The sequence below is a fragment of the Bidens hawaiensis genome, unplaced genomic scaffold, assembly GCF_021521415.1.
Source record: "Bidens hawaiensis isolate Kalapana, Puna unplaced genomic scaffold, B.hawaiensis_p1.1 tig00007279_1, whole genome shotgun sequence".
Taxonomy (NCBI): Eukaryota; Viridiplantae; Streptophyta; class Magnoliopsida; order Asterales; family Asteraceae; genus Bidens; species Bidens hawaiensis.
The window spans coordinates 29,274-90,221 of NW_027491504.1; the positions used below are offsets into that span (position 1 = coordinate 29,274).

A 60,948-nucleotide genomic window follows, 5' to 3' on the forward strand; every position below is an offset into this window, starting at 1 on the left:
ACAATAGAAAAGAATTTGTTGATTTGTTTCTAGCTTATTCAACCGGCAGTGTTTGGTTGAACCAAACGGGTTCCCACATTGACCCACTTTTCCCAAGTATAGTTTTTAACCCACTCAAGCTATCAAATATAGAAACGAAAGAGGCTTAGACAACATCATCGCCTATAAAACCCATTTAACCAAAGATGTGTTCGGTTGAACCAAACATTTAACTTAATTAGTTAATTACAGTCTTTAACCCACTCAAGCCATAAAAATAACAAACAAAGAGTCTCAAACAACATCATTGCCTATAAATCATTTAGCTAAAGGCGTTTATTTTGATTGAACCCGACGGGTTTTATGGCCCTTAACCCAAAAAGAGGCTCGCACACAACATCCGCCTTTAGACCCCATTTAGCTAATAGGGTTGTGTGCGATTGAATCCGACAGGCTCGGAGGCTCTAACAACATCGCCTATACTCAGGAAACCATCATGGCTTTAAAAAAATATTATTAAAATCAAAAGCATACAGTTAGAGGCCTACAATCTCGTCACCTAGGGTAGGAACTCGGCAATGGTACAAATAAAAATCCGTACAACAGCAAACACAACCCCCCAACAGTCCACCACCACACATACTTGCAACTCATAAATTCAAGAAAATGAGAATCCAATTTGTTTATGTAGACATACACAAAATCAACCTTTATGCAGATAAGAATACTATATGATAATTGAAAAGAAGAATTCTACACTTTCTTATTGCAACCACGTGAACTAAAAGTCCTAAATTGGACAACATATAGTACTAACAAAAAGGTTAACATGCTCAGATCGGAGCTGAGCTCAGTTTCAAACGATACACGACACAACAAAATTTAAGTAAATCAAAGTTGCATAATGAATCCAATTAGGGTCTGAAAGCATCGTTGAACCTTCGATGCTCAGATTGGTTTCAAACCATCATCATAGCACAAAAAAATCGGTGCAAAACAAACAGGCTCAGGTCCGATGGCAACATGCATTACCATGCTAGAATCCGGAGCATCATCACAGCCATAAACCATAGAGAATAAGAAATTGATCAACAAACATCGCCATTCGATAGCCACCACAGACCCTGCGACCAAAAGTCACCGGACTAAAGATTTGAATATCCAGAATTTCTTCATATGACAGATGTCAGAATTTGTAATGATGAACAAAGCCCAAGTTATCTTTCATTCCCAAATTTAATAAGCAAATCAACCAAAATCCTACCCACAAACACAAAAAGCTAGAAAGGTGTATGGATATAATGCAAGCCAAACATGCAGCAATAATGATGGCATCTCTTTTGGGCGTTACGTCGCATACCTTGTTTGCAGATTGGAATGTAACACTAAAAGCTCAATTATAGCTTCCACTAGCTTATTATGATAAGCAAATAAAAGTGTAAAATTAACTAGATTTTGTGGTCCAATTAAAAAGATTAACAAACAAAGATGCACATAGTACAATATAGATAAAGGTTAACAGAGATGTACAACAAATTAAGCATAGAGTGCAAATAGACAATGCATCAGAAGTTGTCTTTTAATATATATACTAGTTTTTAGACCCCGCCGCGATGTTAATCTTTGTAGAGGTGTCATTAAAGAAGTCGAATAACCAACATTGGAACCGATGAACCCCTAGTTTTAGGCCTTAACCGAAACCAAAACCAAAACCAAAATGCTTGGTTAATGACAACAGTTTGGTTTTCGGTGAATATGTTTTGGTTAATCGGTTTTTGCCTCATTTTTAATTCGGTTATGAGTCGGTTAACCAATTTATTTATAATTAGTATAACTTTGAGAAAAACAATCTTTTAAAATGAATACAGTTTGTTTATATGTATCTTGGAGATAGAATAGAATTTAATAGACAGACAATTAGAAAATATAGTTCTATTATCTTATAATATTGAATCTTATTTGTCATAATCTTTCCAACTAAACCTAAAATTAGATCACACAATGTAGATGGGTCATACATGTATCAACTAAAAAAAAGCAGCAGCAAAAAGTAAGCTCTTCTCATTTATGTATCAAGCGTAAATTGAAAAGGCAGTATAAAGAACATTGAATAATGTAGAATCCTAAACAAAAAGATAAGTGAGGTCCATTGGAAAGATAGGAAAAACAAAACCACCTTCAAAGCACCATGCGCACCATATAAGTATTTAGTATCCGGGCGTTGCGCGGGGTGTGTGTCTAGAAATTCGGACCCTGTAGGTTGTGGCAATACGCAGCTTTGAGCAAAGTACTCGTTAAAGTAAAAGAAAATTAAGATTGAAAAGAATATAAAACCAATCGACTTAGATCTGAAGACACACAATTCCACATTGTCAGATGGCAATGAGCACGGTAATAGTGTAATGAAAAGAGACCAAATATAAAAGAGTATATCTTTAGCTGAATATGGTTTTATGATTATAGTTTGACCCCCATATAACATTTTCTCTCCCCTCTATTCACAACCACTCATAACCATACCATATAATTTACAAAACTCTCTCACAAAAATATATGTAGAGAATAAGCTGAGAATGCTCTTATATGATAACCTAAAAATATTTTTTAAAATAATACGTCTAAGCTAGATAATACAAATTACCAACATAATTTATAAAATATCTGTTATACAACAATTCAAACAAACTTCACCATATTTATTGATAGTTTAAGCACTCCGAAAGTCTATTTCAACCCTAGGATACAACTATAGTATATGCTACTAGTGTTTCTTAGCTCAGTAGTACGAATTATGTTTGCGTATAACTAACTAAACTAGCCTTGACGAATTATGTTTGCGTATAACTAACTAAACTAGCCTTGATACAATGTACCATCTGCAACATGTGTATAGAACATATTATTATACGTGCATTTAAGCCATCTGGTGCTCAAATCATATAAAATATTTGATTCAACAAGATTTGTAATATACCTGATTACCCAGTTCGATTACCCGATAACATAACCCCGTTTACTCGAATATATACCCGAATAACCCGACATATGGTATACCTTAAAAGTACCTTTAACATTTTCTATAGTTTTTTTTTGCAAAACATTTTTTAGATCTTATACACATGGGTATTCGAAGGTATGCTTTAAAATATTATAATGGTAGGCCGCGTTGCATGTTTTGCAAGTTAAACAAGCAGCTCTTAAGATTAAGTATAATATGTGGTTGTTTATTAATGATACTGTGATTGTATAGTGAAAAGTTAAGGGATAAAAATAAAATGTGTGAAGGATTTGTGGAAAAAAAAAAAGAAAAAAAAAACTCTTAAAAAGTTGTTCAGAAAAATCATAACTTCAAATTTAATTAAAAAATGAAAACATTTTAAAAAATAAATATACCCCCCCCCCCCCCCCCGGTTCAAAAAAAGGAAAAAGAAAACGTCGAAAAAACATAATACCAAGAAAAAAAATACACAATGACGAAAATAAACAACAAGCACGACGCTAAATAAAAAATAACACAATAGATCGCAATATATAACACAATGCAGAACAAAATATAACACAATATCAAGAAAAAAATACACAATGCTAAAAAAAAACAAAATAAAAGACTAAAAAAACATGATGATAAAAAAATGACACAACAATTCAACAAATATCCCAAAATTCACATCAATTGAACACAAATACCTTCATAGTGATCATCGAACGAAACTCCCCCACATTAATCAGCCGAAATTCCATAAACATTCGTCAATATTCAAGCTGCATTGAAAAGAATACCGCCACCTAGGGTTTCCAAATGGAACCCGGCAACAGTACGGTTGAAGACGACAATCACGATGCAGGGGATAGAGATGATGGTGCCGGAGGTCGAAGACGACGTGATGGTGGTTGAGAGATGGAGTGTGGTTGTATGCTAGATGAAAGATTCCAACATAACGTGTTAAAACATCGATATGGGATGAATGTGACCAATGGGGTCCACCACATATCTCACAAAAAACTTCCCTAAAATGATCCCAATGACTATAATCATATCCATGCTGGCGGTTCGTGTTGTAATGCTTCATAATAATCACTGCAATGGACACTCAAACAAAACGGATCACGGGCAGCAGATAAATATATAAATAATAAAAAAAAAATTACTCGACACACTAAAAAAAATTCTCTATGACTTACAATACACAGACAATTAGACACACAAATAATAGACTCACTAGACTAATCACAAAATACACAAAGACATGGACCCACAAGACACACCAGAACTCAAGACCCTAAATGACCAATAATATTAATAATAAAAAAAATATTTACAAAAATTACTGGACACACTAAAAAGACTACCTAAGACCTACTAGCCGTAAACAATTAGACACGCAAATAAGACCAATTAATCAATTAAGTTCAATCAAAGCTAGTTTCGCTATCGCCTAAGTATCATCGGCAACGGCGCCAAAAACTTGGTATGCTGAAAGCGGTCTATAAAAACTTAACCTAATCTAGACACTCTAGTTTTAAATTTCTAAATCTAGACTATCCTAATGCTAGACCACTAGACATGCAAGTGTACCTATCGACTGTAGTAAAGCCTAATGAAGCCCGGATATCGAACCCAAAGGACACTAGCGACACCTAAAACTAGACTCTGACTTAAAACTTAATTACATTTAGTTGATTTTTATGTTCTTTTTATTTATTAGCTATAAACTAAAGAATACTTAAACTAAAACTGACACTGACACTGACAATGACAAACTTCAACTCTATGACCTAGATGAACTCAAAGATGGGAGAAGCACTACCTAGGTTTAGAATCCTACTTATGAATCTTGGATCTCTCTCGGCTATGGAAACTATGATGGAACCGGGATCTTAAAGTACAGCACCCTTAGACAACCTAGTGGATCCCTGATCATTCTCCGGGTGTCACCTAAAAGGATACCTAGGGGGCGTTTAAACTTACCGATTAGTTGGATTACCTGTCAGTCTCTCCAACAATACTAAAGTACCCTAAAAGATAGATTACCTGCCAGTCTCACTATCTCAATACACCATAAAGTGTAAGGGATAACCTAAGAACAATCAATAAGACACGATATTGCAATGAAACTAGGGAAATCTAGGAAACCTCCTATCAGAGCGTTCTAGCCTAAACGCCTAATCCTAAGGACAATCCGACTATCTATGTAACACCCCAACCCGGAACAGGCTAACGTGTCACTATTACAGATATCAAATCAAAGCCACAATCCAAGTTACAATAAATTAAATCAACCTAAGTCATATTATTAAACCAAAATGAATTAACTTTTAAAATCTTGAACTTCATTAGTCTCTCTCATCACTAACTTTCCCGAGTCCCGGATTACCTGTAAACAAATAGGAAAAACACAACAAAGAAAATACGGCTGAGCCAAAAATAGCCCAGTAACGGAAGAACAATAGTATAGGTAAGGACAGACGAAGGAAAAGTAAGTCTAAAACTTTGCTTCAAACTCGAAACCAACTTTTTACTGACAAAAATACTAAACATAAACTGACGCATAATCCGATAATTGGTCGGAACAAAATCAAACGCATACAGAAACATGTCAGAATATATACACACATCAAACCACGTGTCTAGACATATCAAAAACTCAAAAGTCACGTGAGGAGACACCCATGAGCCTAAACAGAACAGAATGGTACACAGCTAGCTAGTCCATGCACCTATGAGACGGTGAGCGTGGCGTACACCCATTATTCCATCTCCACACAACAAACGCAAACTCAGAGCTAAGATCGATCTATACGCCTCTAGGGGCCAAAGTACTACCAAAGTATTAACTAGAGACACCGTGAACTTTTATTACGCACTGTCACGATAAGTGCATGCCGTTGACGCCCATACGACATTTCAGACATGCTCGGGTGACAGAGTACAAAAACTAATGTCATATAAATATGCAATAAAATTCTACTAACGGGACATGCAATAACGAGTACAAAATATATAATCTATTGCATGTTACAGAAATAAATATAAAACATAACAAATAAACTGAACTCAAATTGTAATAAAAGCTAACAAAAAAGTCCGCACTACAAAGTGACGGACACCGAATATAAAATGGAATATAATTAATACTAAGAGTAAACGAAAACAGAAACCGTACTACAAAGTAACGGAATAGAGTTAATATACTATGACTAAAAGTAAACAAAAACCGTACCTTAGTTATTAAGCAATAGTAACAAATTAGCTAGTCTTCAAAAATATTTAAGAACCTACGATTTGTTTACATTTTAATTTAGATATACGAACATAATTATGATGGATGATTTGTTGATTTTTCCCGGGAGAACCCTTTTAAGAATCCATAAGAAAACTTGTTTAACCATAGGCTTGTTTCGGTGGTTATTTAAATATCGTTAGAGCTACCAAAAATAAGTACTAATATGTAAATGTTGAATTTTAAATCTCCAGTTCATTATAAAGAAAATAATCTTGAATAAAGTTACTAAACTTGAAATATTATTAAAACTAGAAAAACTCTTTCATTTGATTAAGCATTACATATAAATTTTTGTAGCACTTTATATAACAATATAAATTTACACATGCACATGCAGTAAACATCAAAACCATATGCTTGTAATATTTGATGTGAATTACAATAAGACAAATTAGACAAACCAACATAGGCTATTGATTTTCTTTTACTTATACCATGAATGCATAGTTTATATTATAAATAAATTTTAGATACAATTTGTATTTAAACGTTTTCAACGTCTGAAAATTCAACGATCATAGACACCGTATTCGAACAACCCAGTTAGGCATGCGAACTAGAAGAGAGGGAGTCGGCGATTACCTCTATTGCCGAACAAAGTTGGCAACACACGGAAACGACACGGTTCTCTGAACAGAAAAAATCGAAGGCGGAAACACGAACGGCCGGTGCTTGCGGGAAACTGAAACGAGTCGCGGTGCACGATATGTGTCACCGGAACTAGATGCAAACTAACGAAGATGCTGGTGGCGTCTGACTTGCTGCGGTTGGTGGTGATACACGATACGTGACGGTGGTGGCGTAAACCGTCTGGATTTGAACCGGAAGTTGTGACAATCACATTCAATATTAAGATACAATAGGTAGTATAAATCCAAAGTGGGTTGTTTAATTACCTACAATCGTGAAATAGAAGCAACTCAGATTGCTAGGAGGTCGGCGATTGAATGCTATCGGTTCGTGATGGCTAGTCGGCAGTGATGTCACCGGCAGCCGGCGGTAGCCGAAACATAGCAGATCACGAAGGGTGAGTAGGTGGTGGGGTTGTGAAGAGTTTGTTGGGGATTCATGGGTTTAAAAACAAGATCGGACGATCGTTTCGGAGCTTCCCGCTTATTCCAGTGAATTTGGATTAGAAGATGACGAGAGATAAGGTTTGGAGAATTTGAAAACAAAATGTGGTGATTGATTTTTTTTTTCTCGTACGTATGCATTATCTTCCATTTTCTTTTCATTTTTTTCCTCTATATTATAATTTGGGTTGTTATAATTATACCCTCCTAAAAAGAAAATTTCATCCTTGAAATTGTAGTATCTAATAACCAATGCACTTTGACATAACATGCACGAAACACCACTTAAAACTTCCGAAATCAGATACTCGAACTTTAAACACACCAAAACACAAGAGTTTTCTAACGTAACAGACAAACAGAAAATGAAACTTAACAAAATCCAAATTCATACGAATCAAAGCCAAATAAACTAAAATACGAAGTACTAAGACGGAAACAAATACAGATTATCAAAACGGTTCATGTCTTCCATTTCCCAAGAACTAAGCTTCTCTCACGGGTCTAGCATTTTCTCCACTATTAGTACTAGGATTTCACTGAGGGCAATCTCTAATTCTGTGTGTTGCATCTTCGCACTTGAAGCATAGGCCTTCGGCTCGGCGACATAGGCCCTTATGTGGTTTCCCACAAGTGGCACAAGGAAGATCGTGGTTTGGTGGCGGATTCTGTTGAGTCTGGTTTTGATTTCCTCTATTTTGAGACTGATTGTTATAATTTTTGTTTGAACGATGTCTACGGTTTTGGGGTACTAAGGACTGATCATTAGCATGAGAAGAAGACTGGTCAGGATCACTTTCCCTTGGGCGCTTGCGATCATCATTAGACGCCTTTTGACGATGTTTCTTATCATTATCAAGGTTCTTAACTGCATCAACGATCTCGTTTATATCATTGAAACGGAGGTTCAGGATAAACTTCCTATCCCGGTCACAAATGGCCCACTTGAAATGATTAGTTTGCTGCTCTTGAGTACCTATAGTCGGGCCCAGAAAGCTAACCAGGCGACAGAAACGGTTCTTAAACTCTACAATAGGCTCATCATCTCCTTGAACAATCAAAGAATATTCCCTTAGATATTCGCTACGATCCGCATCAGTGAAATATTGTTGGTAAAACAAAGTGCGGAAATCATTCCAAGGAAGTGTAGCAGCATAATTGTCTCCTCCACGGACAGCTTTTAGTGTCTTCCACCATCTATGAGCATCATCCTCAAGCTTATAAGCAGCTAGCCGAACCTTAAACACATCTTCGACACCTAGCACCTCAAACAGTTTCTCGATATGCGCGATCCAGTTTTCAGCTTCTACAGGAGAACTAGCAGTACTAAAGGATTTCGGCTTTTGCTTTTGAAAACGCTCAAGCCAGACATGAATACTAACAGGAGGATTGATGCCTTCAGGGTTGTTTCCTCCAGGATTATTGCCTCCAGGGTTGTTGCCTCCAGGGTTGTTACCTCCGGGGTTGTTGCCTCCGGGATTGTTGCCTCCAGGATTGTTGCCTCCGGGATTATTCTGCTACAACTGTTGTATTAGGTTAGGGACTAAAGCCGCAATAGCCGCATTGACAGCGTTAGTAACAAGGGTCGCGAGAGGAGAGTCGTTTCCAGTATCATTCTCGTTTTGGTGGTTCACGCTTCTAAGAGGCATCTGAAAGAAAGGTAGTGTATGAGGTGAAAGATAAGGATTTACGGAATACGTGTAAGATGAAATGAGAAATCCTAACCCGACGTCTACCCATTAACTCACGTTTTTAATTATTATTGTTTAAGTTTTCTACAGGAAAGAGCCTCCGGGATTATGTTAGTATAATCATGATGTTTGTTTAATTGTTTGTAATTTGTCCATATCATTTTAATCTAGTTTCGTTCTATACGTTCTTGGTGTTGTTGACAATCGAGATTTAGTAGAAGGGATTAGGGTTAAGAATATATTGATTGATTATCAAGTAACGACCTCGCGTTCTAGGAATCCGAGTACTTTGTTCTTGATTAATCACAAACAATTACACTTACACAAAATCAAGATATTATGATTTATCCATTGAACTTTAATAAAAGTGTTGCGTAATAACCGAACTCCAAGAGAAATGCTCGTTTAATCAATTGGGTTACAACTTTCGTTTAGTTTATTTAGTTTATAAAATCAAATCAAGACCAACTTGAGAATTATTTTTTTCGCCATTTACATTTATATTAGTTAATTGTTGAGCTACTTATTAACACATTTTCCACAAACTCCTCGTGTTCGATACCCACTTAGCGCTATCTATTTAGTAGTATTTGGTTTATTTTTGCGCGAGTCTTCGACCTCACGTCAAAATTTTGACGCCGTTGCCGGGGAGTAGTGCGCAACGTGTGTTAATTTTGTAGTTTTTGTTTAAATTGTTATTGTCAGTTTTACGCGGGTTGTGCTAATGTGAGGTACTTACAAGTATATGCATACACGACGCTCTCGGTCTTCATCACCGTTAGCGTTTGATCCTGAAATCGAGAGAACTTTTCGTCAGATTCGGATTCTACAAAGGGAAAACAAGATCATTGGGTCACCAAGCACACAAGGTCAAACAACTGACGCCACAATCATGGCTCCGGAACAAACTGTACCACCAATGCCACCACCCATAAATCCACAAAACTCATCATCCACTGAACCCATTACCACTACAATCTCTACAAGTGTACCTACTTCAGCTGTGTTTAGCTTTCAGCCACCAGTTAATCTTCCACCTTTGACAAATTTCATGCCTATTCAAGGAGCATCATCAAACTCGCCACAACAATCATCTTTTCAATCTCAACAAAATCCACTTTATCAACAACCATACACATTTAACCAAGACCCACCCATAACGCATATTCCATCGGGTCCGAGATCGAGCCCGCAATTGTTTGGTAGGCCACGGTATAGTGATGGCAATGAAGGGTATGAAGAGTTCAAAGAAGGATATTCAAGTGGGGTTGATGGGAGTCAATTGAGGATTCAAGGGCAGTTTGGGTATGGACCCGAACTTCAACCGCAACAACAAGTGCAACAATGGGGTGGCCCGAATGTCAATCAAGTACAACAACCACAACCATTGCAACAAGTTCCACAACAACCGCATTATCAACAACCTCAATTTCAACAACCAAATCCCCAACCGCAATTTCAACAAAATATGCAACAAAGGCCCGTTTACCGACAAATTGGCCAACCAAGAGTACCATTGGGGGTACCAAGAAGACATGCAAGGGAAATGGTTAGGGGAATTGAAGCTCATTTTCAACCAGTCATCACCAATAACCCATCTCCATTGGTTATTCCTCAAAACCAAAATGGAAGAACGTTTGAGGTGAGAAACAATGCACTCCAAAGTTTACCAAAGTATAAGGGTTTAGCAACGGAAGAACCCTATTTTCATTTGGAGGCCTGTGACTCTATTTGTAACATGATTGGGGGTCAAGGTTTCTCACCGGATGAGGCAAAATTGGTTTTATTTCAATTTTTGTTGGAGGATAAGGCGAAGAGATGGTTTTACACACTGCCATCCGCATCGATTTACACTTGGGCTGAAATGCAACAAAGGTTTTTGGAAGAGTTTTATACGGCCCAAAAGACTAATGATGTGAGACGAAGTTTGAGGTCTTTCCAATAACAATCAGGTGAAATGTTTCATGAAGCATTCGAGAGGTTCAACATGATGATCAAGAATTATCCTCATCATGGTATAGCTCTTTGGGAGTTGTTGAATGCTTTTCATGAAGGGTTGAATGCGAAAGATGAACGAGATTTGAAGTCAATCACGAATGGTACATTCGGTACCAATTATTAACAAGATGATTGGGCGTTTTTGGAGCAAATGTCGGTCACTTCAAAGAGAAAAGCTCAAACTGCAAGAAGAGCAAGACCGGCAATTGGAAGACCGCAAGTTCATGCTGTGGAGGATGTGGGGGTACAAACTACTAATCAAAGAATTGATGTTTGTACAAATTGTAACGAGTTGGGTCATGGGGATGATGTGTGTACGGTAGGCCAAGCACAAGTTGAAGAGGTAAATGCACTTCAAGGTCAAGGGGGTGGTAATCGAAATTTTAACATGAACTCAAACACTTACCACCCCAGGTTGAGAAATCATCCAAATTTTAGATTTGGAAATCAAGCAACTCAACTCAATCCGAATTTCCAAGAGACTTCTCAAACCACCTTTATCCCTTGTTAACAATACTTCAACCAAGGAAGTCAAGGTCAATTTCAAGGAACGGGTGGATAGTAGAGCCACCCTTAAGTGTAGTAATTCTAAGTAAAACATGAGCGTTTACGTGTTATTTCAAGTATTTAGGTTACCGCCGTATATGGTGCGTGTTTGCAGGTATAGGTGCTAAAAAAAATGGCGATTCCAGTGAACTATGATGGAGAGGAGCAAAGGACTTGAGAGTTGGTGATAGCAGTCAACAAGTCAAACAAAGAAGAGTGTTTTGGATCTGAGGCTACCGTAGCTTACGGTAGCCACAGTAAGCTACGGTAGAGGCTGGAATAGGAAGACTGGCGTAAACAGAACATTTCTGGCGTAGAAGTTTTAAAAGCCACCGTAAGCTACGGTGGCCACCGTAGCTTACGGTGGACCCTGACGCTGGTGGCGGTTACAACTCAAGTTTTTTGTTATAATTGCCTTTTGAGATCCTTTTCATGGTAATCCGACTTTGACAATTGGTGTGGGTGATCTTGGTGCTTTGGAACAATATTTTGGGTGTTTCAAATTGAGGATTAACATCATAGTCTTGGATTGCTTTGGATTAAACTTGGTATGATGATTTCAATTATGTGTGGCTAGAACTTTTAGTATTTCTCTTGGTTGTAAGATTATTTCAAAACTCTTTATGTTTATCGTTCTTGCACTTGGATTGATTATCTAATCGTTTATGTTAGTATAATCATGATGTTTGTTTGATTGTTTGCAATTTGTCCATATCGTTTTAATCTAGTTTCGTTCTATACGTTCTTGGTGTTGTTGACAATCAAGATTTAGTAGAAGGGATTAGGGTTAAGAATATATTGATTAATTTTCAAGTAACGACCTCGCGTTCTAGGTATTCGAGTACTTAGTTCTTGATTAATCACAAACAATTACACTTACAAAAAATCAAGATATTATGATTTATCCTTTGAACTTTAACAAAAGTGTTGCGTAATAACCGAACTCTAAGAGAAATGCTCATTTAATCAATTGTTTACAACTTTCGTTTAGTTTATTTAGTTTATAAAATCAAATCAAAACCAACTTGAGAATTATTTTTTTTGTCATTTACATTTATATTAGTTAATTGTTGAGCTACTTATTAACACATTTTCCACAAACTACTCGTGTTCGATACCCACTTACCGCTATCTATTTAGTAGTATTTGGTTTATTTTTGCGCGAGTCTTCGACCTCATGTCACATATTAAATAAAATAATTAGCTTATCTCACGTACTACTAACTTATAATTATTAATAACTCATTCTATTCCCATTATTTATCTTTTGATTAGTTTTATTTCTTTACCGATTTACTCGTTTTAGCTTGTTAAGATAATACTCCATATTAGCTCGTTGTCTCTTGAAAACCTTAAAAACACAAATGTGACGTATGAACGAGTAGATTATAATAAAAACAACCGTAAAGTTATTCAAAAGTGTAGGAAATACTTATTAATTTTATATATAATGTATGTAACATTTCGAATTTTTCGTATTTGTTTAAACCGATTCGAGAATGAAATTCTGATCTTTTGAACTATTTAAAACTTGTATTTATTGATATTTAACTTGGTTTAACTTATTTTATAATTTCATAACTTTCATTTATGCCAAATAGTTCTTAAAAACCCTTAAAATCAGTTAAAACGGCTAAAATCGCATTTATAAAAAGTACAGGGACTATTTTTGACCCAAATCTCGAAACATATGCCCCAAGATAAGTTATATAATACTATAACATGTCCATTTTCTTACCTTAAATATTAAAAACGAATTTTTATTATTAATTGGTTCGATTTTGTTATTAATTGATTATTTTGTTTCCTAATTCGTTTTTAGCATGCAAATCACTTATTTTAGGCATAAATCGGGTGAATTAAGCTCCAAGAAAACTAATAAAACTAAAATACATATCCATATACATAACCCCTTGATCAAGAACGAAATTTACAGCTTATAACATTGATTTAATCATTAAAGGCCCATTCGGTTCTTAAACGAGTAAGTTGACATAATTAGATCGATTTAGTGTATCCTATATAAACATATCATTATTTCTCTACCACAAATCATCCCTAAACCCTAAAACACTACTCTCAGTCGTCACCCTCTTCTGACCCTCCTCAAACTCTTCGGTTTTTGCTTATTGGTTGAAGATACGTTCATAACCGGTTGACTTTGCATACGTATGGACCTTTGACTCATCGTTTCTGTTGATTCTTTCACTTTCCGGTTTCAGGTTCTGATCAGTTATCTCGTTTGACGCGTATTGGACGACTCGCTTATCCGTTTACTCATTTATTCTTAATTATACTCGCTTGCCTTTAAACTAAGGTGAGTTTTATCATTCCCCTATTTTACTCAGTTTTCTAAAACGTTTTGGGGACATATGCGTATATCATACTATATATATACATATCTATACATACATATCAACAAATAGAAAACGTGTAATTGTGTGTGATTAATCAAATCTACTTATGTGCTTATTTGTCTTTGTATGCAATCGTTTGACATATCCCCTTGGAGAGGGTTCTCATTCTATTGACCACCGCCCGATTTGCTTGGCAACGGTCTTATTCTATTTATTTGCTCATGGTTGATTTACCGGCTCCCGATTCGCTTGGCAATGGTTTAATCGACAATCTATTTGCTTATGGTTTGATTTCATTACCGCATTTATTACGTTTTGCTTATTTATTATATTAACATTATTGTTGGTGTCAAAACTTGGTGATAAAGTCACTCAACATGTTTGTTGACAAAACTCCATTTTCTACGCATATGCAGGTTGCTTGAGTTGAAGGATGGTCACTTAGAAAGACCTTAGGGTTATATTGAAGACAAGCTTGAATTTAAATGATTGTATTTATTTATTTGAATTGTTTTGTTGTATTTGATTATTGTGTGTATTATTTTAACAAAATAATTAATTAGATATTGTCATTTATATTATGATAGTATCTTCGAGCTGTGAGCAATCAGATCACGCCCCGGCATTTCCGCCTTAGGTTGGGGTGTGACAATGTAGAGCATATCACATTACATAGTAGAATGCTTATAAAGAACTTTTAAATGGCATTCAATATGCATTGCTGCTACTCACAAATCAAGTTTCAAGAAAAGTTTGAAACTAATATTTAGTGTTATAATGCAAAGTTTACTATAAAAAATAAGAAAAGGGAAAATAGTAAGTTATAATATGGTTGAATAATTTTGAAAAGAAAAAAGATCAAAAGAAACATACATGATGTATATAATCCAACCTCCTTGTCTAGTTTCTTAATTTTTGAAATAATAAACCAAGATTTTTAATTTTTGACTCTGTCCTTATCTTCTCTGATGTTGCTTGATTGTTGGCATATTAGAAAGCATTTAACCATATATGAATAATTAAAAAATTAATATACTATGTAATAAAGTGTTGAATTTTACAAAAAGTTTATCTATAAAATTCCATCTAGATTGAAGAACATTAACTAATTATAGTTGAAAGACATCTTTATTCTTTTAGAAATATATGTATACAAATGTGACAACCGCCAAAAATTAGACTAATCTGGTAATTATCTTAACCGTAATGTGTATTAATTAGTAAAATAAATACATAGGAATAATATTTTTAGTCAAAGTTTTGATTTTAGTTGAATTTTAAAAAAATATGGAACCCGAAAAAGTTCAATTTTGTCGTGTAGCTGACACTGTGCAGATTGACACCGGGTAATATCTCAAAACAAATAAATTCATAAACGTGTCAAGATGACCTTTAAAAATAAAATTTTATGTTAGGATATTAGAGATAGTGCATAAACTTAATTTTAGAAGGTTAGAATCGCGAAAATTAGAAAATAAGTAACCGAAAGCCAGTAGGGGACACCGTAAGAGCCCGACATTATGTTTATCAGAAAATTATGTTTTTAGGCAGACATTGACTGTAATCTAATTCGCTCAAAGTCTGATAAAAATTATTAGAAACGGAAGTCGTTTGGCTAGATAAATTACGAGATACGTTAAACGCTAACACCTAGATATTATCACATGTCATTATTCAAAACCACCTCTCCCTCTCCCTCTCTCATCTCTCTCGGCCGCCACATACACATAACCCAACCCACCTCCCAAACCTACCAATGAAAAGCTTGCATGTATGTATCCAATGATTACCTAGATTACTTGGAAGCTTCAAATATGGACACATGCACACTCTATACCATCCAACTCACAACCCTATACCTCTCTTTCTCTCTTCTTATAACCGGCCACCCCATCATCACCTTACCATCTCACATTTTCAAATTTTTACACACACAACACTTGATTAGGAGGTATTTGGTGGAGGTTTAAGCAAATAACAAGAAGTAGGAAGACAAAGGAAGGATTATAGCCAACACAAGGTCACATTAGCACCTCCATAGGCACCAAATCCGAAACCCAAGGTAACCCACTTCAAAGATTTGTGTATATTAGTTGTTATTTGATGTTTAAGGCTTGATTTTAGTATGTTTGGTTGTGTACATGCAAGTATAATATGGATTTATGCATGTATGTATGTGACTGTGAGTTTGCATATGAATGTGTAAGATGGGTTTTGTTGATTATAGGACTTGTTATGGTTGCATTTAAGCTTGTATAGATTGTCCATATTGATGTTACTTGAGTTTGTTTAACAAATGGGTTTAGGTATTGTTTTAATAATGGAAGTAAATGTGTAAATGGTCAAAAGATTGGAAATGGATTATGGGTAAAAACACCCATTAGAACCATAGGTTTTGATTTTGGTATTGGATTGAAGTTGTAAGCTTGTTAAATGGTAAAATGGTTAAAGAAAGAATGATAATTTTGAAAACCCACATACTTGATTACTTGAAAAAGTTGTAAGTAATAATAATAATGGTTTTGAAAGGATCTTGGAAAAGGGTTGAAAAAAATGTAGGGATTTGACTTTGTTGGAAAGTTACTTACACATGCAAGTAATATAAAAATTTGATTTTGATCATAAAGCTCATACTTGTCTTATATGGATTGAAAATGACAAACTAAGTGATTGAATGGGACATATGGAAAGGAATAAAATCTACTAGAAGTACTAGGATGCATGAAACATGATAACTTAGATAAACAAGAGTTTGTGTTAAACTTACTAATAAAGGAAACTTTGTAAATTGTACAAGATGTTTTGCAAAATGATTTGATAAGTGAACATAATCTTGTGTGGATGATTAAAGACTTGTGGTTAGGATTACTTTAGTAAACTCTATTGTAAAGATTGTTAGTATGATAATAAGGTTATTAAAAATTGCTACTTACTAGTAATAGAAACTTTGTTGTTAAAGAAATCAAGAATGTGTTTGTTAAAGGATAACAATGGGATGAAATAAGATGTTAATATGGGTTTAATAAGATCTGGAAATTTTGGTACATAAACACCTTGTAGAGATTGTAGAAATAACATGTATAATTGTATAGTTGAAAACTTAAGCTAAGGCTTGAGCATGTGTAGTTAAAAATTTGTTTTGTGTGCATACTTGGTGCTAGATGATCAAACATGGATGTGATGATATATTACTTGTTATTATATGTATATTTGCTGTACCAAATGGTTTGGTTTTGACATTGTGACTTAAATAGCTTGTCGGTGACTTTAACGATCGGAAAGTTCGACTTTTAAGGTGAACCGACATGAGTTTTTGGAACTGAATTAAAACAGCTCCTAAAGTCATAATATTCTTATATTTAACATAAGTTAAAATATAAGAAAAGTCAAGAATAGCAAAACTTAAACCAACACGGTTCGTGTCGCGAAAACCGACACGAAAACGTTAAAAATTGACATTTTTAAGAAATTGGCAACAAAATAAAAACCAAAACATTTTTATTGAAAAACCGATAAAACTTGACTAAAAACTATATAAAAAGTGTTCTAGATAATTTAAAAACTAAAAGTTTCATAAAAATGACAACCGGTTCGTTTTTAAGCTCAAAATCAACGAAACCGGCAAAACCGACAAAACCGATTATAATAGAGTCAAAATTTTTACACTCCAACAACTAAAGGTAATAATTTTTATAAATTTTAATAATTAAATTAAATTATTAAATAAAACAATTATTAGTTGAATATTACTTGTTTATATTTTTAAGTATAGAATTATAAGATTATAAGTAGTAAACTTTATGTGTTATATGCTTGTGTGGAATTTTTAGAATAAGAATATGTATATTTTAGTCAAATTTAAGATTAACGAACGTGTACTAATATAGGAACGAGCGTTTATTCGAACACCGAAATCAAAGGTGAGTTCTTCCTCCGAAAAGCATATTGTATATCTATATTCGTATTTATATATATATGTTTTGAAAACGCATTATAGTACAAATTGTCGTTATTGTGGGATGAATCAATTTGGTTAAATAACTGTTAACCGAATTGAGGGCACAGAAATGTTGGTAGATCTATCGGGGTGACGCCCCCCACTTCCATACGCGTTGGGTTAAAAGTGGGAATATTTCGAGTATGGTACGTTTCGAGTTATCAAATTGGTAGTCATACACGCGTTGTATTCGTAGCTAGTTTACAACTAACGCTTTTTGTGCTTAAAGGTAAAATGCGGGTTTCGTTATTGTGTTATACCGTGTATGATCGGTTTTATTGGGAGTATAATGGCCGTACACCATTATATTCATGTGTTGTTTATATATAAATTGTTTATATTTATATAATAAGTTTTTCTTCTCAGGAATAACTCACCAACATTCGTGTTGACCCAAATATTATTTAAATATGCTTTGCAGGAAAGTGAAGGTTTCGAGGTGGCATGGAAATGAGAGCGTGGGGTGTTTGAACAAAAGTGATGTGTTGTAAACCGTGCATCAGCACGTGTAATAAACTCTGATTTTGTAAAATGTTTCCTTATAATAAAAGATGATGCTTTTATTATTAAATGTTTATTATTGTTGACTATCGGCGTCTGTCATAACCCGAACGAATTAAAGTTAAGACTTCCGCTGTGTTAAGTTAAGGTTTTCGGGGTGTGACAACAAAGTTGAACTTTTAGCAGATAGTCATGATAGAAATATAAATGAAAACAAAGCCAAAATAAAATAAAAGACGTTTGCATTAGTGTATATTGTGTATGAGAGGAAAGAAGACGTGTAGCTTTCTTAGTTGTTTATTTAATGCCTTGAACCTAATAAAAGAAAAAGACAACAAATAGATAGAAATCCATGTTATCCTTTCTTTTCATTTATTCAAAATTACAAAGTAATATATGGTTAATAGACATAAATGCAAATTAGGTTTCAAAATTACAAAGTAACATATGGTTAATAGACATAAATGCAAATTAAGTTTCAAAATGATATTGGTGATTTTCAAATTTATTTTTGAATTATTATATTATCAAGAAATTCTAAGAATGCTTTGTATTTATGGAAATTAATCAAATGAACCAATAGAAAAGGGGCAAAACATGTTGTCTTAATAGATATATAGATTACGGCTCTCAAGTTACGACAAAAACAAGATTTAAGCGAGCTGAGACGAGTAAAAATCCGAACAGTGAATTCAGGTTAGGGTTCTGGTCCACCACATATAAAGTATGAAAACAAAACTAAAACTCTTCTGAAGTGAAAGCTAGTTTTGATCCGAAAGTATAGTGATTGAAATACCATAATTTTAATTTTTAAGAACCCTAAACGGGTCAAAACGAAACTGAACCATTAAATCGAATCAATCAATGAAATTGATTGAGAACTTTTGTTTAAAATGTGAAAACAAACAACTTTAATTTTTATAACTTACCCAGAAAGTGAACAGATTGAGAAGAACACAAAATATGCAAGACGTTGACTTGTAAAAGTCAAGCCAACTATAATCTTCAAAATATGCTTCAAGAACATGAGGTGAGGGTGAATAATGATGGGTTAACCGTTTTGGGTCTTTTATATAGGCTTAATTGGCATATTGATCAAGAATTCATCATTAATGAGGAGATTAGTTAAAAATGATAATTATGGAAGAAAATCACTAAATCAATTAAATTTGATCAATTCTTGGAGGGTAAGTTAGTGTTGTAATATGTAATAGTTGTCTAGGTTCGTGATTAACCAAATTAGAAAGTATTAATGGTATTTGGGATGGGAAAGAGCATATTCCCGTCGATGGAATAACCAAAACCGACAAGGGTCTAGCACAGGCAGTCGCGTAGCGCGACGGGCCTGTTGTCGGCCGATCAACTTGCTCCATACATTCGCGACGGAAAAGCCCCATGGGCTTTTATTAGTTGAAATTATGGCATAAAATACAAAAAAATTGGGTTTATGAAATACTCCAAAAACATAATTTGATAAAATTTAACACGAACGAACATAAAAGAAATCCGAAAATTTAAAACGGTCCAGGTTTTCGGGTTTGAAAAATAGCAAATGTTACAGCGAGTACGTGGCAAGAAACCGGTCGGTATCGGTTCAGTTTATTACGGTAAAAGTTTTGTGCCAAAAGTTTCATTACCAAAGTCGAGGGAGCAAAAAGTAAAGATCTAATTTCAAAGGGAAAAGGTTTAATTACCAAAGTTAAGGAACTAGTAAGTATAGATGTTCAAAGTAAAAGTTTTGTACCAAAAGTTTATTATCAAAGTTAAGAAACTAAGGTTGAGATACCAAAAAGTATTTAAGTGAAACCATTGTGACAAAAGATCAATGAATTAAAGTTATCAAGTTGCCTTTTAATATAATGTACTAGTGTTTAGGACTCGCACTTCGCGATGGAACCGTAGATGGAACTTAGAGGCAAAAGAAATCGTTGCCCAATATTCGAGAAGTCCTTTAGGGTTTTGATTTGACGATAGAATACAAAACCTAGACAACAAAACAAAGGCGGAATACCAGCATTAATCGTGATGATGATGAAATTCATAACCCTAATCCATAAAAAAATTAAAGTATATAAGAACAAACGTAAGAGAACGCATACATCTATTGATTTTAACCAAATCGAGCATCAATCTTAAGTAAACCGAAAAGCAAAATAGAAGATCAAATTAAGGCATCTAAAGATGAAGATAAATACATGTATAGAAAATCGGATTCATGCCTATGTCGATCTCATCAATTGTTGGTTTTCTTGCCAGAGGCAAGGCATTGATGTGGGAAAAGAGAAAACTAAAAGAAGACAAAGTATGACACAGTAAAAGAGAGCGTGTTGCAACAGGTTGTAAGCCATGCATCGTATTACTCAACAAAGTTGAATAGTAATTTCCCTTTACAACCATATTCTAAACCTTACTATTATATATATATACACTAGATTTTATCCCCCGTAGGGGTTATTCTATATTTTCTGTTTTTTAATATTTATTTTTTGAATTTTAATTTTCTTTATTGTAAGAAAATTAGTAGCATACTTAGGGTTTGATGATGAAAGGGTTTCACAAATAAATGAGATGTTATAATCCGTTTAAAAGCTATCTGGTGGTGATGAGACCCATGGCTCGCCTATTTTTTTTTACTATCAAGTTGTTTCATAATTATAGATAATATCTTTTTTTATAAAAATCAAATATTAATTTTTAGTATATCTCTATTTTATAGGATTTTCATATATAATATTTGGTAAGATTAATTTTTTAATATAATGAGTTTTTATAAGCCTTTTAATGACTATCTGGGTTTGGTGAGACCCATACTTGTGAATTCAGGTCAAATGCATGAGAAACCACCATTTACAAATAAACACATCTGGTGGCTTGAAAGAAAATAGGGAGGTTTTGGTTTATATATATTTAAGATATATATATATATATGGGATGGTTCAGTGGAGAAATCATATTAGTACGACAAATGTGAGAAACTGATCTTAGCCATTGATTATTGACGTAGGCTGTCACGGTAAAAAAAAAACAATTATTTAAAGACTTAAATACCTATAAACTAGTACGGGTAAGTAAGGTCATCTCCACATGAACTCAAGAAAAGTGCTAATTTAATATTACTAAAATAATTAATTAACTAAAGTCGGACAGACTGTGTCAAGCAGTTTTTGAAAGAGATTAATTAAAACTAAACGATTACTTTAAAAGATTTTGTAAACAATATTAAGAAAAGTATTCACTCTAGATTCGGGTAATGTTACATCTAACTTAATCACAGATTCAACTGACTTGATTGCGCTACCTAATAGTTTGATTGTGATGACAAACAATACCTTAACCGAATTGTTGACACAATTGAACTTAGCCTACCCAATTACCAATTTATGTTATGAAAACCAATTAATTTGCAAAGACCGATGATTACTAGTTCAATGACACAAGAGCTAACCCTAAGTGTTGATGAACACAACCAAACAAGTGATGCAACAAGTAATGGTTAAGGCTCCTTAATGGATATTTTCCGACACGTCATCGTCAATCATTTTAGCAATAAAAAAGGTATAATGGATAATGTTCATTCAATATTACTACTTGAAGCCACATGTGACGTTATTTTTTAACGTTATTTTTGAAATGTCCATCCCCCTTTCACGCACCTTTAATAATAGGGGTGGTGTAGAGGCTTCTTTTTTCATTTTGAACCTCCACCGCCACATTGCAAGCATAACAAGGTCTGCATCACACAGCGAGCCTAAACTGAGACCCCCTTTGTTAACCGGTGCAATCACTGTAGGCCAAATCACACGGCTTATTTTCGCTTCCTCCTCTCACCGCCCCAAGAAAACACTTTAAGCCAAACCACCCAATTTATTTTCAAATTTTAAATAAATATCAGGGATCAAAGTCATACGTTACCTTTTATTTAATCGTGGATGGATGTGTTTAAAAGACACGCGTGCCCTCTTATAATCTTTTAAAAGCATAACATTTGTAATACTTATATTTTAAAACTAGCTTTAGAAACCCGTGTGTTACACGGTATAAGCTAATGCATAAATTACAATGAATAATTTAATACAAATAAAATAAAAGATAATAATGTCTCTATATTATGTAAAAAATGTATTACAAATATAGTTGCTTTATATCATTAAATGTATTTGAATTTTAAATTGAGAATGGATTGTTCTACCATTGGTATACAATAATGAAGCAATCCCACCGAAAGCACCATTTAAAACAATGAGGCCTTTAGATTTGAAAGATGTAGTTAAAGTCTTTTACAAAAATGTTTTTCACTCCACACGATAAACACTAAACCCTAAACCATAAACCAAGAAAGACACCAGATTTTCCTTTTTGAACCACTTTCATGATGTCCTTATAAACACACTGTTGTTCAACTGTCACAATAATCTTATACTAAATATAAAAAAATTGGAAAATTTGTCTATGCTTTTTAAGACTTATTAAACATTGAATATTTATAAAAAGTAAACAAAATTATTATAGTTTTCTTCAATATGAAGATGTATCAAAAATTAAATGTTAGTGTACTCTTTAAACATAAACTATTTTATATACATTTTAATTTTAAAGAAAATATATTTATGACACGTAATTATTATATATATTAACATGTTTTATATTAAGTATGTTTACAATATAATTTATAGCATTAATAATTCAATCAATAGAGATTGACCAATTAATACGGTATGTTGAATTTATAATCAATACTATATTTAGAACCAATATATATATATATATATATTCCATCAATAGAAGAGAAGTGATTTTGGCGAGAATTTGATAGTAAGAATTAATCTCAGAATGCCATGTGTACAGAATTATTTTCTTTTATTAGTATAGTTAGATACCTGCTTTATGTGACAACTGCCCAATCCGACCCGACCCAGGTACCCGTTTTCGAATCCGATTCTTTTTAAGATTTAAAATTTGATTATAATCTTTATGAATTTAATATATATATATTACTAATAATAATAATTCCTTTCCGCCCCTTCTCTCTCTTGTCGCCGTCCCGCCCTTTTGTCTCTCTTGTCGCCGTCCCGCCCCTTTGCTTAAACCCTTGAGCCTTGAACCCCTTTTTCTCTAAACTCTTTGCTTGTCCTTTGGTTCTTCCCGCCTAAGGATGTCTGCGCAGCTCCACGCGCCAGACTCCTTACAAGGAAGCCTGCGCGAAGACCATCTGTTCCTGCGATACGCGTGGCGAACTGTTCCCGCAGCGCGCTAAGAATGGTAGTTCTTCCCGCGGCGCGCTAAGGATTATAGTTCTTCCCGCGGCGCGCTAAGAATTGTAGTTCTTCCCGCGACGCGCTAAGAATGGTAGTTCTTCCCGCGGCGCGCTAAGGATTATAGTTCTTCCCGCAGCGCGCTAAGAATTGTAGTTCTTCCCGCGACGCGCTAAGGATTGTAGTTCTTCCCGCGGCGCGCTAAGGATTGTTCTCTGTCTGCCTTCGCCCTCGCGCGCAGCGCTCGAGTTTTCTCGCGCTAGACCTTAAGTCTTTTCTTCAGTTTAGGTCAGCCTGTATGCTTTTGTAATATCTTATCTTTTGTATGAGCACTGTAGGTCAGTTCTGACATCTGTCCGAAAAGCCACTTTCGGCGCAGCATGCGCACCAATCCTATTGGTTGACAGAAAAAGTGACTGACATAATCTTTTGAAATCTTCTTTTGCATGTCTTGAACAGTGTTCTATCTGACACCTCCCATGCTTTGATCTGTAACCTGCCAGCTTTTCCTCATCCCCTGCAGCTGCCGGCATATCTTTTAGTATCTTTTGCTTTTGTTTTCTTGTGCTTTTTAATATCTTTTGCTTGATTTGATAAGATCTTTTCCCCTTTTCAAGGGATTGTGTCCCCTTGGGTTTTCCCTATAAATTAAGCTAATTTCTTGTTTATTAACACTACACACACTACACTTAAACACTCCCCAAATCTCTCTCCCTTTGCTCTCTGCCGTAGTTCCTCTGCAACGCCACTCCTCTCTTTGCCTCCGTCTTCTCTTCTGTTCTGCCCAGAAATCTCGGTAAATATATAATATATATATGTTTTTGTTTAAGTAACTTGCATAATATTCAAGACATAAAAACCAATCGTTAAACCAATAACCTCTTATTTATAGGTTAACTTGTGCTTGTTTAAAAGTTGGATCTTACGTTATCTTTCATCACACCTCTAACAAGTGAGTAATCTCGTACTTAATCCCCTTTTATTTTTAACGTTTTGGGATGTTCATGTGTTCGTACAACTTGAGTCTTAAACTTGTTTATGAAATTTATGTGCGCAAAACCCCATGTGTTATGGACGTTTACTTGGCTGTTTATTTGTATGTGTGAATCATTAACCGCTTTGTTCGGCCTATTCCGAAGTTTTCATGGATCCATTAGATGAACACGGGAGACCTATCGTTTACGGTTTTCTTGTTTTGTTTACACATGCACGTATGATTAATTGTTTTTGTGCTCGATTGGGAGCACGGATTGAACTATGAGCTATGATCTATTTAGGCTTGATCACAATCTGATTACACCCTATGTTAAACCCCAGTTAAGCACATGTTGCGCGCAGTGTTTGTTATTATCTATTTATATCTATTAAACTTGATTTCTCACCGACACGCAAGTGTTGACGTTTTATTTTAACACATGTTCAGGTTTGCTGTAGCTGCTTTTGGGAATCTCAAGGACACGTAGGATGATTTCTCTTTTTGTTTGGACCTAGATTAAAATGTAACAAGACAAATTATGTTATTTGAATATTTTAAGTTATGATATGATTTATGTTACTTTACGATTCGTGTTCTGCGCATGCGCAATGAAAATGTATTTAGCAAATATTGACACCCAAATAGTGTCACGAGTAATGAAACAATACGTGGCGCCCCGATGTATAATCCGCCGTCGGTCGGGGTGTTACAGATTGGTATCAGAGCTCCGTGACTTTAGGATAGGTGGTTAGACGTAACGACCTAGAATACCTAAGAGTCCCTTCTCGCGCATAAGAAATATCTCATGTTTGCGCGCTAATTGTTATTTACTCGATATTTATAAAATATGCTTGCGCATACGCAGTGAATGATTTCATGTTTATTTCGCGATCTTTCGATTTTTATTCGTTTCTTTACTTGCATATTCGTTTGTTGTTGGGATTTAGCATTGAGAATCCGAAAAGTCATGGTGATACATGAATAGCTGATTTTCAATCCCCATTAACTTTATGTTTTAAATTGAAGATTTGAAAAGTCCTGGTAATACATGAATTGTCAATCTCCAATATTCATTTACTCGATATTTTAAATTGAGAATTCGGAAAGTCATGGTGATGCATGAATTGTCGATTTTCAATTCAAATTCATTACCTGTATTAAGTTTGCATTTAAATTCATATTTTACTTCAAAATTTGATAGCATTTAACTCCGCGAAACAAGCTTTTCGACGATATACTTTGCGCTAAAACGATTTCCCATACCAAGATATTAACAAAAAATTAAAGTTTTATAGAATGCCTCCGCTATCTCGCCGTCATCAGAGGAGAGAAGTCTCGCGCAGACGTAGGCAGCAACGTTCCCAGGAAATGGCCGCCGCGATAGCCCAAGCCTTAAACCAAAATAATCCCAACCCCTCCGGATACAATATTAAATCCTTTAATGCGGGTAACCCTCCGAAATTCACAGGGCTTGAAGGAGCCACCGTAATGCTCCAATGGCTCGAAAAAATTGAGAACACCTTCCTCCATACCCAATGCCCTCCAGACCGACGAACCTTATACGCCTCAAGTGTCCTAGAATCAAGGGCGCTTACTTGGTGGAACGGAATAGCTCACGCGCGTGGCGCAGAGGCTGCTTCTAGCATGCTCTGGGAGGAATTCAAGTAACTTTTGACTAGAGAATTCTGCCCTCCCAACGAAATAAAGCGCCTTGAGGAGGAATTTTGGAACTTGAAGCAGTACAGTGGCGAAGCGCGCGAGTACGCTACGCGCTTCCACGAACTAAGTTTGCTCGTCCCGCACCTAGTTACCCCTTCCCGCCGAGCCATCGAGAAGTTTCTTGGGGGTCTCCCCATGGAAATTCAAGATTCTGTATAGGCCAGGAACCCAGTAACCCTCTCTGACGCCATCGAGTTGGCCGCTGTGCTCAGCGACAACCATGTCAGGGCAGGAACCCTGTTCCTGCGAGGAGCCGAGAAGACCAAACTCACCAAGACTGTCCCAGAACCAACATAAACCAAGCCAGAACCCTCAAACCGTAACAACCTCAAGCGTAGGCGCAGACCCAATCATCAAACCTACGCGCTTACCAACCCGCTCGTTGTCCAGCAACCCACCTACCAACCTCCAGTATACGCTCCTAACCCACTGTCAACTTACCCAACACCCCCTGTAGTCCATAACTATGCCTTAACCAATCCCGCACTCCCTACCCCGTCAACTAAGAAACCTTACACAGGAAACCAACCCTTTTGCCCAACCTGTAGACTTCACCATCCAACTCAAGTCCCGTGCCGACAATGTAACCGATGTGGCCGTACTGGTCACACTGCTGAAAACTGTAGAGTCCTTCCCGCCAACCCAATCGCGCAAACACCACCAACTTACCCGCTAAACCTACAACCAACATACCCTAATCCACGACCCAGGTCGTGCTATAACTGCGGTGACCCCAGTCATTTCCGGAACGCGTGCCCGAGACTGCAAGTACAAATTACGCAAGCTAATCCGGTTAACCAAATTTCAAACCAAGTGACGCGCGGCCGAGCTTTTAATATAACCGCGCACCAAGCGCAAGCGAATAATGACGTAGTTAATGGTACATTTTTACTTAACGGACAATATGCATCTATACTTTTTGATACTGGCGCCGATAGAAGTTTTATTTCTCGTGCATTTGAACAAAAACTTGCGCGACCGCGAGTAAACTTAAACGAAAACTTTTCAGTTGAATTGGCTAATGGTGAAACTATTTTAATAAACTCCGTGATCAAAGATTGCACGCTTAACCTTAATGAACATGAGTTTCTAATCGACCTCATTCCCATGCCTCTTGGAAGTTTTGATGTGATTATTGGAATGGACTGGCTCTCGCAAAATCGCGCCGAAGTAATCTGCGCCAAGAAATTGATTCGTATTCCTCGGGAAAATGGTGAAAATCTTCATATCTATGGCGAGAAACCATCTAACGGTCTTAAACTTATGTCATGCACTGAAGCCCGAAGACTTTTACGAAAGAAATGTGTCGCGTTCTTAGCTCATGTGGTCAAACCCGATGAAGGAAAGAAGAAACTTTCTGAAATCCCCATCGTGCGCGACTTCCCTGAAGTCTTTCCCGATGATCTTTCTGGTTTACCTCCCGCTCGGGAAGTCGAGTTTCGTGTTGATCTTGTCCCTGGTGCATCCCCCGTAGCCAAATCTCCTTATCGACTTGCACCCGCTGAAATGCAAGAATTAGCAAGTCAACTTCAAGAGTTGACCGATAAAGGATTCATTCGCCCTAGCTCTTCGCCATGGGGTGCTCCGGTGTTGTTCGTTAAAAAGAAAGACGGTTCGTTTCGCATGTGTATCGATTACCGCGAGCTGAACAAGCTCACCATTAAGAACCGGTATCCCTTACCGCGTATTGACGACCTCTTTGATCAACTCCAAGGTGCCTCTTGTTTCTCCAAAATCGATCTCCGTTCTGGCTATCACCAGTTGCGTATCCGTGATGAAGATATTCCCAAGACTGCTTTTCGAACCCGCTACGGTCATTTTGAATTCCTGGTCATGCCCTTCGGTTTAACCAACGCACCCGCTGTTTTCATGGATCTAATGAACCGGGTGTGTAGATCTTTCTTGGACCGATTCGTGATCGTGTTTATCGATGACGTTCTGGTGTATTCCAAAACCAAGGCCGAGCATGAACAACATCTTCTGTTGGTGTTGCAAAAGCTTCGAACCGAACAACTCTATGCCAAACTCTCCAAGTGTGAGTTTTGGTCGGATGAAGTACAGTTTCTTGGTCATGTTGTGAACAAGATGGGTATTCATGTCGACCCATCCAAAATTGAAGCAATCAAGAACTGGATTACACCGTCCACTCCTACCGAAATCCGTTCCTTTTTGGGCTTAGCTGGTTACTACCGGCGATTTATTTCGAACTTCTCAAAAATCGCCTTGCCTTTAACAGCATTAACGTGCAAAGGCAAACCGTATATTTGGGGCTCTAAGCAAGAAGAAGCTTTTCAAACGCTCAAGCGAAAGTTGTGCGAAGCTCCTGTTCTAACGTTACCAGAAGGTACTAACGACTTTGTCGTTTATTGTGATGCCTCCAACCAAGGTCTCGGTTGTGTACTTATGCAACGAGGCAAGGTTATCGCTTACGCGTCTAGGCAACTCAAAATTCACGAAAAGAATTATACGACTCACAACCTCGAACTTGGTGCAGTTGTATTTGCCTTGAAAATCTGGAGACACTACCTCTATGGGACTAAGTGCATCATTTTCACCGACCATAAAAGCCTTCAGCACATTTTTGATCAAAAGGAACTTAACATGAGACAACGCCGATGGAACGAACTCATCAGCGATTACGATTGTGAGATCCGATATCACCCTGGAAAGGCTAATGTGGTAGCCGATGCGCTCAGCCGAAAACCCAGTCAACTCAACTATATCTTGCCGCGCACGCAGCTTCACTTCGCGCCGATCCAAAGCAATCTTGAATCGCGCATTCGCGACGCGCAGCGCGCATCGATCAGCCAAGGAAACCTTCGCGCCGAGTTAGCGTGTGGCGCGGAAGCTCATCTAGTCCCTAACCTGAATGGAACTCTCTGTTATCTCAATCGCATCTGGATCCCCAATGATGAGAATCTTCGCTCTGTCATACTGAGTGAAGCGCACAAAACCCGGTATTCCATTCATCCTGGCGCTGACAAAATGTACAAAGATTTGCGCCTTTCTTTTTGGTGGCCTGGTATGAAAAAGGATATTGCTGTGTTCGTAGCTAAATGCCTAACTTGTTCTAAGGTAAAAGCTGAACATCAACGCCCATCTGGTTTGCTCGAACAACCTGAAATTCCTACGTGGAAATGGGAAGGTATAGCAATGGACTTTATCACCAAGTTACCCTTGACCGCAAGCAAACATGATAGCATTTGGGTAATAGTGGATCGATTGACCAAGTCTGCCCACTTCCTGCCCATTCGTGAAACCTACCGTGTTGAACAACTTGCGCATCTTTATGTCAAAGAAATTGTTTGCCGTCATGGTACTCCCTTGAGCATCATATCCGATCGCGATGGCCGTTTTATATCTCGCTTTTGGAAATCTCTCCAATCTGCGTTAGGAACTCGTTTGGACATGAGTACTGCATATCATCCTCAGACTGACGGACAGTCTGAGCGAACCATCCAAACCCTTGAGGATATGCTTCGATCTTGTGTTCTTGATTTTGGAGGTAATTGGGATTCACACCTACCTCTGATCGAGTTCTCTTATAATAACAGCTATCATTCCAGCATCGGTATGGCCCCATTTGAAGCACTTTACGGTCGAAAGTGCCGTTCACCGATCTGTTGGAACGAAGTGGGTGAAGTTCAAATCACAGGACCCGAACTAGTTCAAGAGACAACCGATAAAATCGCCAAGGTCCGTGATCATCTGCTGACTGCCAGAAGCCGACAGAAGAGTTACGCAGATCGCAGGCGGAAGCCTCTCGAATTTCTAGTTGGTGATCTTGTTCTCCTCAAAGTGTCGCCCTGGAAGGGTGTTGTCCGCTTTGGGAAGAAAGGTAAGCTTGCACCTCGTTACGTTGGTCCGTTCAAGATTCTTGCGAGGGTGGGAAAAGTTGCCTACAAGCTAGACCTACCGCCCGCGCTCAGCAATGTGCATCCAACTTTCCATGTATCCAATCTCAAGAAATGTTTAGCTGACGAGAACCTCCACATACCACTTGATGAAGTTCAAGTTGATGAGTCTATGCACTTCGTTGAGAAGCCTGTTGAGATTATGGATCGCGAGGTAAAGCAAACCAAGCGCAGTCGCATCCCTATTGTCAAAGTTCGTTGGCAGTCTAAGCGCGGAGCCGAGTTCACTTGGGAAAGGGAAGATCAAATGAAGATCAAGTACCCGCACCTTTTCTCTGCGCAACCTACTTCGAGATAAATTTCGGGACGAAATTTCTTAAAGTATGGGAGACTGTGACAACTGCCCAATCCGACCCGACCCAGGTACCCGTTTTCGAATCCGATTCTTTTTAAGATTTAAAATTTGATTATAATCTTTATGAATTTAATATATATATATATATATATTACTAATAATAATAATTCCTTTCCGCCCCTTCTCTCTCTTGTCGCCGTCCCGCCCTTTTGTCTCTCTTGTCGCCGTCCCGCCCCTTTGCTTAAACCCTTGAGCCTTGAACCCCTTTTTCTCTAAACTCTTTGCTTGTCCTTTGGTTCTTCCCGCCTAAGGATGTCTGCGCAGCTCCACGCGCCAGACTCCTTACAAGGAAGCCTGAGCGAAGACCATCTGTTCCTGCGATACGCGTGGCGAACTGTTCCCGCAGCGCGCTAAGAATGGTAGTTCTTCCCGCGGCGCGCTAAGGATTATAGTTCTTCCCGCGGCGCGCTAAGAATTGTAGTTCTTCCCGCGACGCGCTAAGAATGGTAGTTCTTCCCGCGGCGCGCTAAGGATTATAGTTCTTCCCGCAGCGCGCTAAGAATTGTAGTTCTTCCCGCGACGCGCTAAGGATTGTAGTTCTTCCCGCGGCGCGCTAAGGATTGTTCTATGTCTGCCTTCGCCCTCGCGCGCAGCGCTCGAGTTTTCTCGCGCTAGACCTTAAGTCTTTTCTTCAGTTTAGGTCAGCCTGTATGCTTTTGTAATATCTTATCTTTTGTATGAGCACTGTAGGTCAGTTCTGACATCTGTCCGAAAAGCCACTTTCGGCGCAGCATGCGCACCAATCCTATTGGTTGACAGAAAAAGTGACTGACATAATCTTTTGAAATCTTCTTTTGCATGTCTTGAACAGTGTTCTATCTGACACCTCCCATGCTTTGATCTGTAACCTGCCAGCTTTTCCCCATCCCCTGCAGCTGCCGGCATATCTTTTAGTATCTTTTGCTTTTGTTTTCTTGTGCTTTTTAATATCTTTTGCTTGATTTGATAAGATCTTTTCCCCTTTTCAAGGGATTGTGTCCCCTTGGGTTTTCCCTATAAATTAAGCTAATTTCTTGTTTATTAACACTACACACACTACACTTAAACACTCCCCAAATCTCTCTCCCTTTGCTCTCTGCCGTAGTTCCTCTGCAACGCCACTCCTCTCTTTGCCTCCGTCTTCTCTTCTGTTCTGCCCAGAAATCTCGGTAAATATATAATATATATATGTTTTTGTTTAAGTAACTTGCATAATATTCAAGACATAAAAACCAATCGTTAAACCAATAACCTCTTATTTATAGGTTAACTTGTGCTTGTTTAAAAGTTGGATCTTACGTTATCTTTCATCACACCTCTAACAAGTGAGTAATCTCGTACTTAATCCCCTTTTATTTTTAACGTTTTGGGATGTTCATGTGTTCGTACAACTTGAGTCTTAAACTTGTTTATGAAATTTATGTGCGCAAAACCCCATGTGTTATGGACGTTTACTTGGCTGTTTATTTGTATGTGTGAATCATTAACCGCTTTGTTCGGCCTATTCCGAAGTTTTCATGGATCCATTAGATGAACACGGGAGACCTATCGTTTACGGTTTTCTTGTTTTGTTTACACATGCACGTATGATTAATTGTTTTTGTGCTCGATTGGGAGCACGGATTGAACTATGAGCTATGATCTATTTAGGCTTGATCACAATCTGATTACACCCTATGTTAAACCCCAGTTAAGCACATGTTGCGCGCAGTGTTTGTTATTATCTATTTATATCTATTAAACTTGATTTCTCACCGACACGCAAGTGTTGACGTTTTATTTTAACACATGTTCAGGTTTGCTGTAGCTGCTTTTGGGAATCTCAAGGACACGTAGGATGTTTTCTTTTTGTTTGGACCTAGATTAAAATGTAACAAGACAAATTATGTTATTTGAATATTTTAAGTTATGATATGATTTATGTTACTTACGATTCGTGCTCTGCGCGTGCGCAATGAAAATGTATTTATTAAATATTGACACCCAAATAGTGTCACGAGTAATGAAACAATACGTGGCGCCCCGATGTATAATCCGCCATCGGTCGGGGTGTTACACTTTATATACAATTATGAATATTTCGTATCTTGACTTGACATAAAAATAAGAAAGCCATAAACAACCTCGAAACGAAAGTATTAACTTCGAGTGAACAATAAACTCCAATGGGTAAAATTGTCGACCGAACTTCACAATAGTAATTATCTATATATAGTAAAGTAGAAAGTCGGTGCCACAAACTTGTATTTGATAAATTTGTATTTTTAGCATATAAAAGATAGTTTTCCAAAGCAGACATAAATGAAGGTATGACAAGGTGGTTATTATAGGTTTAATTCTAGACCATCTCTTCGTGTCAACCCGGGTTCGAGTCTTGTTAACTGGAAATGGTGGTTAACATTCTGTTTTTTCTATCAACTTCATTTTAGTTTAATGGGCCACCATCATTATTATTATTATTATTACAATTGAAAGTTTTTGTGTTGAGCCACTTAACAACACCTTATTAGAGCAAGGCTTTGTTTTTTATTTTGTTTTTGTTTTTGATTTTTGTTTTAGTTATGGTTCGTAATGAACGGTACATAAACTGACCAAATACCATTTTTTTGGTTTTAGTCCCGGTATCGCAACAAACATGACGAAAATCGATTGAATTCGTGCAAACTCAACGCGCTTTCTTTTAGTTTTAGTACCGTAACGAATAGAACCGAGCGAATGATAATTCTTTTTAGTTCCGGTACCGTAACAAACATGTCGAAAATCAACCGAATTTGCATAGATTCAATGCCCGGGATTGATAGCGGTCGGGTTTACCAACGCTCGAGTATTACCGACCTACACTACCCCATTGGTCCATCTCAGTTCTTATAATTTTTTTTATCTTATTTTTTTGTATTAGTTCCGGTAGAATAACGCATGCAACCAAAACCGGCCGGACATGTGCTGACTTACTGCCACAACACTTGGGTTTTACCACCGTCCTGGTTTACCTATCTGCCCCGGTGCAATGCGCAGGTAAAACCCTAGTTTACGATAAATTCAAGGTGTAAAACCGTCGACCTAACACTGGTAATATGCTTCGAAACGAAAGTATTAGCTTCGAAAAGGATAAGCAATAAGACTTCAAGGGGTAAAACCGTCAAACCTAACTTCACACTATACACATTTATACTCTCCTTGACTTCATTTCTTCTAACAAAGGCGGATCAAAATCATCAGATCTAAATCCCCAAATGGTTAGTTAGGGTTTCAATTTCAATTCAAATTATTATTATTATTATTATTATTATTATTATGGATTGTAATTTGATAGGCGCAATCAGCTAAGCCGATATCTAGTCCTGTTCCGGTTGATTTGTATCCTTCGTTAGCGGTTATTATGCTGGCGGTTGGACTTGTAATTACTGCTTCGTTCTTTATGTAATTGGATCAGACTGTTGGTTTACTAGTTGAGTAGATTCGGTACTGAATCGGTACAACCGGTATTTTCCGAATTTTGCATGAATACTGATACCGAACTGAACCGGTACCAAAAATTTGCAATTTTTGGTAGCTGGTACTGGAACGGTACCGATCTTATATATGTTACTACTGATTGTTGAGTTTTGTAAATTTGTGATTAATTTAGGTGATTTGCCCTTAATTTTGGTACGGTATTTCCCTAATGTTGCATGAAATACGGCAACCGGACTGAACATTTCGGTACCGGTACCGGTACCGATCTCATCCCTATTAGTGATTGTTGAGTTTAGTAAATTTGTGATTAATTTAGGCGATTTGTGCCGGTATTTCCCTAATATTACATGAAATACCTACCGAACTGAGCATTTCGGTACCGGTTGCGATTTTCGGTACTGGTACGGTACTGATCTCATCCCTATTAGTGATTTGTTGAGTTTAGTAAATTTGTGATTAAATTAGGCAATTTGCCCAAATTTTGGTGCGATACTGGTATTTCCCTAATTTTGCATGAAATGCGGGTACCGAACTAAACATTTTGGTTTTGGTACTGGTATTTTTGGTACTGGTACGGTACCAATCTCATCCCTATTAGTGATTGCAGAGTTTAGTAGATTTGTGATTAAATTAGGCAATTTGCCCAAATTTTGGTGCAGTACTGGTATTTCCCTGATTTTGCATGAAATGCGGGTACCGAACTAAACATTTTGGTTTTGGTACTGGTATTTTTGGTACTGGTACGGTACCAATCTCATCCCTATTAGTGATTGCAGAGTTTAGTAGATTTGTGATTAATTTAGGCGATATGCTCTGGTTTTAGTGATAATTGTAAGCAGTTAATGCGGAAAAATATCGGATATATGAGATATCGGTTATTGTGGTGGGATATTGGTAATTTTAATATCATGTAAAATTTATATATATATATATATATATAGCAATTTAACACTAATAATTCAGTATACACTTGTATGATTAACAAATTAACCTTTTACAACTTGCAAAACACTAACAACTATAGCAAGTGTGTGTATATATATATATATATAGCAATTTAACACTAATAATTCAGTATACACTTGTATGATTAACAAGTTAACCTTTTACAACTTGCAAAACACTAACAACTATAGCAAGTAGGAACTGATTAAGACTTTAAACACTAATAGTGAACACTAGAAATTGATAAAATATTTAGTTGTAAAAGAAACAAGAATTTCTCAGTTTATCGAAATTCATGTGGTGATCAAGGAAAATAGAGAAATAATGACTTATTGACTTAATGTAGGCGAGCTGTCCTAATCTTTAGTGATGCTTCTTTAGCTCATTGATAGTTTTCATAATTTTTTCATTTTGCTTGGTTTAATTTCATGTAGACGAATTTGAAAGTTTGCAGTTTCTAATTGAAGAATCATTTTGAACTTATAACTGCCATGAATTTGAACGTTGCTTTTATAGAAAAAATTAGAACTACATCCTGTTAAATAACAAGTATTAGAAAAATCAATTTCATATTTGTGAGGCATGACCATAGAACTATAGTTTGTTTGAAGTTAGTGGACTCGTATCGATTGCTTAAATGGTTAACAGCATAGTCATGTCACAGAGTGTAAGAAATGGTGCTCTACAAAAGATTAGCAATTTTTAGTGATATTTAATAAACAAGGATGCATCTTATTGTTATTTCAGCAAATGGTAGACTGCATGAAAACAAGTGTCAAAACCATATGCAGATGTAAACATATTATGGCGGTGTTTGAGACTGCTTATTTAAGCAACTTATGTTCACAACACGAGTACATGACTAAATTTTAGATTTTTTTTTTATTTTTTTCTCTTAGTTTTTATTATTCAAGTAACAATTTTTAGTAATGAGTTATAATTAAGAAAATTAAGAAAATTGTGGATAGTACATTTTAGCCAACTTTTTGAAATGTTAATTGAATAAGAACATTAATATATAAAATGAACTTTATATATTAATAGTGTTTGATAAACATTTAACTATGCAGCTATGAGGCAACTTCTTCCCGGAAAAACCGCAGCCTTGTTAAAGAACTTGTGACAGGGGCATTGGCATCTGTCTTTTTGGTAAGTCACATGCTAATCTTTTTTCTATAACATAATCCAAATCAACTGATTTATATATAACTAACCGGGTTGAATTTAATGCAGGGCTTCGGATCTTTGTTCTTGCTTCTTGCGTCAGGTGTTTATGTCTGATTAATTGTCGACTTGGTTAACGAATTTGATATGAGGATGGATTTTGTTTTGAGACATAGTTGTTTATGGACCTTTAATCATTGCTACTCGTAGAACTGGATTATATGTTTTCTACCAACTTCTCTGCTCAAGAGAGAAAAAAACCCTTTCACTTTAGATAACTTTGATGAGTATAAGACGGTGTGTAGTGGGCAATTTGTTTGGGCCACAAGGGTCGAGAACCCCCCCCCCCCCAATAAGTGGGGGGGGATGTATTTGTCGCCTTGGTGTGTTTGTTGGCTTATTATTATATTGTATTTGTGTGTAATATATATATATATATATTAGTTTTAGAACCCGTGTATTACACGGGTTGGATCAATGTGTAAATTACAATTGATAATATGATGCAAATAAGAGACAGTTAAAGGTAAAACATAAGTACACAATTACGTGTAAAATGTATTACATATGATAATTATAAACGAAATTTTGCATTTACAATTCACAATCTGTAATGTCTAGATAAAAACCCATGTACTACACGGGCTATGAGGTGGAAAATACTGATACATAGCCGTTCTTGTTCACAACCCCCTAAAGCTAACTTGTTTGATAGCAAAATCAATCTTCTAGCCATAAGTGTCTGTTTTTCATGTCACAAACAGATGCACACCCCAAAAATTGACATCCCATATCGTGTAGCAACACATCCCATAAAATTGTAAATTTGCTTAGAAAGAAAAAAAAACAATAAATGTAGTTTACTACAAGTTTCATGTAAGGCAAACGTTATTTCACAAAGGCAAAGTTAAGCATCTCGAACTAATAAAATTGTAAAACATCAATTTTGACTTTTTATCATCTTTGTTTTATTGTTATTTTTTATCTCTAAGAGCATTCCCAGCCCATTCCTTACCATATATCCATATATATCATATAATTACATTAAAAATCACTGTATTTTCTCTCTCATGTTTAATTAAATAATATTTTTAATGCCTTATCACTATCTTTTCCCTGTAGGCTGAGAATGCTCTATTAATGTTTTGTTGTAAGTATAAAAATAACGGAATAATGTATACGGGCCAATCCCCTTTATCGTTAGATTTTATCATAAGTGTATTAGATTTAACCTATGCATACGGCACTTGTACTTATGGCTTCTAACATAATCTCTCTCCCATTCTTCCAACTGGTAGAAACATACATAAAAGTATAAAACAATAAGTAAACATATGAATCTCCAATATAATTTAGAAAATGTATAAAACTGTGTTCATATCCTCTCTATTTACAGAGGACCCATCAGTATAACAACTAAGCCAATCCACTTAAAGGATTTCAATCCATTACTCCTCATGCCACTAATTGGTGTTTCAAAGTCAATTACAACCTTCTAACATCATTGCGACTAACTACACCTTAAAAGCAAGATAATTAAATAGCAAATAGATTAAAAAAACATGAAGTGTTAAATATACCTGATCCCTAAGTTGATTTAGTAAAGCTGCAGCAATCAACCTAGTAGTAGGGGTTTTCACGGCTTCACGGTTTGGTTTAAGATCGTAAAATCATCCAAATTGGTCATCAGTTTGGTTTCACGATCGGTTTTCTTTCTTATCTTTCGGTCGACCGGTCTCAAAAATTTTAAACTGTAGTGAACGGTTTGGTTTATGTAGTGGGTTCAGTTAATTATTCATATTTACTTTTATCTATCCATACATGTTGGCTTTACACAATTATACCAAATGATATATATACACCAACTTAAAGATAATATTTTGAAGTTTCTTATTTAAAGACACTTAATTAAGTGATCATTATCACCATGATGCTTTTAGTTTAAATCTCTTTTCTTTTGATATTCTTTTCAATCTACAAACTTGGTGGTAATTTTGAAGTCGTAAAACTGAGTACTCACTTGATTTGCTTTTGATCCAAACCGTGAAACCAAACAGCTAGTAACAATTCGGTTGGGTTCGGTTTTGAATTTCAACGGTTCAGTTTTGATTTTCAACAATCAAAAGGTGTTACTAATGGTTTAGCTCACCTTAAGACCTTAAACCGTCAAAATCTAACCATGAACACCCCTGATTAGTAAGGGATTAATAAACTACTAGAGTAAATGAAATTTGTAACAGTTGGATGATAGATAATGCATACTAAAAACAATAGTAAAGTTACGTAATGATATAATTATTCCAGTAGCAAGCATTAGTATTAGGAAACAAACTTTGGGCATTCCTACCTAGCATACCAATTATATATTGACCATTTTGATCTTCACAATAAATTTACTTGCCAAATCCCTATAAATATCATGCAGGGCCATGATAATTGTGAAAAATCAAACATCTGATACAAAATTAGAATCCCAAATCATATTGATGTTAATGTGTTAAAAAAATATTAGACCTAATCAGCCTCATCGATATAAAACAACAAAACGTGTGCAGGTAAAATATAAAACCTATTCAGCTACTGGTTTTAAGAATAAATCAGTAGAAACCCTAAGACAGAATTAGGTCTATAAAGGATTAATCATTACATAGAGTGTATTAAACATTGTGATAGTTATTACCGGGAGATTAACTTCGCGTATTGTAGCAGAGAGATCTTTCAACCCCCAGGAGAAGAGCAACGATGGAAAGAAAATATGATTAACGAGTGGGTTTGACCTAAAATATAATTAAACGGGTATGGGTTATGTCAGATTCAATGACCGCATGACTTTTGTATATACAATAGGAGGAATAACTTTGAGTGGGAATTCGTCAATGAGAAAGCCCTATCTAATTGACACATTTCACAATTATTTTACTTTATTAGAATAGGTAGATATATATATATATATATGTGTGTGTGTGTGTGTGTGTGTGTGTGTGTGTGTGATATGTGATGGGGCTATAACACCACTACACCCTAAAATGAAAATCGCTCATCTGCTGATGTGGAGTCACGTGTCGAAAATCGTCTCCATTTTGTAGCCCTCCTCTGCACATAGCCTAAGAAGACTTTTATAGGATTATATTGAAAAAAAAACTTACTATTCGCCTTAATTATGATTAGGGATGGGTAACGAACTCGATGGGTAAACGAATATTTTTATTTTCACCATTGGTGTTAACATAAAAAGTAGGATACTACTCATCAGGTAGTAGTATAGAATATGTTTACAATCAAGTATATTTGGCCTTGCAATAATTGGGTCAAGTGTGTCATTCTTCTCTGCCTGAAGGCTTCATCTCGCATGGCCACTTTTCCATTTGGTCTATAAGCTCTACATCAATCGTCCATATAACTGATGTAGAACAAGTTTCATACCTTACAATGGTTTTAGGTTGATTTTAGTTTGTAACACTTCAAAATTGAGACAAGTATTGCTCTTCGGTGTGTGGTTTGTGTGGCACCTAGAAGCCGGGATGTTTTCGTCTCGGTATTGTCTTGCCACCTCAACTGGGTCGAGCCCATCCTGCTTCTCTTACTATGCTAGTAAGATATAAGTAATGAGTTGAAAACTCATTTGTCATCGTATATAATATGATTAAAATGTATAGAACATAGACAAAAGGTTTTCCTACTAGGGGTTTGTATACAACATTATATACTTATAGCATCTTAAGTTTATTGTATCGCCCTGAATGTTATGGATTTCAACGTTAACGATAAAAATAAAATTTTGGTATGTTTATACGTGCAAATGTCATACAAGTTAATTTTTTGACATGAATGACAAGAAATTATTTCACGTATCATTATAAATGTCTTTAAATATATAGAACAACCATTTTTTTTAGGTTTATTGGATTTTAATAATCCCTGTTGAATGGTATTGGCCGATAATAATCCCTATTCATTTTATCACCACTGCGGTCCCAGATTTAAAAAAGTTGGCCCTCAATGGTCCCCCGTTAAAAAGGACTCAACGCCATTATACTTTTTTTCAAATTCAAACTAATGCCATACGGGTCGATTAATGTAAAACTTAGCTCGAAACGGTGTTCAAACGGCTTGATTTTCAATAAGAAACAAGTTTGAATGTTGAAATAATATATCTTGTAAACATATTAGTAGTTTTCAAACAAACGTGTAATAGGTTGTAAATTTTTATGAGAAGTAAATTTGAACTGATATATAATGAACATGTAAAAAAACTTCATGTATTCTGAAAACTTGATGCAAACAAATAAAACTATAAAATTGACAGAATTGTGAAAATTTTAAAGGGTTTTAAAAATTGTTACTTATATTTATGTTGTCTATCTATTTATATATTTGTTCATATATAATTATATATAAAATAAATTAAAAATATCAGGTCAAACCGAACCGGGCTGACCTTTGCTCGTTGCTTGGCTGGTTTACAAACCGAACCAAGCAGAACGGCTCGTTTAGAATCGAACGAAAAAATAAACGAACATTTTTCGAGCAATTTTCGACCGAACTACAAAGGTGGGTCCCATTTGCTCTCAGAAACAGTGTTTTACATTTATTATTATACATTTATACCTAGAGGTGCACAAATCGGTTTTTTTAAAAAAACCGGTTCGGTTATTAACCGGACCGGTTTTTTTTGGCCCGGAAAAAAACCTGTTCGGTTAATAACCGGACCGGTTAATAACCGGTTTTTGTATGTCAAAACCCTAACCGGTCTAACCGGTTAGGACCGGTTTATAAACCGGTTAGAACCGGTTAATAAACCGGTTTTTTTATTAACCGGTTTTTTAATAACCGGTTTTTTAATAACCGGTTTTTTGGTTAACCGGTTGTTTTTTGTTTTTTTTATTATTTTTTTTTAAATAACCATTATTTTTTCACAGTATAAACAAACCGGTAACTACAAGGCAAACCGGTAACTACAAGGCAAAACGGATTGACCGAAGCCATTCTTTGCTTTCGTTTTTAGGGTTCTTTGCTTGGAAGATTAAAAACACATAACTTTCATTTATAGTTTTTACATTAAAAATACAAACATTAAATCGTTATCGCATATTCGTAACTCAAAAATACAAACATTAAAGAATGCTTAGACACGATTACATGAACAACTTGCTGTTTCTTACTCATTATTTGCCTCCATGTTTGCTGTTTCTTTAACTAATTTTCTTCGCTACCCGATCCCGAGCTATTCCTTAGGTAATCGTCGTACGCGGCTTCTTCATCGGTCATTGGTTGAGTGTGTCCTTGATTGACCTCGTCTTCATACAAGCCCGCCTCATACTCCATTTCCCCCTCGAGTGAGCGTTGATGTTGTGCCCTATCTAAAGAGTCCAAGTAATCCTTGTAGCAAATCGACATCTCTATAGCTGGTGGAGTGAGTCGAGTCCTCCTAATCGATATAACCCTGCCAGAAACAGAAAAAGCAGACTCCGAAGCTACCGTGGAAGCTTGGACCGTTAGTAAATCTTTGGCCATGGCGGCGAGGATCGAAAACTCATCCTCCTTACCTCTCCACCAAGCCAGCAAATCAAGACTTCTAAATTCATCCGGAGTCATGTGTTTCACAAAGTTGGTACCACCATACCTTCCAAGTTCACTGCTTGGGGTGTTTACCTTTTGACGTTTACCGGCGTCTTCCCAAATCATGTAGTACATCCCCATTTCAAGGTCGGTTTGGGATTGGGATTGGGCAACAGCTCTTAACGAGTCATGAATTTGGGAAGACGACCCGTATTTTGTAAGGTAAACATCATACATGTTTGACAAGGTGGTGTTGAAAGTATTCTTTAAAGTTTGGCTATAATAGGGGTTTTGATCGTCGTTTAACTCTAGCTCATCACAAATTTTTTCTATTAAAGCTTCAACACCACCAACATTGATGCAAGGGTTTAACGCAGCAGCACATGTCAAAACAGCGGGTAGTTCTTGAAAATATTTTCTAAATTTTTCTTTCATTTTTACATCCATATCAAAATAAGGTGCACCCCTACAATGAAGTTCACTCAACTTTGTGCACATGACAGTAATTTTTGGTAAAGCAATGGGGCTAGTTGGATAGTAAACCCCGGATAAACTAGTTGTGCAAGATTTAAAAATTTGAAGGACCTCCGTAACGATCTCAATCAATAACCAGTTTCTAGGATCGTACGGTGCACATTTACCCCTACTTGACAAAATTTGATGAAACGCAATTAATGATTCTTTTTGTTGGATGGCTTTCTCAAACATATCACAAGTCGAGTTCCATCTTGTTGGACAATCCCAATTTGGCCCCAACCATTGACAATTAGCTTCTACACAAAATTTTTTGTATCTTGAAAATGTTTTATTGTTGCTAAAAACATCTCGTAACATTCTTTTAAAATTGTTTCTTTGCGTTTCGATCACGTTTAACCCATCTTGCACGGCCAAGTTGATAATATGTGCAATGCATCGGCTATGAAAAAACGCTCCATCACAAATAGGTTTATACTTTAATTTTAAATGGCCAACCGCGGCCGTATTGTTGGACGCGTTATCAAACGAAATTGAAAAGATTTTATGTTCAATCTTGTATTGTCGAATGACTTTATCCAAGAGTTTAAAAATATTTCTACCCGTGTGCGGGTAATCAAACAATTGAAACGCAACGGTTCGTTTCATCATTTGCCACGACTCGGGGTCAACCCAATGAGCCGTCACACAAATGTATGAGTCGGGCGAACCATGAGGTACCGACCACACATCCGTTGTTAAGTTTACACCAGTTTGTAAGTTTGAAAAGTATGAAATTAGTTCGGATTTAGCGTTTTTCCATGCTTTAAGACAATCTCTTCTAAGGGTCGAACGACTTACGTGTTGGTAGCGTGGTTGAACATAGTTTTGCATCATCTCCGTGAATTGAGGGTTGTCGAAGTGGTTGAAAGGAAGTGTTTGTTGAATCACAAAGTTTGAAAACTTTTGACGTACCGCTTCAAGGTCGTACGTAAACACCGCTCCTTGATTCGTCATCTCCGGCTGCGAACTACTTCCCGATTCGTCATTCAATGCCTTGCAAAAGGGCCTTTGTACATGCGCTTTTAAAGTGGAGTTTGCATCTTTGCCATAAAACTTCAAACAATGTTTGCATCGAGCTTTTTGGCTACCGTTAGATATTTCGCATAGGTCGAAATGTTGCCAAACATCTTGGTTTCGTTTCGTGGGGATGACCCGAACGACCGTTTCTCCCGTGTTCGAGGCACCCATGTTGACGGATGAAGCAGCACTTTGGGAGGCCATGATAATCGACTACGAAATAAGAGCGTATGGAGTGGTAATGTGGTATAATTGAGCGTGAGATAACAAAATAATCGCGTATGAAATAAACGTTTAGAGCGTATGGAGTTGTATAATCGAGTGTGATCTAACCAATACCCAACCTAAACTATATATAGATGTTTGTGGGGTAAAATGGTAAAAAAAAAAAAAAAACGGTCAAAAAAAAAAAAAAAAACGGCCATATAGCCGTTATTCAACGGTCAAAAAAAAAAACCCGGTTTTTAACCGGTTAACCGGTTATGGAGAAACCGGTTAACCGGTTTTTCCTCAACGGTAAAAAACCGGTTTTTTTTTTTAAACCGGTTAACCGGTTTTTCCATAACCGGTTATTAAAAAAAACCGGTTTTTTCTTTAACCGGTTTGTTAACCGGTTTTGGATCTAAAACTCGTAACCGAAATACGAACCGGCGGTTTGTAAACCGGTCAAACCGGTTTTTAAAAAACTGGTTTTCTTAAAAACCGGTTTCCGGTTTAAACCGGCAAACCGGTTCCCTAACCGGTTTTTTTGACCATCTCTATTTATACCTCCCTCGGACTCCAATGGAAGACTCTTCTTCTTCACACTCACTCTCACTGTCATCCAAAAAGCGAGGCCGTCCAGCAAAGTCCAAACAAGAAGACACGATGAAAGACCGAGCCACGGCGAACAAGAAGCCAGCCGCAGCCGTTGACGATAAGTACGACAACTGGAAGTCCGTTGTGCCTATTCTCTACGACTGGCTTGCTAATCATAACCTCGTCTGGCCGTCTCTCTCATGCCGGTATGCGATTATTCTTACCGAAACCCTAATTATGCATTATGTTGAGTTTATGGCTGATAATTGTTAGATTTAAGTGGTTTTTTAGCTACGAAACCCTAATTATTCGAAATTTGAGTTGATTTGTGGTTGCGAAACCCTAATTGGTTAAAATGTTGAGTTTATTGTTGATAATTATTATCATCTGGTTACGAAACTCTAATTATGCAAAATGTTGAGTTGATTTGTGATAATTGTTAGGTTTGAGTGGTTTTTAGGTGTGATGTGGTTATGAAACACTAATTAGTTAAAATGTTGAGTTAATTTGTAATAATTGTTAGATTTAAGCGGTTTTTAGCTTCGATCTGGTTACGAAACCCTAATTGAATAAAATGTTGAGTTGATTGTTGATAATTGTTAGATTTAAGTGGTTTTTTAGGTGTGATTTGGTTACGAAACTCTAGTTGTTCAATATGTTGAATTGATTGTTGCTAGTTGTTAGATTTATGCGGTTTTTTTGCTACGAAACCTTAATTGTTCGAAATGTTTAGTTTATTGTTGATAGTTGTTGGATTTGAGCGGTTTTTAGGTACGATTTGGTTATGAAACCCTAAGTGTACGAAATGTTGAGTTGATTTGTGGTAACTGTTAGATTTAAGTAGATTTTAGTTATGATCTAGTTACGAACCCCTAGGTTTGCTACTGATTAATTTGTTTTACATGTACGATAACTGATGTTGTTCCTATTTTGTACGAGTGGCTTGCTAATCAATAACCTTGTTTGGCCGTCTCTGTCAGGCCGGTATGCGATTATTGCTACCGAAACCCTAATTGTTCGGTTTGTTAGGTTATTTTTAGCTAGGATCTGGTTACGAAACCCTAATTATGCTAATATGTTGAGTTGATTTGTGATAGTTGTCGGATTTAAGCGGTGTTTTAGCTACGGAACCCTAATTGTTTGAACTGTTGAGTTTATGGTTGATAGTTGTTAGATTTAAGCGTATGAAACCTTAATTATTCGAAATGTTGAGTTGATTGTTGATAATTGTTAGGTTTAAGCGGTTTTTTTGGTGCGATGTGGTTACCAAAATCCTAATTGTTTGAAATGTTGAATTGGTTGTTGATAAGTGTTAGGTTTGAGCGGTTTTTAGTTAAGATGTGGTTGTGAAACCCTAATTGTTCAAAACTAGCAATATTACCCTCGCGTTGCGGCGGTGCAATTTGTATTCGGTTACATACATCATATTCATTTGATTTGACTCAGGTATTATATGATTTATATCTCAATAAGTATGCTGTAGGCCGTTACAAATGTTTGCATATCTATGAATATTTGTGATAATAAATTCTAATAACCGAAGCACAAATTAATAGTCCTTTCATTTATGTTTATAATAAAAACCGAGACCATTTGGTTTGGTTTGGTTTTAAACTCAATGATTCATATTTAGTTTTGGTTTCCAATAAATCAAAAACTTACAGACAATTCACATATTAACTTGGGCTAAAAATTGGCAAAGCGGGACGGTTTAAACCGAGTAAAAAACACAGCAAATCCAATAATTTTTGTTTTCAAAAAAAGAAGGTAAAGTATGTAAAGTTATTGAGTGAAACCTCCATTATTCAACAAAAACTATGACCGATCCAATGTTTTAACTTTTAATAGTTCGTTTACAAACCTAGAAAGAAACTTATAGATGAAATATGTGATAAATTTTATTTGAAGATAAAGGTCTGATTTGTAAATTCCAAAAGTGAAAATAAGAAAGATACGAATAACACTTTCTTCCTCGTTTCCTGACGTTTTTCCGGCCATGTCCATGTTTTCCGTCGACCGCATCAGTGACGCGTATCAGCCCAAATATATCATCAAAATCAATCAACGAAAAAAATGCCATTTTACTACTAACTGCAGATCTTGAGTCACGCGGTTAATGACGACGTCATCGCTTGAAGTCGCCGGATATTCAAAAATATGAAACTCTATATAAAGGGTGCGCAGACCCGCAAATCTGTTCTCTCACAGTAGTTTTTCATACATGGCAAATCGTTCATGTGATTAATTATGTTCATTCGATCGCATCCGCTTTGTTTTCGAATGATAATGATAATGTTGAGGAATTTGGCCGGTGGTTGAGGGTTATATAGTGGGTATGTAACGGTTGAAAAAGACGCTTTGGAGGTAGGAAACGACAATACCGATCAATTAATCGTGATGGTTACTTTCTCTATTGATGAAGCGATGCGATGGATTCCGAAAACCGCCATACACCGTTACCGTCTTTTTAAATGCGGGCATGTGAAACGGCACGCCGGAAAGAAACCACCGACAGACTGCGTAACCCTTGAATTAAGTTGCTTTTTAGTTCCGACGTTAAGGCGTCGGTTCGGAAAATTGTTCCGTGGTTGAGTTATACATATATTTTTCTAAGAAAAGATGTTGTAGTGAATTCAATGGTTGTTAAGGGTTATATAGAGTGTTGAATGTTGTTGGAGATGCGTCTTTCGGAGTCGGAAGTTACGTAAGAGGTAAAAAAAAGAATAACCGTCAAAAGAAGTTAAGATTGATAGGTTGGGTAGGGACAGGAGGTTTCGAGCGTCTGGAGTAAGTGATAGGGTATGTGGTGGATGGTGTATTTGGTGGTTGTAGGGTAGTGGTGGTAGGAGCAGGTTGAGGAGAGAGGAGCTGCTAGCATTTGGAGATGGGGTTTGCGGTGAGGGAGATGAGGGAAGGGACGATTGTGTAGAGGAGGGATGTGAGGAATACCATATAGATGGGTGAAGATCTGATGTAAAAACATCATACTTGGGAGGAGTAATGTGGCGATTATGAAACGGGAAAATAGTCTTGTCAAATATTACGTATCGGGATAAAGTAATTTGACCAGTGATCATATCATAGCATTTATAGCCACGATGGGTGTTAGGGTAACCAAGAAAGATACAAGGTGATGAACATTTTTTTAGTTTATGGTTAGTGGTGGATGGGATGAGTGGAAGAAAGATACAAGGTGATGAACATTTTTGAAGTTTATGGATAGTGGTGGATGGGATGAGTGGATAGCACAAACAACCAAACACACGAAGATGAGAATATGAGGGGTGACGATTGTATGGACGGTATGTGGGAGTGGCAAATGAGAGGACTTGACTTAGAAGGATATTGAGTAAATAGGTTGCTAAATCTAAGGCATGGTGCCAAAAATTTAACGGAACGGAAGAGTGAGCTAGAAGAGTTCGAAGAATGTTATTAATAGAACGTATTTTTCATTCAGACTTACCATTTTGGGAAGAGGTGTATGGGCATGAGAAACGAAGGATCATGCCGTGGGTTTCACAAAATTGTTATCATTTCCTTACCATTATCACATTGAAAAGACTTGATGGTTTGTGTTGAATTGAGTTTTGACGAATTGATTAAACTTAAGAAACGTGGGAAGACTTGGGACTTATTTGCAAGTGGATAAGTCCATAAGAAATTAGTATAATCATCTAAAAACAATAGATAATATTTGTGACCTCCTGAACTTAGAACGGGAGAGGTCCAGATATCACTGTGAACAATGTCAAAAGGTGAATAAGTAACAGAAGTAGATGAAACAAATGGTAATTTAATATGTTTCCCCAAAACACAAGACTGGCAAACTGAAGAATTGCTTTTACTACGAGAAGAAAAAGGTAAGGTTTTGTTTAAAGAAGACAAAATATGAGATCCCGGGTGTCCAAGACGGTGATGCCAGAGATCTTGAGTGATAGCAGCAAACGTAGAAGGACTGATAACTTTGGAATGGGGGGTGAAGGTGAGTGGGTAGAGGTCTCCAGTGCTGTTACATCTAAGCAGAGGAGTGCGGGCCTCGTAATCCTTCACATCAAAACCATATGGGTCAAATTCAATTGAAATGTTGTTATCGGTTGTTAACTGACGAACAGAAAGTAATTTTTTAACAAGGTTTGGGACATGAAGAATATTGTATAAATGTAGGGGTGGGTAAGGTGAAGGTAGGGTTTGGTTACCGCTGTTCCGTGGATTGGGATTTGAGCGCCATTACCTACAATTATGTTTCGAAAAATACCCTTATTGACATAAGAGGAAAAATTGTCTGGGTTGTTTTGACATGTGAGCGGTGGCACCACTGTCCAGGTACCAATTCTGATCAGAAGGTGTCATCGACATTGTGTTGAAAACTTGGTCTGGTCTTGGAAATGGCGCAGAAGGGGCCCAACAATGATAAGCTCGCTGGTGTGGAAAGGGGGCCCAATACGCTGCTGGTTGAGCCTGCTGATGGGTCCATGGGATATGCTGGGAAGCCCAAGGAGGGGTGCCAACAGTTTGCTGATTTGGTTGCTGGCAGTTCCAATCGGATGAACTGTGATAACCAGCCATGCATAGGACAGAGAGCACGAACAGTTTTTTTTTTTTAACTGTGAACAGTAATATGGACTGGAAATTGGGAAGGAAAAGAAAATCTGGAACAAGGGTTTAGACATGGCGGCTAGGGTTTGTACAGGAGGTGGCAGAGTGCCTGGGTGGCTCTGATACCATGTTAATATGGTGAATAATGTTCGATGCCTTTCATTCACAAATATATCAGAATATATAGAGTACAAAGGGCCTAATCTTATTTGGCTAATATTCAACATTGACTACCAAATCTTTATATAATAATACTATATATCACTAATAAAGAGAAAAAAATTGTGGCAACGTGGACCAATAAGAGGGCAAACATGTTAGCATCAATTCTAAATGTAGTATAGATAATGTTGAGTTTATTGTTGATAGTTGTTGGATTTGAGCGGTTTTTAGGTACGATTTGGTTATGAAACTCCAATTGTTCGAAAGGTTGAGTTGATTTGTGGTAATTGTTAGATTTAAGCGGTGTTTTAGGTGCGATCTGGTTATGAAACCTTAGGTTTGCTACTGATTAATTTGTTTTACATGTACGATAACTGCTGCTGTTCCTATTTTGTACGACTGGCTTGCTAATCATAACCTTGTTTGGCCGTCTCTGTCCTGCCGGTATGCAATTATTGTTACTGAAACCCTAATTGTTCGGTTTGCTAGGTTTTTTTAGCTATGATTTGGTTATGAAACCCTACTTATGCCAAATGTTGAGTTGATTTCGTGTTATTTGGTTGATTTAAGCAGTTTTTAGCTACGATGTGGTTACGAAACCCGAACTGTTGTGATAATTAGGGTTTGCTACTGATTGATTTGTTTCATGGTTAAATTGATTGTTTTAGGGATTGATTGTTACTTATTTTGTGAATAATGCCGGTAGGCCTTCTCTAATTTGCCAGTATGCAATTAGTTCTTTACTAAACCCTGATTCTCCAAAAATGTTGATTGCTGATAATTGTTAGATTTAAGCAATCTTCTTGCTACGATCTGGTTAAGAGACCCTAATTCTCCGAAATGCAGAGTTGATTGTTGATAGTTGTTGGATTTTAAGCAGTTTTTTTTAGCTATTGTCTGGTTTCAAAGCCCTAATTCTCCAAAATGTTGAGTTTATTGTTGGTAGTTGTTGGATTAAGCAGTTTTTTGGCTACTGTCTGATGTCAAAGCTCTAATTCACCAAAATGTTGATTTGATTTTTGATAATTGTTATATTTACGCAGTTTTTTTAGCTATGATCTGGTTGCGAAACCCTAATTGTTGAGTTGATTGTTGATACTTGTTCGATTTAAGCAGTTTTTTAGCTACGAGTTGGTTACAAAACCCTAGTTATCCAAAATGTTGAGTTGATTGCTGGATTTAAGCTGTTTTTTAGCTAAGGTCTGGTGTTAAAACCCTAATTCTCCAAAATGCTGAGTTAATTTGTTATAAATGATTGATTTAAGCAGTCCTTTTAGCTGCGATCTGGTTACAAAACCCTAGGTTCGCTGCTAATTATTTTAGTTCACGTTGTCGGTAAGATGGCTCATTTTGGTGATTAATTTTCATCTAGGAGTGCTTCATGAATTGTTACAAAAGTTGAGAATTATGTAGGGTTTAACTCTCTTTCTATGTGAATAGGTGGGGGCCTCTTTTGGAGCAGTCAAAAAACAAGAACAGGCAGCGATTGTATCTTTCAGAACAGGTGAGAAGCCATTCCTTTACTTGTTTCTGGTTGATTCGACTGTTCTCCGTGAAACTTTCGCAAAATGAACTGTTTGATTTGTTTAAATAGATGATGCCATGACTCATGGCATAATTAGGATACATATGATCTAAATTCTGGTTATGCCTTCTGATATGATGTTATGATGCTATTTGCTTCTTCAGACTGATGGAAGTGTTCCAAATACACTAGTTATAGCAAATTGCGATGTAGTGAAGCCAAAAGTTGCTGCAGCTGAACACATATCTCAGGTAAATTATTGGTTTTTTTTATACGTGTTACTATTCTGATTAGTAATTATGTGACTTGGTATATTAGTTCAACGAGGAAGCCCGCTCTCCATTTGTAAAGAAGTACAAAACTATAATTCATCCTGGAGAGGTAAGAATCTTACACAATTGGTATAACTAATTTTTGTGAACATTTTACTTTGTGACAATTTATGTGTGATATTATTTCTTGTTTATAGTTTGTTGATCATTTTACAGGTGAACAGAATCAGGGAATTGCCACAAAACAAGAACATAGTTGCTACACATACCGACTGCCCAGAGGTTACAAAATGATTATCCTTGCATGTTTTTATGACACATTTTGCAATTTCATGTGAACGTTTTAATGTTCTTACACGTTTGTTGAAATCAGGTTCTTATTTGGGATATTGAAACACAACCTAATCGTCATGCTGTTCTTGGAGCTGTGGAATCTCATGCTGATTTGGTGTGTTCACTTTCATTTATAAGACCTTTCTTTTTTTCAGTTTTTTGCATTAACAGTTTGGCACAATACTCTAAAAATTTTTGTTACAAATAAAAATAGAAATTTTTTTCAACTTGACTTTATTTAACAAGTGAGATTTGGTTAAGGTTTATTGATTGTTAGTTCAGCTTGAATTTAGTTTCAGTTATAATCATTATTTAACAATATCTTGTTTATTGTTAAATCATACTACCTATAACAAGACAATCCTCACCATTAGTTATTCGATGGATTGGATAAATTATAAATATGTATTCTGTTGAATCTGAAATACTTTTCATGATTGGTCAAATATCCACAATATCTTGGCCGTTCCTTTGCTTTGTTTTCTAACCACCAAGCAATCATTTGACCGTGATATTCTTTTGTTTGGTTAGTCAGCATACCTCATATATTTAGTTTTATGGCTGTCGTGCCATAAAATAACTTATTTTATTCTTTTTTTGGCAGGTGCTCACAGGACATGCTGACAACGCAGAATTTGCTCTTGCAATGTGCCCAACTGAACCTTATGTACTCTCTGGAGGTTAGATAATTGTAATTTATAGGGACAGTGTATATATAGGCTACATATGCATTTAGAAGTTTTCATTAAGGCAAGCTAACTATAAAGCCATTATTAAGACTGCCCAAAAGCCCAAGTATCAATTTGTTTTCTTCTATACTGGATTTCAACAAAATTAACTTGCTGGAAATTTGTTTTATGCTTTTAAATATAGGTTTATTTTATACATACCCTTATAAACTTATGGATCATATTCATAAATACCAAAACTGAACTTACATATATCATATATGCCATTTTTAAATGGATATTTTAGTTTATGACCATTTTACTTGTCAAATATAATATCTTCCTAATCTTATTTGAATTTTGCAAATATGTTTGTTGCTTAAATCACGGTTTAAAAAATCTTTGTAATAAACCAAGGTTCCATGTTTCCATACAACTGTAATTACAGTGATGTTATTTACTTATTTTATATAATTGTAAGTTGCTGGAAAAAAATGTTAGTTTTTTTTCTGATCTTTTATGGAAGAAATAGAACCAAGTTTCTTTTTTTTTGTTGTAATTTACGATTGAGAGAAATAACAACACTTTAATAACATTTGTATACAAATGGAATTATTTTTATGTGCGAATAGTTTATAAACAGTAATTTACGCAACAATATATACACAAAATTAAAATAGGATTAAATAGGTTTATTTGAGAAGGGTAAAATAGTGAACTAAAATCCATTTAAAAAGGATATTTTTGATATTTTAAGTTTAGTTTGGTAGATATGATATTTCATATGTTTATAAGGATATATATGAAATTCATTCCAAATTTAAAGTTTGAGGAAAATAAGGGTAGAATGGTCATATTATGAATTGTTTTTAAAGAAGCGGGTAGATATGATATTTTAACTACTTTAGAGGGGTATATGTATGATATTTGAAGTTTGGGTTGGGCATATACGTCATTAGGTTTCTAAGGGTGTATATGAAATTAACCCTTAAAATGATAGTTTTTCTTGTTGGAAGAACAATTTATAACAAAAACAAAGAACACAGAATTTTGGTGGACAAAGAAACCGTCCTTTTCTGATTTTTATTAAAACTGAAAGTGCAATACTAAAAACAATAAATCTAATTGCCTTATTTATAGGCTGCTAATACTTGGAGAACAAGTATCCTAATTTAACTCAATCTAAGAAATAGTGAGAATTCTTGATCTCTCTCAATTCTAAAATCCAGGACTTGAATTCATTTCCTGTCATTAAATTCCTCCTGATTTATTAGAACTAAAAGAATTCCATTTAAGCATCTCATTGCTTTAGTGGAAAGATTCCATTTGAAACTCAAATTAAACCTATGACTCAAACTCTAATTACCAGCTATCTTAATCTAAACAGACTCTATTATAATAAAACATACTTTAATAAAAGACAATTATACCCCTTCAAATTAAACCATCGATCCACACACGAATCTGGATTAATTCTTCATTCACCCCCTTAATCCTGATTTTCTCCTCCAAGATCCACCATTCCGAGCAACTCTCTCATCTAGCGAACTTTATTTTCGGTAAGGCTTTCATTAAAATATCAGCCCACTGCACTTTTCCACTGATGTGTTCCACTTTAACTTCTCCTTCAATGCACTCTCGAATGAAAAGGAAACGAGTACTATATGTTTGCTCCTTTTGTGAAAAACTGGATTTTTCAACAATGCGATAGCTGACATGTTATCTACTCGAAGTAGCACTTCTTTCGGTTCCTGACTTGTTATCTCGCTTAACAAACCTCTCAACCATAAAGCATGTTGAGCTGCAGCTGCGGCTGCCATAAACTCAGATTCACACGAGGAAAGTGCAACCCTACATTGTTTTTGTGAATACCATGACACAATGGCTTTACCGTAGTAGAACGCCATCCCGGTTGTACTTCTGCCATCACACTGATCAGTACCATGGCTGCTGTCACTATAGGCAGTCAACTCTTTCTTCCCATTTCTGCCATAAGTTAACCCGTAACTGATCGTACTCTTTACATAGCGCAGAATCTGTTTCACCACAAGCATATGACTTTGTTTCGGTTCCTGCATAAACCGACTAGCCACACCGACTGAGTAGCTCAAATCTGGTCTTGTGATAAGTCGTCGGTATTCAGTCGGGTCAACAGCTTCACCATCTTCATCTTTAGTGAGGTGTAATCTAGCCTCCATAGGAACTTTTGCAGGATTGCAATTTATCATTCTAGCATTCTCCAAAATCTTTTGAGCATACCCGCTTTGTTTTATCGAGATCCCATCTTTGTGCTGGTCTACCTCGATACCGAGATAGTAGGACAGTGGTCCTAGATCACTCATCTCGAACTCTTGTTTCATTTGAGCCTTGAACTTATCTATTATTGCTAAACTTGTCCCGGTGACTATTAAGTCATCGACATATACTCCCACTATTGTCACCGAGTTTTGTTTAGTTCTTGTGTAAACAGCTTGTTCACTAGGACATCTTTTGAACTTCAATCGTTTAAGTGTTGCATTTAGTCGTTCATTCCAAGCTCGAGGAGCTTGGCGAAGGCTGTATAACGCCTTGTATAGACGATACACTTTATCTTCTTTTCCAGGTACAATAAATCCCTCAGGTTGTTGCATGTATACTTCTTCTTTTATCTCTCCATGCAAGAAAGCCGTCTTCACATCCATATGATGGATACTCCACTCTTCTCGGGCTACTAAGGCAATTAAAAGTCTGATGGTTTCAAGTCGGGCCACCGGAGCGAACATTTCTTCAAAATCAATGCCCGACATTTGAACATACCCTTTCGCCACCAATCTTGCCTTATATTTTATTATATTCCCATTAGCATCACGTTTTACTTTGAAAACCCATTTTAGCCCGATTGACTTATGACCCTTTGGTAAATCAGCAAGCTTCCAGGTTCTGTTTCGCTCAATTGAAGCAATCTCACTTTTCATGGCAGCTTCCCATTCTTTAATTCCAATTGCTTTTGAATGGTTTCTTGGTTCTTCATCAATTAACAAAACCTCTTCGACTGCTAGCTGCTCAATTGGGGCTGATTCGGTGTAAACAGTCCTGATCGGTTTGAACCCACGTGATGGGGTATCATCAAACGTATCATGATCGGGCTGTGATGGACCAGCCAAGTTGTCATCCGGGCTTGGTTCTGGGTAAGTAAAATTCTGACTAGATTCATTCTTTCCACGTACTCGGGGTCTTCTATCAACAGCAGTCGGGTTTGGTGAGTCAACATCAGTCTCATCAAACTGATCAGAATCTGAATTCTGATTTGGCTCGACATTCGGGCTTGGCATATCATCCTGATCTGGATCAGAAATTGTATTCTGGTCATCTTCTTGCTGCACTCGGAAATTAACCCACTCTGGTTCGGATTCTAAGTCAACTTCTTTCATATAATCAGCCCAATTATACCCTTTAGCCTCATCGAATTCAACATCTCTGCTTACGTAGACCCGATTTTGATCTGGATCATAAAGTCGATAAGCTTTGCTGCCCGGTTCTGTACCGAGATAAACAACTTGCTTGCTTCGATCATCTAACTTTTTCAGATTCACCGGAGGTGTTTTCATGTAACCCCGACACCCGAAAACACGAAGATGATTGAGGTTTGGTGTGTAACCCTTCCAAGCTCATATGGTGTCCTGTTCTTCAATGGTTTCGTCGGGACTCGATTTAAAATAAACACAGCATGCCTAACAGCTTCACCCCACAAATCTGTGGTACGTTCATTGCTTTTAGCATGCTACGTGTAGTGTTTTAAGATTGACCAGTTTCGCCTCTCGACGACACCGTTCTGTTGCGGTGGGTAAGGGGCCGAGAACATTCGTTTTATGCCGGTTTGATCACAATAGGCTGTAAATAAATTGTTCAAAAACTCTCCACCCCTATCACTCCTTAGGGTTTTCACTTTTAACTTATGTTCCCGTTTAACCTCTTCTTTAAACTTTTTAAACACATTTAAGGCATCGGTTTTAGTTTTAATAGCATACACCCACATGAAACGGGTGTGGTCATCAACCAGCAACATGAAATACCGATTTCCACCTCGGGTCGGTGGTGAGATTGGTCCACACAGATCTGTGTGGATCAATTCTAGTGGCTTACTAGCTCGAGATGGTTTTCTTGGGAAAGGGCAAACGGCTTTGCTTTCCCAACATGCACGAATTGCAAACCTTTGAAATTTTTGAAATCTTTGGTACACCACGTACCAGGTTCGAGCTAGTCATGTGATTTATTGACTGAAAATTTAAATGACCTAGCCTCGCATGCCATAACCATGCTTGGTCGGTTATAGAGGTTAGGAGACATACCGGTTTGCCAATCTTTAAGTCTTTCTTGATAGCCGATTCTTAGAACGCGGAACTTTCATAAGAAGACGTCCACCCTCGACCTCGTTCTCGTATAACCATAAATATTCATCAACCATTACCACCTTGCACCCGACTTATGTTAGTTGACCAAGGCTTAGGATGTTACTACGCAACTTTGGAATGTAGTAAACATCGTTGAACACGCGTTGTTCTCCGTTCTTGCAATCGAAAACAATTGATCTTTTACCTTCGACCTTTATCGTGGACCCGTCTCCGAACTTCACAAGACCATTAGTGTTTGAATCGATCTCGGTGAAGTGGGTCTTGTCCCCCGTCATGTGGTTAGACGCTCCATTGTCCAAATACCATGTCTCACCTGTTTTATGGTCATTAGCATAAAGATCCGGGTGTACCTTATCTTCATTTAAAAGGATTTTGTCTGTTTCGGATATGGCCGAAACCATCGTTAGTGTACCACCCTCCTTTGATTTTGTCAAATTCGCTTGTTGTTCTTTAGGTTGGTCTTTCGACTTCGGGCACTCCCACACAAAGTGACCGTGTTCGTTACAGTTGTAACAACGAACTTTACTTTTATCACGAGTTTGGCTGTCATCTCTCCGGTTGTAATTGCCTCTGCCTCGACCTCGTCCACGGCCCGACCTTTTCCACGGGAATCAAAATTCGAAGAACCTCGTCCATGATGATTTCGGTAATTATTAAAGCCTTTGTTGCCATCTGTCTTTGAAAACAACAGCTTACCGTCTTGATCAGATTGGTTCACGGTATATAATTTGACCCGATCTTCAAACGCTTTCAACCTACCGATAGCATCTTCGAAAGGCATATTATCCAAATCTTCCGATTGTTCAATTGACGCTACAATCGGAAGGTATCTAATCGGTAACGAGTTGAAGAGTTTTCTCACTTGCACTTCGGGTTCAAGAGTTGAACCGAGACTTTTAAACTTGCCTTCTATTGCTCTTATCTTGGCTGCGAAGTCATCGATCGAATCGTTTTCTTTCATCTTCAAAGATTCCAGTTCTGATCTCAGAACATGGGCCTTTTGAACCCGGTCTGCACCCAAGAAACGTGCTCGTATTGCTTCCCAAACTTCATGAGCTCTGGCATACTTTGAAACTTGATTTAAAATATCCTCTGGCAGCGATTGAAGCAACAAAGCCAAAGCGGTTTGGTTCCTTCGATCATCTGTGGTGCCTCCCGTTACTGAATCAATCACACCTGCTAAGCCGTAAGCGCCCAAAACAGCTCGGACCACAACAGACAAAGATGTGTAGTTTGTTGTGGTTATTTTTGGGCAATGTAGGTTAACATTCTGATGATCTCTTCCCTGCGGTTGTTGGTCGGCCACTGTCTTCCGCAAATCAAGAGATAAAACTTACCAGATATTAAACTTGATCCCCAAGTTGTCGGTTCTGGTTTGATCAGTTAGACTCCCTGATCAGTTTCCGGTTCTTGATTCTGGTCGTCAGCAACTACAACTTCCTGGTTCCACTTGGTTTGACACCCCAACTGAAACTGTACCTTTGATCTTCTTGAGCCGAAGCTCTGATACCAATTGTTGGAAAAACAATTGATAACAAAAACAAAGAACACAGAATTTTGGTGGACAAAGAAACCGTCCTTTTCTGATTTTTATTAAAACTGAAAGTGCAATACTAAAAACAATAAATCTAATTGCCTTATTTATAGGCTACTAATACTTGGAGAACAAGTATCTTAATTTAACTCAAACTCAAATTAAACCTATGACTCAAACTCTAATTACCAACTATCTTAATCTAAACAGACTCTATTATTATAAAACATACTTCAATAAAAGACAATTATACCCCTTCAAATTAAACCATCGATCCACACACAAATCTGGATTAATTCTTCATTTCTTTGTCAATCTAGAGTTGCAAACCGTGAAACAACCATATCTTGATTGAGTATCAAAACACATTTGAGTATATTCAGGGAGATTTTTATCATTTTATCATTCTAGAAGTAACTCACTTCAATGTAGGGATATTTTTGTCGTTTTATAATTTGTAGGAAATTCGTTTTTACTTAGAATGGATTGACTAAGTTGTTACTTAACATCTAAATATTAATTGTAATTTATACATAATAATTCAGGGATGGATAAATATGTGGTTTTAATTGACTAAGTTATTACTTAACATCTAAATATTAATTGCAATTTATACATAACAATACAGGGAAGGATAAATATGTGGTTTTATGGAGCATTCACGATCATATATCTACATTGACTGGAGAGTCAGCCAACCCACAAGGGTCAATTGTCAAAACTGCTGACAATGCTTCACTTGGACCGCGCGGGATCTTTCAAGGGCATACAGATACGGTTGAAGATGTGCAGTTTTGTCCAACAAGGTTTGCCATATAACATCTACTTCTCTATGCTTCTAGAGTCTTCTAGAATCATCTTCGCTTTTGACATAATCTATATGGCATTAAAAGTTAAAACATCTGTATGTTGATGAAGCACTCAGGAGTTCTGTAGTGTGGGGGATGATTCTTGCCTGATATTGTGGGATGCGAGAGTTGGAACCAGCCCGATCACGAAGGTTTGTTGCAAATGTTTTGATTTTATTAATCTTATGCATACAAGCCTTATGAAATATATTGTTTTCTAACTTTCTGTGTAATCTTATTAGGTTGAAAAAGCACACAATGCTGATGTTCACTGCGTTGATTGGAATCCTCATGATCAAAATCTTATTCTAACTGGGTATATTTTTATACAATCCGAGTTTAGTTTTTGCTTTTTTAAGGCGTTTTATCAAGTCATTTTGAAATTTATGATTATAATCAAATATGTTTTTTTTCTTTTTTTATTTTCAGGTCAGCTGACCACTCTGTTTGCATGTTTGACCGCCGAAACCTAACTTCTGATGGAGTCGGCTCTCCTGTTCATAAGTTTGAAGAACACAAAGCTCCTGTTCTATGCGTTCAGGTATTACTTGTTTTATAAATTTATAATATTATTTTGTTATTTATTTTTCCAACTTTACAATCTTGAAATTGTATGTATGCCACAGTGGTGTCCAGACAAGTCTTCCGTGTTCGGGAGTTCAGCAGAGGATGGTTGTGTAAATATCTGGGATTATGAACAGGTAGAGTCTATATAAAATAAAGTTTCGTTTTAGTTTCAAACTTCAAACTTACAACTTACAAGCCATTTTTATTTTTGTAAGTATCTCGTTATTTTTAAGTTTATATTTTCATTATTCATAATATTATGTTACAGGTTGGTAAACAAACAGAAGGCGGGGTTCCAAACGCTGCTCCAGGGTTGTTCTTTAAACATTGTGGACACAGGTTTAAATCCAATATTCTATATGAAATACTTTTATTTTAGGGTTGTCTGAATTTAGGTTTTTAGTTTTAAAGTTTATGCTTCATGATTCTCGTTTCCGGGGACCCTATTGTGTCGGTGTGCCTCACTATTTTTAAAACTGAGTTAGGTTGTATAATTAATATAGATGCGTAGGCCTGTGAACAAACAAATGTTCATGAACTATTCGGCAGGAAGTTTGTTTATGTCCATTTCTTTAATAAGCGAACGAACATGTATACAACTTTTTGTTCATTTAGGTAAACAAACGAACATGAACACGTGTCATATTCATTTGTTTGTTACGTGCTTTTAAGTTCGTTTGTTAATATATTTATTAAAACTTTTTTGGCGCATTACAATATAGTCTTGTTTTATTAACGTTTTAGGCCATTACATTTTTGTTCACAAAGTTATGTTCGTTCATCTATGTTTGTTCATTCGTTCACGTTCGTGAATCGTTCATTTATATTGTTAACAAATGAACACAAATAAATTCATTTTGTTAATGAAAGAACACAGAACAAGAAAACTGCGTTTGTTTTAGTCATGCTTAATTGTTTGGTTAAAAAAACGAATGAGCATGAACGTGCTCCGTTCGTGTTCGTTTGGTTCATTTACTGGCCTATGACCGTGACAATTAAGTCTAACTTTTTGAAACTTAACATGAAAATTGATCTTTTTAGTTTTACGTGTCCGAGAGAATATCTTTCATGTTACTTTTACTAAAGTTTAAAAATTGTTTAACCGGGAACAAAAAACCTTTGTCATACGAAGCCCATATCCGTGATGACTTCAATTGTTATTGATTGTTGTCTGTGTTTGATGTAACCTAGGGACAAAGTGGTAGACTTCCATTGGAATGCTTACGATCCATGGACCATCGTAAGCGTATCTGACGACGTTGAAACCACAAGTGGCGGTGGGACCCTTCAGGTAATATTAATATCATACTATTCATTTGTTAGTTGCAATATTGTAATTTTTATTCAAAGAGACAATCCGTTTTTAACTACGTGCGAATTGCAGATTTGGAGAATGAGTGATTTGATATACCGACCGAGGGATGAAGTGGTACACGAGTTAGAAGAGTTCAAGGCTCATGTTGCGGGATGTGGTCCGAAGGCGTAGTAAGTAACAAGACGGTTTGATTTTAAGACGTTAGATGTTTGCATAATAATATGCTGTAGAACATATGCAGGTAAGTAGGTTGGTAGCGCGAGTTTGAGACTTCTGTTCCTAATGCTAATTGTTGCATTATTTGGTGTGAATTTATGAGCTTTATTTCATTAGATTGTGACAAGATGCTAATAGTTTAAAGCAGTTTTCGACCTTAGATTACGATCTGGTTACACGTAGCAAATGGTAAGCGTTTAAACCCGAAACATCTGAATCAATTGAAGTTCGACTAGGGTCTCGGGTAATTGATCAAGACTGCTCATAGTGTGTGATGACGATTGACATAATGATGACGATTAATGATGTGCAGCCTATCTTTTATTGGATACATATGTGATTTAAAGGCATCGTTACCTATTATGGACCTGACTTAACGAAAAAAATTAACTGGGTTAGGGTCAAAAGTCAAATGGTGTAGCATTTGAAAACGCAAAGTCAAGTC

The 60,948-nt window shown here is 36.5% G+C and overlaps 2 protein-coding genes across 2 annotated transcripts; both read left to right on the plus strand.

Moving 5' to 3' along the window:
* Positions 1-33,779: 33,779 nt before the first annotated feature.
* LOC143634927 (uncharacterized) lies at positions 33,780-36,426 on the plus strand. The gene is made up of 4 exons (XM_077102883.1): positions 33,780-33,857; positions 33,935-34,041; positions 36,093-36,171; positions 36,256-36,426. The coding sequence occupies exons 1-4, from the start codon at positions 33,855-33,857 to the stop codon at positions 36,301-36,303; spliced, it is 237 nt and encodes a 78-aa protein (XP_076958998.1). The 5' UTR covers positions 33,780-33,854; the 3' UTR covers positions 36,304-36,426.
* A 7,697-nt stretch (positions 36,427-44,123) lies between these two features.
* LOC143634928 (WD-40 repeat-containing protein MSI4-like) lies at positions 44,124-60,532 on the plus strand. The gene is made up of 15 exons (XM_077102884.1): positions 44,124-44,282; positions 50,275-50,338; positions 50,524-50,610; positions 50,678-50,740; positions 50,848-50,913; positions 51,005-51,079; positions 51,569-51,644; positions 58,186-58,363; positions 58,476-58,557; positions 58,648-58,721; positions 58,835-58,946; positions 59,032-59,106; positions 59,241-59,311; positions 60,164-60,263; positions 60,357-60,532. The coding sequence occupies exons 1-15, from the start codon at positions 44,146-44,148 to the stop codon at positions 60,456-60,458; spliced, it is 1,362 nt and encodes a 453-aa protein (XP_076958999.1). The 5' UTR covers positions 44,124-44,145; the 3' UTR covers positions 60,459-60,532.
* The last annotated feature ends 416 nt before the right edge of the window (positions 60,533-60,948 follow it).

Excerpts from the sequence above, each read along its gene's own strand:
- LOC143634927 (XM_077102883.1), top strand. Across the intron at positions 34,042-36,092 it reads ATTACTGCTTCGTTCTTTAT|CTATGAGGCAACTTCTTCCC; the intron begins GTAATTGGATCA and ends TTAACTATGCAG. Across the intron at positions 36,172-36,255 it reads CATTGGCATCTGTCTTTTTG|GGCTTCGGATCTTTGTTCTT; the intron begins GTAAGTCACATG and ends AATTTAATGCAG.
- LOC143634928 (XM_077102884.1), top strand. The coding sequence starts at position 44,146 with ATGAAAGACCGAGCCACGGCGAACAAGAAGCCAGCCGCAGCCGTTGAC. Across the intron at positions 50,741-50,847 it reads CTATAATTCATCCTGGAGAG|GTGAACAGAATCAGGGAATT; the intron begins GTAAGAATCTTA and ends ATCATTTTACAG. Across the intron at positions 59,312-60,163 it reads TTTAAACATTGTGGACACAG|GGACAAAGTGGTAGACTTCC; the intron begins GTTTAAATCCAA and ends GATGTAACCTAG.